This window comes from Temnothorax curvispinosus, unplaced genomic scaffold (assembly GCF_003070985.1).
Source record: "Temnothorax curvispinosus isolate PA1 unplaced genomic scaffold, ASM307098v1 QBEX01006451.1, whole genome shotgun sequence".
Lineage (NCBI taxonomy): Eukaryota > Metazoa > Arthropoda > Insecta > Hymenoptera > Formicidae > Temnothorax > Temnothorax curvispinosus.
The window spans coordinates 1-52,831 of record NW_020216231.1 but is presented as its reverse complement, the minus strand read 5'-3'; the positions used below and the strand labels follow the sequence as shown (position 1 = coordinate 52,831).

At 44.0% G+C, this 52,831-nt stretch overlaps 1 protein-coding gene across 1 annotated transcript; it reads right to left on the bottom strand.

Annotated features, from left to right (window-relative positions):
- Window positions 1-11,471: 11,471 nt before the first annotated feature.
- Window positions 11,472-36,157, bottom strand: LOC112455887 (the record flags this gene model as incomplete). The annotated part of the gene is made up of 3 exons (XM_025018091.1): window positions 35,502-36,157; window positions 27,419-27,775; window positions 11,472-15,049 (listed from the first exon to the last, which is right to left on the bottom strand). Coding segments are annotated over exons 2-3 (3,735 nt in total), but the record flags the coding sequence as incomplete, so codon positions are not given.
- Between the last annotated feature and the right edge of the window lie 16,674 nt (window positions 36,158-52,831).

Below are 52,831 nucleotides of genomic sequence, written 5' to 3'. Positions count from 1 at the left end.
CATTTTGATTAGGGTTTTAAGCGACTACTTAGGCGACTTATCGTTAAATCTGCTATGAGAGCGATTATAAAATTATAACACATGTATATAATAACAATCCGCTTACGCGTGTTCGTAGATGTGCTCGCGTTATGCACGCTCGCGCGTTAAACAAGCAACGACGCGATAAAGTACGACATATCTCATCTTCATGTGCGGGGATAAACCAGTTCGGGCCCGGTTATTTACGGTCTGAAAAGCATTTACTACTATTTGAGGCAACAGACAGTGTTAAGCATCGCTGTTTCGACTTGGAATGTTAATTTGTATCGCGTAGACAAACAGGATGTCTGCATTTGCCGTAATAAGCCGTGAGAAAAGGATTTTACAGGGTCTTTCCGTCGGCTGGAATTAATCCGGGGAGTATCTACTTTGTACGTCGACGATGTTTTTATGCCGAATGATGTACTTCGATGTTGCCTAATGCATAAATTATTAAAACTCATTGAATTTGATATTTTTTAAGAGAATTTATTAGACAGAAATGTTAACGAATCAAAAGTATGATAAAGACACCGATCAAATATAAAAATTTAACTGAGCAATATTGTTTCCTACTTCTAGTAAAAGCTTGCTTAGAATGTTTTTATTGATTACATATTTCTATGTATCGCGAAAGTAAAAGAGAAGGAGCGAAACAGCAGGAAATAATTTGATAGAGTCATACATATATTTTTGTGTTACTAAGTTTAATAACTGTTTCCATGTCGAAAAAAGAGTAGCTCTCGGATCGATCAAGAACTCGATCCTTAATCAGCTACAGGCAAAAGAGAACCTATAATATCAGGAAAGAGAAAGAGAGAGAGAAACGTGATTTTATATAATTATATAAAGTATGTTGATGCATGTACCTCTGATATTAATAACTGGTCGAAAAAAACGGTTTCCTGATTCGCTCTGGTACACAGCGTGAGTCAGTTCATTGAATGTTAATGTCCGGATTAGTCGACGGGCCTTGCAAGAAAGTGTACACGATGTGGACGTGTAAGGAAGTGGTGAGCAAAGCGTGCCGATCGAGGTATCGACGTGTAGTAATGTACCCGACCTGGTATTGTGCCACCGTTTGCCAGCAGCATCGAAACAGACCCCACACGCGCGGTAATATCACGACAAGTTGTCGTAACTAAGCTAATAATTACATAAGCAGTCCGCTCGACCTTCCTTTAACCGGAGGCGTATTGATGAGCTACGTGAAAAGAGGTGAATAACGTCGCCGGTCATTCATCTCGCATTTGCATCAGTTTTCGCTACATATGAAATATTAATAAAATATCTTTGCGAAAAAAAATCGCTTGGTTTAGAAGCATGTAATAATACAATACCTACAATTTATTTAACTTCTATATCAATCTCGGAGAAATTTATTTTTTAATATTAATCTAAATCAACATAAAAAATGTTAAGAATGAATTAATTCTTTATTGCAAAAGAAATTTACTTAAGATATATTTTATTATTTTATTGTTTTTCATACCGACGAATAGAAATTCTCGTAAATCACTTACGTTTAGGGTACAAGAAAATACAGAATTTTTGAAATAAACTCGACGTCCGAGAGATATGTTCTTTACGCAAATGTTTCGCCAAATTTAGATGGTAAAAGTCGGACTTTACGCGCGCAACGACTGCTAATGCGATCGTATATGCGTATCGGAGAGTGATTTACATCGTCGCGAGTCTTACGCGACGAGCATCGTAAAATCCAAAATGTGCGACGCGATATTACAGTGTCGTTTAACGAGTCCACGCGCGATCTTATCGCGCGAGCGAGAGAGGCTGCGGTGCGGGACACGTACCCGGCGCCGATTATTAAAATCTCACTTTATGTCGGTGATTGCGCAATTATGCAGATTATTGCTCGCATTCGTTTTAGACTTTCAGCCCCAGTGGTAGCGGCGGCGGGGCTGCAGGCGGATCATTGCATAATTATGCAGATCGCCTCCCTCGTTAATACCAAAAACATTCGGACGACACCTCCTGCGGATAATCAGCCTGTAATGCTCTCTCTCTCTTTCTCCTTCTTTCTCTCTCTCTCTCTTCAGCCGACTCGACCACCATGACCTCACCGTTCCCGATTTAGCATCTCGATGCGGCACCGCGTACACCTGCGCAATTGATGCAACAAGGGTCTTAAGGGACCTTGTCGCACCTGACGCGTCGCCGCGCCGCGCCGCGCCGCGCGCCGGTTCTAAGCGCGGCTGTTTATGTTATGCCGTATACGGAAAGTGTGTTACGTGACGCGGCTGTTTTTCGACGCTGTCGCTGAAGTTGACACAGCACTTCGCTTCTACGTGCCTGGTATTGTCGCAAAGAAAATAAGATACGTCGCCAACTACGCATTTTCTTTTCTAATTCCTCCCTACAATCGCGTTTGAAGACATTGCGCAGAAATCTTCGTAATTTGCGTTGTCGTTAATTGAATTGAAGTACTTATTTCCGTCGTCGTCTTCTAATTGTGAGATCGCGTATTCAAAAAAATGAGATTGAGCACAATATGAATAGATTCGTTACTAATAATGTATCATGGCACTAATTAATACGATACATTAATGTTTTCGTCGTATATCCATGCACTCGCATCAGGGGAGGATGCGATTATCAGATCAAAAACCTTACATCCCTCTTGATTTCACGCATATCTATGTCGAGAAATCGCTACGATGTCCTTACATGTCGCCACATATCCCATACGCATTTACATATGCATATGCGATTCTGCGTATATTGCCTAAGGTTGATCGAACGAGTATCCCGCATGCGGATGCGCGATGTCGAGCGATCGGGAAAAAAAAATCGCAGCGTCGCGAAAGTGGGTCCGATCGAGCGAGCGCTGCGGCTTGAAGGATGACTTTTCGCCGAGCGCGAGCGAGAGCCGCTCGGCTGCGAGAGAGCCTTCGAGGCATCATTAATCGCTCGTTCGCGTAATTAATTACTTCTAACCGGCGCAACGATTGGCACGAAACCGTGCTGCGTGCGCCCCGCCGAGGGAAATCTTCGTGTAACCTGCTCGCGTCGTTTTTTCGTTTCGCCGACGTGTTCGCGGATCTCTCGGTGTTTCACTGACCTCCGGTCTATCCTTCGCGACTTTTTCACTGGTGTGGGAAAGTTTTGGACCACAATATTGCAGCCAGGATTGGATAATGGAGCAGGAAGTGGGTTCGGAAAGTTAAAGAATCGAGATCGATTAAGAATCATATATTAACTATCATCAAGACTACTTCAGGCAAACTTATTAATAATTTTCAGATTTTCCTTATGTTGTTCTTCTCGAATTGTAGCTCGCGGAAAGGTCACTTTGTCGTTGTGCCACTTTCGTTTCGCGATTTTTAATTCCGAACGAAATGACCGCCGCGCTTCTTTGCCGCTTCGTCCGCCATATATGCGTCTCATAATGGCGCGAGTTAATTTAATGCCCCACGGATATCGCGAAATATGCGTGTAGCGCATTATGCGTAAGCGTCGGAAAAAACAGTCGGAGGCGTGCAGAGCTATCGGCGCGGGCCTCGTTGAATATGCAAATCGCGATTGCGATCGCCGATCTGGACGACCGCGACGGGCGAACCTGCTTAAAACGATGCGAGAAGGCGGAATACAGAAATTGGAAAGTGACGCGGATATTCGCGCGTCACTTTACTGCCTGCCGCGTTTATATAGACGCCGAACTGACGCACGAACGAACGAACGGATCGTCGCAGATCCGCGCGAATGCGATTCCGCGTGAGAGATGAGAAATATATCGCGCCTACGTTCCAACACCTACACCGAAACCTACACGACGCGTGTACAGGATATCCCAGTTTTGCCGCTAAATTTTTTAACTAATTTCTATCCGATTACTACTACAGTAATCGAAAACGTAGACCTATTTGTAAATGATTGAAGATAAAGGAAATTTTGCTTATTAAACTTTGAGAATGAAAGCAGATACAATTGAATTTCTTAATTTATATATATAAATAAATGACATCGGGTTTAAATATTGTAAGAACGGTTAAGGAGAGATTTCGTATGATTATCCATTATAATTTCTGTAAAAAGATCGTTATAATCTACAATTTTTTCAAGTGTCTTATACTTTCTCCGGAAAGTGTTTTATAAAATTGTATACAGATCGTAACATTTAATTAATAAAATAAAAAGTATTTATTTTAATTTTTAATTAATAAAACAGTGCTTGGTAATGCACTCTTCATATCACATTTTATTGTCTACGGACTAAGGCAAAAAGGAGCATCAAACGCGCTATTTAGGGACCGCCGTTGGCTCTTCGTCGCGTATCGAAGCCGTGGGCTCTTGACGAGGTTATACCGAAGCAAATCTCGCATCTCTCAGAGCTATCAACGGTACCCTGGTTCCCCAGCAGGATGTTACACGGGTAGTTTCGTATACAGGTACCGTGGAAGAGGCCAGGCTAACGTGGCGGGGCATTATGCGATCCTCGCGAAAGGTTTCCGTGATGGCACACCGGGCATAGAGCATCGTGGCTAAGAGGCAGCCTAAGCCCGAGATATCAATAAATAACCTATCTGGCAATATTATCTCAGCGGTTTTATGCCCCACGGAGCGGGGAATGCGCGCGATCCAGTTCCTACATATAGCTCCAGCTTGCTCCTTTCTTTTAACCCAGGCGCTACAACCGGCCTGGCCTCTGCCAGAGTGGAGGTGTGAATGATCCGCCTACCATAAAGCAAAGTGCATCTAGCTTCCAAAGCATGCGCGCTCTCTCTCTCTCTCTCTCTCTCTCTCTCTCTCTCTCTCTCTCTTTCTCTCCCTCTCTCTTTCGGAAAACATTTAAAGAGCTTTTTTTCCTTTCCACCCTTTGTCTACTGCGCTTCGTTTTCCTTCCTTTCTCTTTTTCTCACGGTATCGCGACACCCGACGCTTCGATGCTGAATAATCCACAAGAATTTAGCATCTTATTATGCAGCTTTGATTTACTCTTCATTATCATTTCTGTCTTTCGATCGCCTTCCAAAACGACGCGAATCGTTAAAATGTCTTGATTTGATGATTTTGTGACATATATACTGGTCATTTCTTTCGCTATTCCTACTTTGTTATTTTAATATCGCGATGTCAAGGAATTATATTGCGAAATGAATGTAAACGACAGGGGGAGAACAAAATTTTTAAATATTACAGATATGCATTCCCTCGGAATGTTCTGAATTTTTTTACGAGCGAATATTTCCTTTTCTTTTCGTTATGACTTATCTAATAATCCAGTAGAATAATATTATATTTTATTCGTTAGTGTTTGCGAATATAATTTTATCTTAGTTTGCAGTCAAATATAGGACCGAATAGCCATTGTATTCTTTTGATTTTTCTTCTGAACACCATCGTCACTTTGGTATGTACTTTACGCATTATTCCTCGCATCACATTTTTACAATTTACCGGCCCTAATAACACGAATGCGATTCACGCTCGATCGAGTTGCGGCGCGTGCAGACACGCCGGCTATCGGCGTGCAAAAAGCGTCGATATCGGCCAACTCAATCCGGTATATCGAGTCGTCGTACAGAGCCGCGAACACGCCCGTGTCGAGTGAGCTAATAAATTGTAATGGACCCCGGCCAGTCTCTCTCTCTCTCTCTCTCTCTCTCTCGGGTCGCGGGTATAGTGTACACGGTATGAGTGTAGAGCAAATGCCATTAGTGTGAACTTTCGATGGAAACGGAATACGTTTCTCTCGCGTCGCGGTCGGGTGGGTGGGTGCGCGTCCGTGTGTAGGTCAGCTCGTGCTGATGTAGCGTGCACGGTGGAGGCGGTGTGGGGCCCCCGTCGCATACCAGGGATCTGCCCTACGATAGACTTATCCTTTCCACGCGAGCGTACACGTATACGTTCACCTCCTCGCGAAATCTGCAACAAATCCGTGCCGATCGCAGCGTGCGATCGGAATCCTCGCTACAGCATATTAATTGCCCCATGCGCCTTACGCGAAGTATTCGTGATGAGCGGCGATTACTGCCTTCGCAAATTGAAAAGTTTCCCTATATGTATTTTATGGACAGATATTTGCGCGGAGAATCGTTAGATTGTGTTCGCGAGAGTGTAAGCGGTATTGAGAAAAATTGCGTGACTAGATAACGTGTGTGCCGCGACACTCCGTAATTATTATGTTGCTGTATGCAATAGACATTGTACATGTAAGCAATTGTCCTGATTGTTGGCTACCGCGAAACGGCGGTATTAATCGGTGAGTAAGGCAGATAGATAGATAGACGGATAGATACATAGACATATTTATTCTATCCTCGGATAAATCCCCTACGGACAATCAGAGATTATGCGAACGTAACTTACAACTCAATACGCCACGGACGTACGATTTAACGTTTAAGGCTGAATGCAGCGCGATAGCGCGTAAATTCCTCGAATAAGCGTGACGAAAGTGAGACATTAGAATGATTTGCGATTATCGGTATTACATAAGTAAGAGGCAAAATAATATTCACATTTAAGTAATACTAGAAACAGGTGAGACACGAAGCTAGAACCGCGGGCTGTCTAAAAAAGCTAAAGGCAGAAAGAAGGGGGTTTCATGCGGCGGCGGCGACGGCACAAAATAAAGAATACTCTTTTCGTTTTACGGCCATTTATTATTAATTAGCGCGGTATAAGGCAAGCCGCGCCACGGGGATCCGCACCTCTTCTGCCGGGTTACGGTGGAGTTAATGGGCCTTTTTTGCGCGTGTCCTCTCCGCCGTGCCCACCCCTTATTCCGTCTCCCTTGCCGCCTGGGTCCCGTCTCCCTTTCGCTACGTCGTTGGTCCCTTTTACGCCGGCGCATGGCGGTCGTTGCGAAAGCACCCTCGCCTCCGCAAAGCGGAGCCGAAGTGCAGCCGTTCGCGGCGGTTAAAGAGCGCGAGAGAGAACATGAATCTTTGCACCTGGGCGTGGATCGGTTGGTCGGTCGGTCGGTCGGTCGGTCGTCCGCGACATTATTGCCCGTTCTTTCCTTCGTCGCCGTGTGGCCGTGCGCGCGCGTAGGTGTTCCGAGATACGATAATGCTCGATCATCTCGCGCACGCAGCCTCCAGCCGTGGTCGAACGCGCTCAGCTTTACACGCTACTCGATTCGCACGCGCGCGCACGAACACCTGCGACGAACATCTCGACGTGCACGTACGCAGTTGCGCGATGGGAAATCACAATCAAGAATGATGCACCGACTGAAATTGATATTTTACGCGATATGAAGTTATGACGTAGCACACTATCTATAAATTGAATAAGCTGATCGTATTTTGAAAAATATTTTCGAGGGTAAAATAAAGTTCCTTTTTATTAATTTCTTTTATTATAGAAATTAAACTGGTGAAATAATGAGAGAAATAAAGAAAACTATTTTAATATACTGTCATAAAGATAACGATATATATTTTTTGGCAAATAGACAGATTTGCATCGCGAAGTTAACGATCGTAAATTCACCAACGATCTCGGAATTTTCACACTTGAAAAACGATACTTAGCGCCCTATAATTGCGCAGTTGCGCAATAAGAAGTCTCGGTCCCGCCGTGAGAAAACGAGGTCTCCGCCGGGAACGGGCGGACACTTTGTGCCGGTGCATGCTGCGGTCCGTTTGCTCCTAGTCGTATAACTCGTTCGGCGAGAGGAGAGGAGGATAAGAAGGACGACGGAGGAAGGAGGAGAGTACGGTTTCGATGGCCGGCGAACGAGCGAAAATGCGCCGGCTGCAGCATTCGCCGTCGAACGCGGCGGGAGAGGCAAATGGGTTTCGTCGTGTCCCAGGGCGACACGGCCGCGATTAATGACGAAGTGCGAAAGCACCCAGTCGGGCTGGGTATTAACGGAGGCGGAATGACAGAAAACGGAACGCGGCGCGAGATTGGGCGAGGGGGAATGGCGCGCGGTGAAGAACGGCGAAGAACAAGAGCGGAGGGAGAAAGACGGAGGAGCAGTGAATTAGATTCAATAAATAGATCGTCCGACGAGATAAATGTCCTAATAACTGGGCTTAGGCTTTGCATACCCGGGTACGCGGGCATATACGAGGCGATCATTAGCCTGCGATCCGGGAGTGTGTAAATTCGAGAGCGCGGCCGTCGCGGTTCAATTCACTCGCTCGTGTTCGCACGACGCATAAACACCTGTCACGAGTGCCGATCGACGCGCGCGCGCACACACGCGGAGTGTAACGCGTTGTGTAACGACACGCCGACCCACCGTGAGACCGTCGTGGACGCGTTTCACGCTCGCCTTCGCCTGCTATTGTGGCTTCTTTCTCGCGTCGGCAGCTCTCGATCCGACCGCCGCGCCGACGACACGCTGCGGTCCATTAATCTCTCATCGATAGCGACGGCACTGACACTGATCGTACCTACGAGCTATTCAACGCCTCCTCGCAGCACGTGTATCGATATTCAGCGGGTTATCGTAACGTCCGGACCAATTATCTCGAATAAATGCGCCGATTCTTTCGGAGTGCGAAGAAATTGATAAGAGTATCGAGCGTTTGAAGCGCATTCCAAGTATATCTTTGCAATTTTGTCGCGGAAATTGTACGTTACTCAAATACAAAGGGATTTCCTTAAGAAAACAAATAATCGCTATTGCGAATAACGAGATGCATGTGTACACTTAAAATATATGCCAACAGCGACATGAACGGCATTCAGTTCGTTATTTTGAATGAATAGCTAAGAATGAGTAAACCAATAGTTTCAACATTCATTAACGCAAATTTGAGAACGATTGGCGAAATCGTTATAGCGGCCAATTCTTCCGCAGCTTGCGGCAACGATAATAGGTCCGTTTCGCTCGATAATTGCGAACGAGTATTTCGAGAGCCATCAACGAGCGACTCTCACGCAGTGAAAACACTTTCGAGCGACGAGCGAATACCGGGGCGATAACTCTGTCTACCTTTCTGCGTGAGCAGCAGCGGGAACAGCGACGTGATACACTAAGCGTCGTTATTTACGGCGTGTTCGTCTAATTAGATAATGGCGCCGATATTTTATATTCGTGCATTCACCTGCGCTTGCAACACCACTGACTGGCTGGCAACCGGCGACCTTCGCCGCCACGCCGCAAATCGTTACGACCGTAACGCGCCGCTCTCGGTAAATCGACTCGGATGAGTGCGGCGGCGAGAATGCGTGTTAATAACACGTGCACGCGCGTAATCAAGTTAGAGAATCGCGAGAAATTAGAGCCGGGGTGTGTGTTCGCCGGTGTCGGAGCGACGTTAGCTGTCCAGACCGATCGCTGTACTTTAAACGTGCACGTGTGGATATATGCTACAATCGGAATATTAAATGATCGATTAATCATAATAGAGACGGAAAAAAAAACATGTCCCGTCCTTGACGCGTTGAATATCGCTTTGTGTTTTATGTGACGTCGCACGCGTCGTTAATTCCTTGCGAAATTGAATACCTGGCGGGCAGGCCGGGTCTTGACGAGTTGCGCAATCGAGGAATAACGATCGTTCGGAGATTTACTGCGAGGAAAAATCTCCCCAGGCCACGGCGAGCGGAGAATTATCTATCATTCGGGTTAAATGTTACGTCCGGTGAAGTCTCGCGGCCGCGGCTCCGACTTATTTCCCAAGAGAGGAGGCAGTGGGCTTTTATGTCGATGATCGCTCGCGGACGCCGTATCATTACTCTTCATACGGGACCCCGGCGACGTCCGACAGCGAAAGCTCCGTTACGGAGTAACGTCTATCCCGCTTAACTCGCGAGATCGACGAGCCTATATCTCGTGCCTCGTACAGATTCGAGCCTAACAATAACATTCGTAACTGTCCATTGTCGTAGCGGCGAATGAATCAAACGCAGTGAAATAGGAGTAAACGCGGTAATTCTTAAGACGACAGTGTTATGGGATATCATTATAACTTCCCGAGTAACATTTTCAATAAATAAACGTTAACAATTCACGAGGTTTTCGCAAATTAAAATATTCGGTTCTTATAAAAATATGTCACATATATATTTATAATAAATATACTTTTATTTTTAATATTTCAAAATATTTTGAACGTGTCTTGTGTATATAATAATCAATGCAGAATTTTCACAATCTTTTAATCTTCTGTCAAATAATTAATTAAGAAACGGGAACTACTGTTTTTGTGCATGTCACACGTGGAAGATTATGCATACTGAGATTAATAGTAACAAATGTCATGACGTTTAATATGAAAGTACGAGCCAGGTTGATTCAGTATATACGTGCCAGAGTATACGCCGTTTCGCAGGCTCGAATCACAGGAATCTCGCGTTGCCTTGTCGCGCGTTGCGTGTACGTTCGCATGACAGATACTCCGAAATGCGCTTCCGCCGGGCGTGGGCGACGGTGTAATCCTACCGCGTAGTCGCGCTTTTCAGCTAGACGATAAGGCCAGCTAGGCTGTACAGTTAGGCGTGACGCAATTGCAACGGCAGTCGGCAACTCGGGTTGGGGCCCAATTACCATCTTCTTCCGGTTTGTAGCGTATATACCGTCGTGTCCGTAGCGTTATTCGCGGATTACCGACGCGCGCGAAAAATCGGGAAATTATATTCGACGGTTGATGCGTGGAAGCGAGACGGGGATGGTCACTCCTCGCCTCCGCGCGCCGGCCTAATCCGCGACAATCGCATAAATACGGCGTAAGCGGAACAGGAATCTCGTAACGCCCTGGTGACTATCCGTACGCTTCGCGCACGGTGGTCATCCTGATTAATGTCTCACGAGTCTTATCTCTTTTCGGAGTAACGGGGATGATGTTTGAAATGTGATCGTTTACGGTCGCGCGATCGCCTAGATATATCATCGTTTTATTTTTCTATATTCGCGCGTATAATGTTAAGACTTGGAAAATCCCGGAAATACAGTGCTCGAGGAACGAACGGGTCGAGTTTATGAGCCATGTATTCAGATTTTTCTCCTTCTCTACATATTGACTTATCTCGTGATAAATGAATATACATACATAACTCAATTGAAAAATAGTAATATTTAACAGGAAAATAAATAGATAAATTGCTTGTTCAGATCAATTTGTGATTCCATTACTAAACAAAATTCAATTTGCAATTTTTTGGAAATAAATAATTGTATAATTTTATTATTGCTGAAACTATGTTTTTAGAAGCTTCTTTTTCAAATACCGGAAAATTGCAGAAAATATCTAGTCTTCTCTGTTTTACGCGTACATAATCCTGTTTTTTTTTCTCTCGTTAATGATTAACCGTTGCATCTTCTCGTACGAAAACTTCCGGTATACTGTTTTTTCCAATCGATAATGATGCATTGACCTCTCTTAACGCCCGATTCATTGGCCGAGAGAGTCAAGATGCCAAAATCAATCAATCACCAGCCATCATCGTCGACGTAACTCCGTGCTCGGCCGATGCTTTAAACGTGAGTTAGTTAACCCCGCGCGTGTATCGAGGCGGTTCCGGACCGCGTAGATGAGAAAAGAGAAAAAAAAGTTTCCTACCTGATTGATGTCGCTGCCCAAATCCCGCGCGCTCTTGGCGCTCCTCAGCTGATATCCGCGATACTCTCGATACCTCATGGTCACCTCATCGTCGGTCAAGGCGCCGCTGCTGCCGCTCCTCGTGCTCTTCTTGCTCTTCTCCTCCTTCGCCTTCTTCTCCTTCTTGCTGAACAGCTGCTTGACTTTGCTCATGGTGCCGCTCTTCTTCGCCGCCTTCTTTTCGTACTTCTTATCGGCGGCGCCGGAAGGCGGTTTCGCGGTGACTAACGGCGGCTTTGACGACGAGTCGCTCGCGTACTTGTCGTACTTGCGTTGCTCGGACGTCGGCGTCAGGTTCATGTTGCGATCGGTGTGCCGTCGTTCGTGCTTGATGAACTGCCGGCTGACGAAACCCTCGTCCTCGGATTCGAGCTGCTCGCGCCTGTCCGCTTCCTGGGAGTCCCTTCTGTAATCGTTCTCGATCCCGGAATCGGCCAGCCGATCCTTTCGATCCGGATCGCTCAGCCTGGTTTCGCGATGACGACGTTCGGTGTGCCCTCGCACCTCTTGTCTCGCGTGCCTCGACTTGCCCTCGTGATAGGTCCTAGGTGGTCTGGTCGGGGTCTCGGTGAACGTCTCCAGGCGACTGACCGAGGATACCTTTCCTCGCGGACTGTCGGAATCGTCGAAGTAGTCCAGCCGATTGCGTGATCGCCTCAACGGTTTCTTCGGATCGTCGTCCAGCTTGCGGTGCTCCTTCCTCAGGTTGCGGGTATCGTCGTAGCGAGTTTCGCAACGTAACGAGTCCCTGGCGGTGGTGTCCGAGTCGTATCGGCTGGAATTGTAACCGCCGCGATCGGTGCGTATCCGTGGCGGCGAGCTGTCGTAGTCGTCGTGGATCGGATGTTTGTTACCGCTCGTGTACCTCTGCGTGGTACGCGTCTCCTTGTAGTACTTGGACTCCAGCTGACTGCTGGTCATCTGCGAGATATCGGTGTCGTAGTCGTCGTTCGGGCCCTCGCGCAGACTGTCCAGATGACGCTTCGTGAACGGCGATCTCTCCCCGCGCCCGTTCGTCGTCGGACTATTCAGCAACGGGCGTCTCATGTCTCGCGCATTAACGTAACCCGCGTGACTGCTTAGATTCTCGTGCGATCTCGTCGTGTACTCGCTCCTGAGCGCTCGCACTCTGGCGTTCTCCCCGACCTCGTCCAGTCGCTGGGTCGACTTACTTATCCCGCGAATCGACTCGAAGGGCTTCTTCGTTTTCGGCAGATACGCGTCTCGGTTGATCGGCCGGCTGTCGCGATCCAGGAAATCGTCGCTCTTTGAGAACTTGCGCTCGTTCAATTTCTTGGCGATGATCGGCGACGACAGCTCGTCGTTCTCCCGTGACTCGCTGCGGAAGTGATTCACCGTCGCGGAGGTCCCCTCGGACAGATAACGTGGGGGCTTGTAGGGGCTGCCGCCGTTTCTGACGGTCTGAATTCTCTCCTCGGGGCTGCTTCGACTTCGGTCGCTGAGGAACGGCTTGAAATTGTCGGTGTAACCCTCGTGCTTTCGCGTCTCCACGATGTATTTATCGCCGTATTTGTCCGTTCTGGTTTCCACGGTATAGCCCTCCCTCGGTTTCGCGTCCAGGTAGCCGTTCGTCGGGACTTTGTTGGTGATCTTCTTCTCGTAGCCGTATACCTTGCCGTTATCCTCGTGTATTTCCTTCTCGAAAATGTACTTCTCGCCGTTGCTGTTGGTGCGCGTCTCCGTGATGTAAGTGTCCATGTATCGTTTCGGCGACGCGATCCGATTCGGCGTGACCGGCGACGGTACTATCGGCTTGTCAATTATCTCGTGCTCGCTCGACTTCTTCACCGGCACGTTTGCACTGTTCTTGGCGGCGAACATCTCGTCGGCCAGCAGCCTGGACTTGATCCTGGACTCCAGCAGATCTCGTCGAGCGCTCAACTCGGACGTTTTAGGCGAGATCCCGCTCTCGTTCTGTCTCGAGGACAGCTCGCCGCTGTCCCTTCGTCTGGCGTCCATGCCGTCGGCCCTACCCCGACCGGAAGTATCCACGAACACGGTCGAGGTATATTTTTCGGGTTTGTCGTAGAGACGCCTGTCGATCTCGTCGAACTCGTGACGCCTCGTCGTCTCGGTGGTCCTGGAGATGAAGTCCTTCGAGCCCAAGTGTTTGCCGAAGGGACTGCTGGTCTTGCGGTCCTCCTCATATCTCGACTTGAAGGTGTTGATCTCATTGTTGCGACACAGATCACTGCTGTACGAGTAATCGGTTCTGCGGTACTCCTTCTCCGCGGGACTGTTCTCGCGGGAGGAATCCTTCCTCTCGAGGCCGAGGCCTTCGTCGCTGTCGGAGTGGCTCCGCTGTGCCTTCTTCTTGTCCGGCTGCACCTGCGCGTAAATTACGTTGGTCTGCGCCGGCGGCGGCGGGCTACAGGATTCGTTTGGTCTGGTGTAGGAGAACGGCCGGTTGTTGTTGTGACCGAAACCCGGTGACGGCGATACCATCGTCCTGGTCAACTGCGGCGGCGGCGAGCGGTCGTTCGACAGTCGATGGATCATCTTGTGAATGGTGGATTCTTCGTTGCGTTTTTGAAGATCGTAACGGCTACTGTGTAGCATGCTATATGTGCCCGCTTCGTCGACCTCGTCTCCCCCGCGTTTCGATTCTTTCGGGGGCGAGGGGGTACGGCTGCTTCCCGTGGGCTTTCGATCGGTCTCCCTCTTCCCTTCGACGTCTCTACCCTCGACGAATATGTGATGCTCGATCACTCTAGCCTCTCGGCTGGGCGATCTATCGGCAGGCTCGTCGGTGCGCGCTTCGATCGTCTCTTTCGACTCGACGTCTCGCGATATCACCTCGTCGACATCGATAGCCGGGCTCGTTCGCTCCTCTTTCTTAGGCTTTTTCGGCTTCGGTCGATTATTGTTTTCGCGATCCGCGCTCCCAAAGTGGAACGGCTGTTGATCGACGTGCGGCGACGACTCGATTATCGGCGACAACTGCTTCTTCGCTCGCTGGCTGACGGTACTCAGGTGCGAGCCCTCGCTCTCGCTGCCGCTCCGTTTGCGCTGCGCACCGCTGCGCGTCGAGGAACCCGCGTCGCTCGCGCTTCGGCCGACTGGCTTCCGGCGCCTCTCCAATTTCGGCGAGAAGAATCGCGCGAGCGAGCCCTTCAGCTTCTTCGCGCTGGCATCGCTGGCGCTCCTCTCCAGTGGCTTTTTCTTGGCGCGCGGTGTGTCGAGGTCCGCGCTCGCGGTCGTAGCGCCGATCTCCTCGCTGCCACGGCGAGGTCTCACATCGATCGGCAAATCGGGGCGTTTCTTGTTGCGACGCGCCGGCAGGGTGCTGAAGCGACCGGGAAGACGTCGATTGTCCTGTGCCACGGAGTGAAGGCTGCCCGCTTGCTGCAGGACTAGGGCCGCCTCCTGTGCGAGATCTTCCTTGCTTTTCGCGGCGATGTTCTCCCTGCGGACCGGGGTGGCGATCAACCTACCTTCTCCATCGCTCACGAGAGCCGCGGTTACGCGCGGTGAACCACGTCCTGTAATTATAGGAGCGTGCTAGTTTAGTCGCGCTTGATTTCGTCATGTGTGATAATTACTTGAACAATACTGTATAAAAATAGTTGACCAATTGTAATAAAGTGCATTGTATGTACTTTATTGGGAGAACAAAAATGTTCAAGAAACAAAAACAAATTATTTTGAAACGAGTTAAATTGAAGTATTTCCAGCAAATATATATATATTAATCTCTTTATATATTCCGTAAATGAAAAAGAAAAAAAAAATCGTGCTAAGATAATTAAATTCGATAATAGTATTTCTAACAGTTTCTGGATAGAAGATAAATTAGTTTCTTTTGAATTTCTTTTGATTTTGTATATCGATAAAAAAATAGAAATAAATTATATAATCAATTAGGGAAAAACGCCATTTTACGGTTAAGACTGGATCTTGGTAAACCAATAATGTTATTCGTTTGAATTTTATGTACATTTCTTCACCTTAGCAAACGTGCCGTTACTTACGGTTTTGAAACGTATAAATCTCTAACTAAATGTAGAATAGTACATTCACATTTAAAATGATAATCAATTTAACGATATTAACACATTTTAGAATACACGATATGAAAAATACGGGATATATAGGATAGGATACAGAATTTAAAAAATATGTTGCAAAAAATAAGAAACAAGATGGCAAGATAATAAATGATATGAAAAAAACCAACCGAACCGAAGGAACCAAAAATTGGTTGCTTCGTAAATTGGTAGCAGATCCTAATAGTAAATATGTTAAACAGTGACAATTTTTATGTTTCTGCCAGCTATCGTATATATGAATAATAATTGGACGTAGGAATTGCTGAATTTTTCGTTCTGAAATGAAGACATTCTAAAGTGCCATTTAGGTCTCAAATTGACGGCTGATAAATTTGATCGACTAAAGAATTTATGTTACGACCTTGCCCGGCATAACGGTGTTTGTAAATTAGCGATTTATGTTAAGTGGACGAGCGCATGGTCGTTAGTGGTTAATCACCAAGTTTAATCAAGCCAGTGCTGCGGTGCACGCAGTACATAGTAGACATAGTAGACACGGTTGGCTCGCTAGAAGCTGAAAGCTAGAATCCGACGCGTAAGAAATTGCCGTCTTTCTGTCTCATCTGCCGAGCGTTATACTTGAGCTAAATCGGGACCGCCATTAATCCGTCGCCGTCGTCTGATTCGCGATCGATATAATGCTTGTAATTAACGCTGTCATATTTATAAATAGGTCGCTTAATCAATAGCTCGTTAACGACCGTATCGACTTCTCCGAGATTGTTACGTGCTAATTCCTTTTTTCCTTTTTAAATGACAGTCGTGGATATAATATATGAAGAGCGGAACGACTTTACATATACAATATAGTAATGACTGAACAAAATTGGATGCATATTGAATAAAAAGAAAGTATATTGAGTAGGAGTAATAATGAATATTCATAACTCAGGAAATAAAAAAAAAACGAATGGAATAAATCAAAATCGGTAGAAGAGACGTAAAGAGTTGATATATATTGTAATTAAAAATCCGATTTATCAGCTATTAACTATATACGTCACAAAAATCGATCTCGCGAAATATAAGTATATGTTCACTTGTGTGTTTTCTGTATCCTCCAATTAAACTTTCTGATTTAAAGTTTCGATAGAATAAAGCTCCTTGGTATGATGTTAATTTAACAGTAAAATGTCTTTTATCGAGTTAAATCAAGAGTGAAGAATCTTAATTGAGTTACACTCTCAAAACTGAATACGTTGGATAACACTCTCTGACGCTAATTAGGTATCTCCCACGAAATTTTCACCACCGATAAAATCAACCTACACACATGACTTGCGCGATCTGTCATTTTTATTCGCGAACGGTTTATCTTACATAAGGAGAAAGTAGCGACCGTGGACGTCTTCCCACAGGCGAACAGGCTCGGATCTCGTCGCGCCTCGCACGATAGGTGCTAATCGATGCTGGGCGGACGAAAATTGATTCATTATCGACCCTGTCGCGCGCGTTGTCGAATGCACGGAGTGCATTAATTTCTCAGTTGCGAATATATCTAACAAATCATTCCGCCGCCTACGTTCATTATGCTCGCGTCCGTTCATTCGTACCGGTGAAATAATCAACTCCGATGTGCATCGTGAGAAGTTAATAAAGTGAACGAAAAGGGTTCTTTGACATGTAAAGTTATAATATGCCTAAACGTAATTGCAGATAAGTGTGATATTAATTAGTTATAATAACTGTAAATACAGCCAAATATTTTAGTCCATTTCTTCAATGATTAAAAAAGGAATGAATTCGAGATGAATTAAAACATTCAGCAACTTTTTTCTTATACATTTATTATAACTAATATTACGCATCTATTGCGTATACGCAGCTTCTAATTTATATTTTTCTTATCATTATAGAGAAAGTTAACTATCTCGATTCTGCAAATAAATCTAAGAATGTATGCGAATTAATTACAATTAGGAAAACATTCGCGTTTTGCAAGGAACAGATGCTACTCGGACGATATGCTCGCGGCGTTGGAATCGTTGACGGATTTATGGCAGCATTGTCGCGATTTTAGTACCCGGACAGACACCTGGATAGCGGGTGAAACCTCGCGAGGCATCTCGTCGAGGTCATCGACGAGAACCTCGAGAATGAGGTCGCCGCTCGGCGGCGTTTAGCGTCGCTCGCCTACCGAAGTCGAGTCTCTCCGTGCCGCTTCTTCTGGAACTCCGCGAAGAATACCGCGCTATTTCCAGAAAGTCGCGTTTCTCTCGCCTTTCCTTGGTGGGAACTCGTCATCGACCGTCGTCGTTGCCGTCGTGTCAAACGCCGCCTCGAAAGCACTTTTACAACCTCGTTCGCTCGGTTTCCATAAACGTGCAATTAGCAGCTTCTCGCGAACCTTTGTCTTTTAAACGTTCGCCTCTCGTCTAACGGATCCCTTAAAACGTTTAGCTGAGTTATGCCGCGCTCTTTCGGGGAAACGACATTTCCTCATTTCGACGGAGGGAGAGACTTGGAACGCGATTTCCTCGCGGCTATATTTCCGGTCGATCGTGCGTCCCTTCCGCGTCGTCGCGCGCCTCCGAACGCCGTAAATCGTAAACTAAGACGACAAACTTCGCATCGTTTACGCGATTCAATGGCACAAACTACGCACGGCTGTCATACGCGGGAATGTAATCTCCTGAGATATCGTTGGATTTAATTGCGCGCAGGCACGAGTGGAGCGACGTCGTGCGGGATTACACGCGAGAGACTCGGGCGAAGGACGCATTTCCAGCTCGCTAGGTTTCCGTCGTGTAGAATCGTGCACGCGGCATAAGCGGACGTCTCTTCCGTAGATCGTGAGATTAATAAGGCAAGCGCGGCTCACGCTAATACCGGCGTGGAATGCGCGCCGCGAATCGGGAATACGGGTTAAAAACGATCGGAAGCGTGACGGTTCGGTGATTCTCCGATCTCGACGGAGGACCCGATTCGATCTTGCTTTCCTGAATACTAATTATTGCCGGGGTACGCGCGAGGGAGAAATACGTCGTGAATGCTTGCAATACAAATGCACGTGCGTTTCTAACGCGGGGCGGAAGAGAAACGGAGAAGAAGGAGAAGAGAGAAGAAAACGCATTAACATGTGACGCACGTATCCCAAGCGAGAATTGATGCGTTTAGAGAGCCGATCGTGAATGCGTACGATTGATTAAACGAATGACGGGCTGCGAAGCAGATAACTGTTCAGCAAGTAGCTTTTAAACTTTTTTCTTTCTTTGTACAATTTATTGACTTAACAGTCTTTAATCCAACACGATTTTAATGCAACGTACCATGTCTGTTCCCATCTGGGATAACTTGAAGAATTGCACCACCACGAACCATTAGAATTTACTCTTCTGTAGTCGAGAGATATTAGTATCAAATTAATTAGAAAGATGAAGATGAATTAATGTTGAGTTCTAAAATTTTTAGAAAGAGGTATCTTCAACGATTTTAAATATATGCTCTTTTATTTTTGTTACGAATAAGAAACAAATAATTTGCTCGTTATAGATTTGCAATATTTCTTTAAATGAGAAACATATTTCACAGAGAAAAAATTAAAGACATTGGATAAAATATATCTGTAAAAATCATAAAAGAGTTTGATGTCCTTCAATCATGACAATGATCCTTCGTTCTCTGTTGCAATGAATTCAAGTACCAACATGGACATCTCTATAGTATTCAAATTGATTCAATTATATATCCGCAATTTGTCGTAATATCAACTTATTATCCACGATTATTTATGTTTCCTTCCATGGTCGTCTAGGATACGCTTGTGTCCAGGAAAGTAAGTCTAGATTGGCGAGCAAAACACTCAAAGTGGTTAATGTCACCTGTGCAGCACCATGAGTGACTGTTAACGAGATGTAATCATTGTGCTCGGCAAACTGATTGATATTCAGGCGCGTCGTAAAGTCGATTTAATTATCACGACATTAGCGTCGGGACCTCGCGCTACGGACACGTTACACGTACGTTCGATGAATCCCTGATGAATAACGTAGCGAACATGTATGCGCATCACCTTGCACGAGACGTATTATTACGTCGGGATCGCGATGCCAGTTATCACATTCGTATTTATGAGCGCGAGTATTCTGACCATCGGATTACCAAATCGGGGGATCTTGGCTTTTCGAATTTTCAAATTTTCAAGATGTGACCGAATCCATGGATTATCTGATTCTTAATGTTCTTATTTTTTAAATATGACCAGAGTTTCTTCTTCCTCTTTTCAGTAAACTATATATATATTTTTTCATGCAGATATGAGCCAAAACACTAATCAATAAACCATATGTTAATTATGCCATTCCTTCACGAGGAAAGAAAAACCGCACTTGAGAAAGTCTCCTGGCATTTTTCCTATCTGATTTAATAAGTAATTCAAAATGAATTATTCATGCCGCCAATTCGCGAACTTTTTCTGCCGGAAGGAATTTATTCGATGCATGGGACACCGAAACATGCTTAGTTCCGTGGCTTAGTTCCCTAGACTGTGCTCCAAGTGCTTGACATTCTCACGAATTGTTATCTTTCGAGAGTGTCAGGAGCACGTACTGTCGCCATTCTCTCGAGTGACAATATTCTGGGAAAGTTGCATTTTGGGTCTGAGATAATCATATTTTCACAAATTAAGTAGACAAGTAAATGGAGTCGAATATTATATGTTATAAAAGACAAAAAAGAGAGCACAAATGTATTACATTTAATATCGTATAAATTTTCTAACGTGACCGTGAAGATAATAAAAGTTAATGATATATTTCTATTATCTTATTTAGTATTATTAAAGGAAGTAGTATGTTATCTATGGGAGAGCAACGCGTTAAGCTTGTTTACTCTTAATACTGTTATACCGTTGTAACGAAAATTTAATATCGCGTTTGCGAACTTCAGGTTAAACGAAGCTAATAGGCGTAAGATTATCGGGCCGGCTATCTCTCGCGGTGTGTACTGCCTGTTTCTTGCTGCACTTTCAATTGCGCCGTGCGCATGTAGCTCAGTTGGGATTCCGGAAATGGCGGAGCCTAATCTACACGCTGGCTTAACCCGACGCGTCGATCGATCGCGAGCGTGAGTTAATTATTAATCGGCGCGCCAACATGCTCGTGTAAATGACGATTACGTCGGAATTCCTGAGTCAATTCCGCATTCCGCGTGATTCGCGAATACCGTAAAGTTACCAGACGGTATACGACTTTAGACTTGCGACGAGGAGAATTTAAAATTGCTTAACAAATTCGTGTATCTAAGAAGATAATGAAAAGCCTGGAATATCTTGTTTCAATCAACTGTAAAAAAAAAATAAAATTATCTCTATTGTGAACTATAAAAAATGAGGCACATGATTGTTGAGGTATGCGACACTGTTATTCAGCTAAATGAAATGCAAGATGGGATTGTTGCTTCGCGAATTATCGAACGCGACGCACGGTGGGAATAAATCAGGTTGGTGAAAGAATTGCCGGAAGTGCAAATAGCGCATCTCGCTTGTGCGGGGTCAAAGTTCGCGCGGATCGCGCTGACCTAGTGCTTCGCGAGTGCCGCAAACGCCATAAACACTTCGTGCAGCCGTATCGTTTGGTTCGTCGCGTGAATCTCTCGATACCGGAGACGACGTCGACTTCAAGTTCCAACGGCACGGCCGCTTGAAAGTGCAACGGCTTAGTTTCTCGTTCGTTTACACCGTTCTCGAAAGATCGTTGTTTGACTCTTGACACGCGAGTTTCCTTCGTTAGCAGGCTCTTTCACAGAATCGTCGCGGATTTTTACCACGTAATATCCTCATTACGTTTGTATTATTTTCCGGCTAATTTTACACCTTTACATCGCACTTTTTCGCGTTATCTCATCCTTTGAATTTTATCGGAGTAGGAATTTTCGCACAAGCGAAGGCTAATTTCCGAAGATTGATTATACCGGCGACGAACGCGAACACCTGAGCGAATAAACACCTGGGAAAACCCCGTAGCGTTGACGCTGATGAATGATTTTAGCGCATGATGTCATAATTGCGAGAGGAATGTTTTCTCAGCCTTACTCTCCGACGACTAGCCGCGATTAGCGTATCTTCCGCGTATCGCGGATCTGGCGATTGCCGACGAGCGAACCGCTTGAGAAAATCTCGTTACGCGGTGAAACTCGTCGAACGCTCGACTTCCGAGTTTGTTCCAAACGCCTTTGAACTTCTAAACGTTCACCAATGCGTTTGCTAGCGTTAAATGAAAGCTCAGAATGTCTTTCTGGTGAAAACTTCGCCTTATCGGCATACCCATCTCAACAGAATTTTGTTAAACCGCCAGATAGATTACGTTAAACGCACTCGGCATATGTTCACGGTCGGATCGCGCTAATTTGTATTCCCATAATCTGTACCGTGTTTCACCTCTGTAACCTCTCATCCCTGTTACATACATTGCCTCCTCCCCCTCGGCTCCCTCTAAACACGTGTCTCACAAAAGTGATGCTAGTATGCGACCTCCACGTTCTCAACTCGGGATACCGGTCCATCCGATACCCCGGCACTTCCTCGTTTCTGTGAGGTCGTTTGTGATCTTAAGACTACTCGACACGCAACCGACGAAGACAAAGATTCGAGTGCAAACACCGATGTAACTATGGAAATGCAACGATTAAAATGCGGAAAAAATGTAGAATCGTGAAATCTTTGACGAACTTAATGAAATGGACAATTTGGAAGATTTGAAGAAACTTTGCAATAATGTTAAATTGTTTACAATGAAAATTTTACAGCGTTTTGATGGGTATGTTGTCACAATTACGATTTACTATTTCATGAGCTAAGGATTAATGTGCAAATCTTATGTCGATGTTTTCATGCCTAAAGCTCGTATCAGATTACGGATTGATGGGATTGAGATTGGATTGAAATTTGACCAATCGGAGCAAAGCTCACTAAACTTTAGTTTTTTAAAATTCTGATTGATCCGCAGTGTGAAACGGGCTTTAGACCGCTAATTTGAGATTGATCACGTTGACATTTCTCCGGCAAGAAAATTAACGCGGTTGCAACAGCATTGACAGCGTTTTACTCGTGAGATATCCGATAAGCGATCTCTATGTTGTGAACTCGGAATACCGGTCTATTCGGTGCTTCAAGTACTCAAGTACTTCCTTATATCTACTGCGCGCGTCACGTGTAAGAGCTGATCGTTACATAGTATCGTTGCATTATCATCAAACTCGCCACGCGTCGTTGTTTCCACTTCACGTGCAAGGAAAAGTAATACCGGCTTTGTAGAAAATCTAATGATTCGAAAATAAACGACACAAATATTACGAACAAGAGTTATAGCATTGATTGTTTATTGTAGACAGAAAAGGACTTGACTATAACTTTCTAAACGATATAATCATTATTTCTTCCACAATCTATAGTAATTTTAAAATTTGCGCAGCATAACACGAACTCAAAAAATAGGTTTTATATCTACGATGGATAATTTGCAACTTATCTTATAAAAATATAAAACAAGAAAACTGAATAATTTATTGTAATTTTTTAATTTTTGCAATAAAATATTTCTAAGCCTAGAAATAAAATTGTACTGTGCTAAAACCCAGTTTGAAGTTATAAGACATTTTATATTTTTAGAAGCTTTCTGCACTTGAAGCTCAATTCATATGGAATGATTATACAATCAATTTCTCATAAATTGATCAACTCTGTTGCCATTTAATAAAAAAAATTTTATCTCTATACAAATAATCTAGTCATCTTTAATCACAAAAGCATTTAATATATTTGCCACTTCGACAACGTTTTAGCAATTAATCATTAATCAACTAGGAGAATGGGAGAAGAGAGGAAAAGAGACCATCTCTGATTTGTTTCGCGAACGACCATCAGCTTCTCGGAGCGCGGATCTCGAGGCGATTTCCGTGCGGCGTTCATTAGCGATCTAACGAAGATCATAGCGCGATCGGGAAGTGTATTACACCTCGTTACACACGCACACACTCGTGTGCATCGGGTTAAGGCCGCGGTCCCTGCGATCGCGGAGCACGCGACGATCCAGGAAACGCCGGCAGGCGGGATAATGCGGACGGCACAAGGGGCCTTTAACAAGCTTGGACGAGAGGCACATACGCGAGCGCAATGCTGCACCCAACTAGGCTGACTTTCCGAGACCGCCCGCATTGACGACGGGAAGGGAAAGGAAGAGAGAAAGATAAAGAGAAAGGGAGGTAGGGAGGGATAATAAGAAACATACACCTAACACCGGTATAATGAGAAATATGGCGCGACCGCTAATACACCGGCCCGAGCTGATACTTTTTGTCGCGGTTGCAAAGTCTCCCTTCGTTTTAGAGCATCGCTTTTCAACCATTTCTGAGCGACAGAACGCTCCTGATTGCTAAAAAATGCTGGCACGTAAACATACTTATGCGCATTTTGTTTGTTAAAAGTACGAAACATTGGCAATGAACTAATTGTAAGAACGAAACATTTAAGATATTTTTTTATAGATAACTATATTCTTATATATACAGATATTCCTTAAAAATGATTTATGTTAAAAATAAACTGAGCAGGTATATATAATATTTTTATGGATGGAAATAACTGTTTGTCGTAATTATTATTAATGACCAATAACAGCATCAAGGATTAAATCGGTGTATGATATGAATATCCGAATTTAATTGCTTTCACGGTTTGAATCGATCATCGTGATTTCGCGGTAAATCGTACTGAGCGAAGCACGCGCTTTTATTGTTCACGTTATCGCAAAAAGTGAATGGGTAAGAGTTCATCGACCGCATCTGTGTGATTGCGGCGTTGTCACTTGACCTTGTCGATCGAGATATGGCCCTCGGAAGAGAGAATTAAAAAAAAAAAGATACGAGAAAACGTTTGCTCTCAGTATTTTCAGAAATGTTAATCGATACCACATTTGAAGATTTAACTGCTGATATTTTTATAAATGACCCAAAAAGTGAGATTGAAACACAAATTGAGTTTGAGATATATAAATCAATTTAATATGTATTAAAAAATTGTTATATTTCACGGTACATATAGCGCGTAAAAAAGAGTTCGGCAACGAATATCGATTATAAAATAATGCAAGCTTCCAAGTTCTAAAATAGTTGGCCTCTGCTTGGAAATCGTTAATTTTGTGCCGTTATTCGTAAGACGCACATTAGTGCACTAGTATCGATATAACAGACAATTATATATGTTAATTATTATCGGACTCTCGAGCGTTTTGGACGATTTTAAAAACGATAGAGCTGTCAAGAACAGGCAAGAGATATCGAAGATGCGAATTAATTTTGATCGCCGCGTTGGCGATATACACGGAAAGCGGAAACGCTCGTAACTTGCGACGGTTCGCTGCGTTTAGCTTTATCTGCCGTGTTTATCCCGTACTTCGCCGTGGCTCGTGTGTGGCATATTAAGTTGCTTTCCTGAAACTGCGCATAAACAAGATAGAAGCGCGATCTCTGTATACCGCTTTTAGTGTATCTACGTGACCTAGCGTAATATAATGACCGCGCGATTCAGCAACGGAGGCTTAACAGATCAGTTTCCGCTGGTAATCATTTCTGATTCTCTTAAATTTCACAATAACTAGTTTTACAGAATCGTGGAAACAACAGAGATAAGTAAAGAAAAATGTGTTTCGGTTAATTCCTAGTGAATTTCGTTTTTATCAGGATCTCAAATACCGATTCTGAGGATTCCAAACAATAATCTCTTTAGCAAACTTGTTACTTGCTAAAACATATACGATCTAGCTTCGTATAAATTAAAATACGCTCTGTATACATACCCTCCGCAGCGAAAGGCTTCGACACGTGTTAAAAATGCAGCGAAGGTGTTGGGAAGTCAGCAGGATGCAACGCTTACTTTGCGTAGCGTAAGAAAAGGATCATTAATACAATATTATTAATAATTAGCTAGTAATAGAGGAATGGTTGAGTCCGGCGCATACACACACATACCAATACCGTTACAATCCCACATATCGCATTAAGAGAATTGCGAGAGACAGCGAAGGGCGCGCATCTCCTTCAATGAGAATCGTCTCCCCACGGGTCCAAGATGACGACGGCTCACCGACCTCGACGATGTCAAGGTCACTGAGACCGCCACCATCTTCTCCGAGGAGAGAGAGAATCGTCTTTAAAATTATTGTTACGCGATCGTCGGCCGATTAGTGATTAATACCGATACTGATATTAGATAACGCGCGAGGAAAAAAAACGAATCAATCGCATAGCGTAACGATTATTTCGAGCCGTTAGTCTGCGGCAAGATTTGCTAATTAAGTATGTTACACATTGATATTCGAGGCGATTGCAGAAGTTAGACACACAAGTTAGGCGTATTGCATAGCTCGTAGCGCTATGGCGCTGCTTGACGTCTCGGCTTTCGTCGATCGCGCGATTCACTCCTACTCGAGAGAAATCCGAGAAATCTTATTTCTTTATATTTATAAAAAAATGTTGACGTAAGGAATATAAATTAAACGTAACAAGCAGGATGGTACATTTCTGATCTTGACAAGGAGTTACTCGGGAAGTTGATTTTTTTTTCTAGCTATAATATTATCAGTTTCATTGCCGTGCGACAAATTTTACATATTCATCAGAGATTCAAGGATATATGGCGCGTTAAATGTCGTAATGGCGAGTCGAAATCCATAAAATTTAAGCGCGACGCATTGATTTCGTCGAAACATCATAAAAAGAGATCTACACGAGTGATAAATCGACCGGGAAGAATCCAAACGTGCGCGCGCGATCTTAATTAAATTCGTTGACAAGCTCCGAAATTTCTCGCGTCTCCGTGTCCCTGCGAGATTAAGCATGCGATGCCTGCCGTGTCAGCGTATCAGTCGGAATTTCGCACGACCGCGCGCATAATTTCCCGGGCAGGACGCTTCTCGGAAGCGGCCGTCGAGAGAAGAGATCGCTAGCGAGAGCCAGCAAGAGAACGAGAGAGGAGTCGCAGCGAATAATTTCCACAATCTGGGATCACTCTCTAGGGCCGTAATTTTTTCTCTGAGATACAAGACATCGCGGCATCGCGAAGTAAAATCGCTTTTGCGCGATCTCTCTCTCGGGGCCCTCCTCTCTCCGTTCTTTTTTTCTCTCTCTCTCTCTCTCTCTCTCTCTCTCTCTCTCCTTTCCTCGACCGGCTTTTCGTGCACTTTTATAGTGGCAACGCGCATTAAATTCTGGCCGTGTATGCGCGCTCGTATCGTGAATCGTACCGGAAGATCGTCCTTGCGGACACGTCCCGTCGCGTAACCTCCGCATTTTATCAGATTTTAATTTGGCGAACGGTACTTGGTCCTCGCGCGCGCGCAGTGTACTGTTAGGCGAGGCTCGAAGGGCCAGTTTTATCGAAGGTCGCCGGTCAATCAAGTCTGATTCTATGTTCTCAGTCAAAATCTGAATTTTAAATCTATTGTATTTACGTCCTTGCTTTTACGTCCTAGAATTTAATAAAAGATAATTTGTGTAAAACTGTACGTAATTTTGCGTCAATATTGCATGTAATTTAAAGCTCTTCTATCGACAAAAAGTTACAAGCTTATCTATTGGATCGATTAAAATGTCTATAAAGTTAAATTAATATATATATTTTAAAGAATGCTGCGCGGGAAAATATTATTATATTGTATGCTATTATATATAGTCGTTTTTTCTAAAACGTAGCCGACACACTTTGGGTCCAAAAGATCAAGCAGCGCCATTTCTTTCGATCTCTCTCGCTCCGCTACATATGCAGGATATGTCGCAGTTTGTGTGGTGTGTGATATTGCCTGGACTCACCGATCCTCTTCACGTGGACGTCTCGATTGAAGGAGACGCTCCTCTCGGCGGGCTCGGCGACGGAAGCCCTGGGTGCAACGGGGGGTAGTAAATGCGTGCCGGGAGGGTTGCAGCCTTCTCCCCCTCTTAGTAATTCCGAGCGCTGTATCGTGAGCATCTTGCCTCTCAAACTTTTCTCCCGATCATGCCACACGACACCGGCTAGGAGCACCGTTTCCCGTTTTGTTCGCTCAAACCCCGTCTCGTGCTTATATTTTTACTACCCCACCCCCCTAGAGCTTTCTCACCCCCGATCTTATCTTCCCTCTTTTTCCCTTTCCTGCTCTCACGAGCACACCCGTAGACCCGATCACCGACCTGTAAGCCAAGCAAAGCTGCGCTTTTAATATCTAAAAGTAATCTCGTCGACGGAGATTTAACGAGTTTAATCCCATTTTCGCCCGTTGCTCCAGTCTGAAATCGTCTGTTTGTTCGATCGAAATTACGAGTGTTTGTTTGGAAGTTGACGGCTTCTCTTAATACGCGAGTAATAGAATTTTCTAAGAGTATCAGAATAATATAATTAGACGTACGATATAATTGCGCGAGCTGATAGGGTGTATCAATTGTAACAAGCTTTTCCAGAGCTCACTCCGTTTTCCAAACAAACAATCGGCTGAATTGTTCCCTCAGTTGTCATGAGAGTGCAGTTTATGCTCGAGAATGCGTGCTTTCTGTACATGATATTTCTACGCACGCGTACGTGTTTGCGTGTGTGTGTGTGTATGCGTGAAAAACGTGAGAGAAAGAGAAGTGATAGCATCGTGCGTTCTCGGCGACGTGTCTATACTAGCGCATGCCAACTGTAGGTAGATGATGATAAACGCGCAACGAGTGATAATGGTTCTCTTTGTCGTCATGCAGGCAGATGGGATACTCGAGATACGTGCAACGATATAATGACAGTGACAGGGATGACGGTGACGGCGCATAATATCGGCAATGGATTCGCTGATGAGAACTTTGCTAATAGGAGCGATTGTGCGATAAGGCCGCCGTCGTGGCTTTTTCCTTACATCCGTCCGCATTAAGCGTTATCGTAATTATGCCCAGGATTCTGGATGTAACTCCGTAGCACGCTATCGATGCTACGATCTAAGCGCAACGACACCTAATTTAAATTTCATAGAGGCTGAAGCTTCAAAGCCGCATGTCGCCGGCTCGGGGCAACGAGAGATACGAAGTCGACTTGATTTTAATTAATTCCTGATACGGCGCGAATAAATTGTTCGTTCTCGCTTTTGTCATATTTTTGTCGTCTGTCACAAGTAAGTCTTTATTCTTTATACGAAAATATTGCTTCCTGTTCATAGATTGAAACCTCCACTTCCCATTCACGAATTAATAGCTCAACGTAGCGTGACGTCAGTTTTCAAGTTATACAATCCAGCGAGACTCCTATTTTCGTCGCGTGAAATCTATTCTCTGAGGAATAATGTATTTGTATATTGCTTCATAATGCTGTGACGAAAGATAGAACATAGTGGATACAATGCAATAGAACCTATCAAATACACGCGACAGAAGTCTTTTTCTTGAAAGATAAAAAGCAGAGACACGTACAATCCCAGATGTGTCGAAACGAGATTCGAAACCAAGAGATCCTAATCGACGAGACCCGTAAGTGACCAAAGTAACAGTTACACTCCAATGATCAGTCGCCCTGAGACGTTCTTCGTTTTCACGAATTTACGTAAATCGATCGTAAGGCAATCAATCGTCAGATCTTACGACGTATAGAAGCGAAATGGTTAGAGGTGGTCATCTCGATAAAAACAGTTCTAAAAATATCGCTGACGACGGTCACTCAAACGACACTCAGGCGGAAGCGGCGGGCTTGCTCATTATGATTATAAGCGTTTTATTTCACTAGATGTTTTTCGCGCTATCGTGTAAAAACAACGTTCTCCTTTTTTTCAAGAAGTCGGCCTTCGCCTTCGTCGCGATCCTGGTTTTACTGCGCGAAGTCGACGTTGCGTTGTGCAATCGATGCACATTATGCTCCAAAACTTATCGTTAATAATCAACGTGTAATTTATTATCGGTTTGAAAATTTGAACTTACTGCACTTTTTAAGAATCCTGTATGCGAAGCTTTCTATCCGAAATATGTAATTAAAAGAATTTCCTTGTTACATTTAAAAAAACCTCAAAGATTACAATTGAAAGAATACACTTTATGAGTTGATTTTGATGAAGATTATAAAGAACCGTTCTTTGCAGGATAGTTTCAATTATTAAAGACATTAAACGTTCCATCGACCGCGACAGAAGCGACTTTTCGAGAGAACCGCTGTAAAAGAAATTAACATTCGTCGCGCGTTTTTGTCCACTCGCGGTCGGGCTACCTTGAAACAAATAAAGGTGACCCTGCACGTGCGCGTGCGCGTCCATCTCTCAAGGCCATCTGACTAGAGTGACACGTTGTCCCGGCGAGTTCTCGCGACACGTGACACGTGGGGGTGAGCCGTCACTCAGAGACTTTATTAGCCCTGAGAAAGCGCAAGGGAAGAGACGCAAGGTTCCAAATGAGACAATTCGCATGAACCCGATTCAGGGATTAAGATACCCTCGGTAGGCTCGGTAGCCATATTTGGCGAAGAGGACCGCAGCAGAGACCCCCGGGTTGTCCCCCACGGGGGCCTCCGCTATAAAAACCGACGTTAATATATAATTTTTTTTTCGAGATTCGAGAGTTTACGACGGGACCCTCTCGCGCATCGACTCCCACGCGCCTTCTAGTCGCCCTAATCGCGCGAAGAGACGTTCAATTCGATTCGGCGGAGGGGAAGGAGACGAAAAAAAAAAAATTAACGATGAACGCAGATTTCGACCGAACCGCGTCTAATGTACGAGAAGGCCCTCTAATGCGTCCTTCGTTATTCGCCACGGCGCTGGATAACAGCAAAACGAAGGATAAGAATGCTGCTAAGTGCGGCGACACGACACGGCTATATTCTTGCGATTTTAATTCCGACCTATTGCATTCCACGGCGTATATTTTTTTTCTTTCTTACGAGGGGAATTAAGATAGTTGACGAAGAAAATTACGTCGAGTTATGCGAAAACAACATCGTGTCGCATTTTTCGTTAAAATACTTTTGAAATACGCTCAAGAGAGTATCTTATTTTTTGTCGCGCGAATACGATAATATTACGTCGCATTTTACTTTATAAATTTTGTAGGACAATTGCAACGACAGTAAAAAATATTTTCCATTTTTCAAATACGTCAAATCAAGATAAATCCAACAATTTAATTTTTGTTTAAATATTTCAAATATTGGTAACGAGAATGTTATGACTTCATCGGACGTACTGACACACACGCGACATGTAGGATCCCTTAATACGTGTTATTTGCTGCTTCCTAATGTTGCATAACAGCGCAAACAGGAATAATAAAAACGTAACCTCGGTCGGAGCGTGCGACAACGCTCAGGTTCCGAATTTTGTGGTGATTTCATGTCGCGATGTCCTCGTCGTTAGTCATTAGCGACGCGACGGTGAGATCCGGACAAAAAAGCGCGATTAAATTCATTCTCTCGCGCGTGCTAGAATCAGAATATCCTCACGAAGTGACGAAACAAAAGTAAAAAAATCGCGTGCGGAGGAATATTAAAAGCCGCACGAAGGCAGGGTGAGGTCGTGTTCTTCTCGCATCGTTCCAAATGTTTCTTCTAACGGTGCCGCGCCTGCCTTTGAAATATTTCACATTCGTTACGGGATAACGGCGCGAAAATCAGAATCACACCGGCAATAAAACCACATCAAGCCCAGTTATACGACACTATTTTCTAGCCCTATAACGCGCGCGGTTCGAATAGCGCGACGATAATAACACTCCCGTTTCGCGCGCAAAACGCTTAGCACCTTCTTCATAGACTTTTATTGACGTGTAGAAACCCGATAATAAAATCGGAGGAAATGTCCGTCCCCTCCCCCCGCAACCAGATGCGGAGGAGCCGCTCGATCCTCCGAAGGTGCGAAGCCTCGTGTCCGCAATCGCAATCCGCTATTAGAAAGCTGCTGTTGAATTATAAAGCACGAAAGAATCCAAATGGAGCGACAATTATAGACGATTTATATATACATGACTATAGAAAAACCTCACACAATTCCCACATAACAGTTTAATTTGAAACTTACATTTCTGTATTACATTTCACACACGAGATTTTTGCCTGCGCAAGTCTTAGGAGAAAATCTCTAAACTAATATACATAAATATTCCATTTTACTACTTTTAATAATTCAATAATTAAATATTTCGAATAATTAAAGGCGTTTCTACTTCTTACGATATCTCGTAAAAGTATTAATTTTCTAAAAAATCTGTTACTCTATATTTGCAGCTTTTATCCGCCTGAATCAAAGCCATAAGATTCTGATTAATTAATAATGTTTAATAACTCTTGTCTCTTGATAAAGTTTTCAAATCAATATAAATTGTATAATCTTGAATAATCAGAAAAGATTATTTTTCACGTGAACTTGAACACTTAAAAAATTAAGATAATTGTCTCTTTTTGGGGCCTTTCGTTCGGCTCCACTCGTGAATACACTCGTTCACGAAAACAACTTGATGAGACTCGTTTTTATCTCGTTATTTTTTCGCGAAGCGGTGCGTTTTACAGTTAATATCGCCAGACTGTCTAATAAATTTGCGCGGACATCGTACAGTATGACCGAAAAAAGATGCGGCGCGGTCTCGACTGGGCGCTCATTACGAGCGCCGCGGCATTTCCGCGTGCGAGCACTGCGAGAGCCCGGCGCTTATTTTTCTCAATCTGCTCTCGCAAACTCGAAACTCGCCTTTCGTTTCTAGCCGTCGCCCGTTAACGCCGCGCAGTCGGAGAATCGACGAGGCCGGGGAAAGATTTTAATTTAGATCGTCGCGCGCGCACGAGGAGAGGAATCGCGCCGCGCTCCGTGTAAAAGCCGGGAGGGAAACCTCGCGCGCGTGTTCCCAGGGCACCGGCACTTATAAAATTCCCGCTTCGACGGCTGCCCTTCCCGACGCTCCATAGGCACGTAGATCCCTATGAACTTTATCTCTAACGGCTCACAAGCACTCTCGTTCGGGACGAATCCCTGCGTTTACGCCCGACACAATTTGCCAATAGATCGTATCTCGGATGTGCTTTTAGCTGTTCAGGATTTTCCAGTTTGTTCGTCCCGACGTCGTTTCCTTCGCGATCTTTTGAAAATTCTGTCGCAATGTTTAAATTTCTTTACATTTTCACGTTTTCATTCGGATTGGAACGTGTGCGATGTTTCGTATATTAAAACACTATTTCATTTTCGATATAAAATATCGGAGACGATTTTCAGAACTCGGTCCATATAAAATATTCTATTTTACAATACAACGTTACCGCAATTATCACAGTAACAAACTTTCGTCATTTGTAATACTTTATTACGATACTAAAAAAATTCACGAATTTATGAATTCACAATCACACTTTATGTTCTGCTTATTTGGAAAGATATATAGATGGAGTTATCGTATAAATTAGTGTCATAACATGTCTGCAGGAAGATTAAGATTTCGACATATAAAGCCAAACATATATAAACTTGTTTTGTCTGCGATAAAATAATATAATTACATTGTAGAAACAATTTTAGAACAGTTAGTAATTTTTTTTTTTAAAGCATTAACACTTCCTATATTTATATTAAATAATTCCGCAGTCTGACGTAAGAGTCTTTTTAAGTTTTAAGTTACGTTTTTCGTGATAATCGATATAAGTAATCTTTTATGTTTGATTTCTAAAGGACGGTAACATGACAAATATTACCTGAAAGAACGAACCGTTATTATATCGCTCTAACCAACTATACGGAAATATGACTCAAAACTAATAGAACACGCCGAGATACGCGCAACGAGCGCGGCGGTGACGCAGATGCCAGAAATGGAAATGGAAATCACACAAGAGAGTCGCAATCGTGACTCGCGAGGAGAAAAAAACAACCGGCGCGCGATCGCTTTATTTGCGTAACTACTATTACGTTCTTCGCGCACCTTCTTCGTCGCTCGATTATGCGAGGCGGCCCATCGCTTATCCGCGGCCTGGCAGAGAAATCTGGACGCCACGCGAAGGATCACGTTACGTGCGGGTGCATTATGGTGAATGGATCCAAGCAACGGCGATTCCCATCGAAGGCGTCCGTCCCGTCTCTCTTTCTCGCTCGCTCTCGCGCGCGAGTAACACTGACATACTTCGTATACGTCAAGGCCGAAAGTTCTCCCCCGGTGCACGGTGCTTATCGTTGCACCGTCTCGCGTATTCGTCTTCTTTATATCCGCAGTACGTCTCAATCGCGACTACACGCGACGCACGCCCGCCCGCCGTACGCTGAAACGCCGTGCGATAAAACGATATCGGGAGACTCGGCGAGAGGATTTTGCACCTCGGGCTGATGGGCGTGATCTTCATCTCGCGAGTGCGGACAGGCGAAAGGGCGAAAGGAAAACAGCGAAAAAGGAGCAATCGAGTTCTGCGCGCCGAGCTCACTTACAATTGGAGTGAACGGTTCTTATGATGGAAGACGTTCTAATATATATCGTTTTTAAAAAATAAAATTAAAATAAGCTTTTGAATAAAATTTTTAATTAAGCATGTACTAGGAAAAAGAGAGGAAAGTGTTCCGAAACATGTGTCTGATCATTGAGCTATTTAAACTACTTGTCTGAGCTTCTGAAATGCGAAAGATAATCTATTTTGATTATGTATTTTTTTAAATATATAATAATATTTTAATATAATTATTTACACTATATGAGATTTTCATTTATAAAATTAAGACGACTAATAATAATTTTTTGTCATAAGTTCTGATAAATTTCTTAAAAAATTAATATTATTTCTTTAATACTATAAACTTTTATCTAATATAATATAAGGAAAAAAGAAATACATTTTTTTCATGATTGGAGTACTTCGATGAAAAATTTGGTTTTGTTAGATTTAAAGAAGATACTATAAAATTTTGACCAATCCGAATTTAATTAATAAACAAATATATTTATATTTATAAAATTAAATTGACAATCCTATAACTTCTCCATACTTACAATTAGACTCATCAAACTACTGTTAAGCTGCTTGTCATCAACAAATAACACGGGAGAACTTTCCTATATCGTACTTATTAAAAAATTTATTCGACACGCATGACAAATCCGGCGATTCAAAGGCGCGTTAATTTGATTGGTCGTGTAATTCGCGGTCGTAAGTCTCGCGGCGTTTTAATTCAGGAGACTCGCCTAATCTCGACAGAGATCCCCGAGGACAGGTTTGACTGTCACACACGTGCTGGACATTTCCATAAATGTTTATTCCCGCTGTAATCGGCACGCTCGAACGTCGGCGCGTTGTTAATACGGCCGCATCAATGAATAATACGCGATATGCGTATACCTCCTCCGTATCCTGCTCGTCCCGCGAGGGCCCCCCTCGCGTCATATCGCGATCGCTCCCCATAGCGAGCGGGCGAGGAGCTCGGCCGCATGATCGGCCGACTCGATCTCGGTACGGGCAGATTAAACGCCTAGATTCGCGAGCGCGCGAGCCGCGCGAGTGAGGCTTAAAGCTGCCTAGCCGCACACGCGGTGATTAAAGTGTCCGTTAACGCGAGTTAATTGATCTTTCAGTTAATGGGATATTACCCTTCCGCTGGATTTCTAGTTTGCCCAGCGCCCGGCCGGCCGACCGACCGACCGGCAGATCCAATCTGCGCGCGAAATAACTCGCGCTCTCGCGCGCGCGCGCGGAACTCTCTATAATCTATTCGGCCCCGCGAACGCACGGCGCAGCGCAAACCCTACCTATCTACCCGACCTACCGAAGACGCTCGTATCGTTTCCCTTTCGATCAACGTCCGTGGCGACCCGCGGTATAATCGAGCCGAGTGTATCTGCCGGTTCGATCCGCAGAATCGAACTTGCGGCACTAACATCCTCGTCATCGTCATAATCGTCATCGTCAATACGTATATCGATATCACTTCGCCCCTATCGACATTAGATTTACCTTTACTAGTACAGTAGCATTCCGATCGCTTAGATATCCGGATATATTCTCTAAGGATACGCCCCTTCAGCTACGATCGGTTCCCCGAACGGAACCAGAAGAGCGAGAAGAACAAGGACCCTGTTTCTCTCCCTTGGAGAAACTTCGTACTTATATATTCGAACTGAGCACTCTCACGTTCGGCAACTGTCACTATCACCGCGAAATCCGTGAAGTCGACCTGACTTAAAACACCACCGATTACAATTGATTAGCGAAGCGAATTTTGTCCTGTCCTTTCCTTTCCTGGCGCCAATTCTCGACACTCGTCGTTATCCGACACGCAAGAGGTAACACCCAAGGCCGAGCACTCGACACCCGGCTAAACCGACAACCCGATCTTCTAAACTGTCTCGCACTGATGGATATGTATATATCCGAGATATCACTTGATATTACGCGATCCTTCGATAACCCGAACTCGCTCGTATCGACACCCTGTCTGTCGCCGATAGCACTGATGACATTCGTACCTCGCGCGATTCAGCTGCAGGGACGACCCGGATGACCAGAGGGGGGGTCTGGACCAGGGGGTACAGACGCGCAGACCGCCACCACACCACGCACACGCCGCTCGTTCTCCGTTCGTTCTCCGCCGAGCGCCGAAGAACTAATAAAAGCTGGGACCCAGGTTGAAACTGCGTAGGCCGCTTACTACTCCTTCCACCGCGGCACTCCGTCCTATCCCACCGGTGTACCGGGCCCGAGCACCGACAGAGACAGGCAGGAGAGTAGGCACGGATGGACGGATGAACGAACGGACGGACGTACAGAGCGACTTCAAGGTATACACATGCCGAGAAGCGCGACGAGTCTCTAGGTAAATAGTGTTGGTTATCGAATAAATCCTTAGAGTCAATGCATCAATAAATGACTAGGTAGCGTTATCGATTCGGATCATTCAATTTTTGCCGATATTATCTTGTTTTATACTAACATATGTTAGTCTAGATTTTAACGATCGAGTGATCTTGACATTAAAGAGTCGAGATGTTGGCGCTCTAGCTAGAACTGTATTACGAAAAGCATTACAATATTTTTGTATGTTGAGTTATTCAATTTTTTTTTTAATTGAAAGTCTTAAAATTCTTTTAAATTGTATTCCATCGAGACTTGTTGTTAGAATAGATAAAAACTAAATGACAAGCGCATTTTTAAATGTTAAATTTTTTATGTGAGATATATACCATTCAAGTAGTAATAAATAAAATATATTATGAAATCATTAATGATCATCAATCAAATGATTACCGGTAAATAATTCTATAAGTGCATTCATTAAAAGCTAGCATGTCGTTATCTTCAATAAAAATTAAAAATAAAAATACAAGAAAATATATACAAGTATTGATGCCTATTATGTATGAACTTTTCAAGAAACCAGATATAAATGCTGTTTCGAAAGATATCGTTAGAATTTTTAATATTGTACATGTCTCGTTAATAATTTTGTCAATATCGGATTGATATTTCAGCATATTCAAATAATTTGTGTGCTATTCGTACTGGCACACGTGTCTAAATAGATATTTATTTGAAAAAGAGAAATTTTTAATTTCGAAATAAATTCGTATATTGATATTCACATAATTAAATTCTGCCAGATACCGTTGTACGCTGAAAAAAGTTTGACATTTTCACATTGCTGGTGCCCGATTAATATCTTTGGCCCAAAAATTGATATCAATTGGTATTGACTGATGATGAAAAATACATGGTGTCAGGTGTCCGACACATCGCACAAGTGTATCAGTGCCATCACTATATCAGGTTCCAGTTGGCGCTGGTCACTCGAGCTGCCCGATGTTGTTGCTTCAGCAAGAGTTCTCTCTTTTTCTCTGCTTATCTATTGTAATCTCCATTGTAACACCCCGATGCCGCACTCTAAACAGTTCGATGACTCGATTATTTCATCGGTCCCGCCTGATTAATACCTCGGCCAAAATTGATGTCGATTGATATTGATGATGATAGATACACGATGTCTCAAGTATTCGATACCTCGCGCAAGCATATCGGTGCCCATCACCAGCGGCCGGATCCAATCCGGCGCTGGCCACTCATTGTTGCTTCTGCAAGTTCTCCGTCTCCTTCTGTCTCGCACTTTCTCTCTTTTTCTTCTCGACCACTCTTCCCATCCACCTATCTCTCCCTACCTGAGCGATCGCGCGCTGCCGCCGCTGGTGAACGTCACTCGGTCAAGGCTTCCCACCAAAAACCTGCAGCAGCGGCGCGGTACCACGCTCGCCACTTCGCTCACGGTCTTGTCACGGCCGACTTGGTCCACGGACAATGCTATACTTGGTGTGAACCGACGGTCGCCAGGCGAGGGTGAGGCTCTCCGTGTCGTCCTCGATAGCGTTTTAGCGATGCTAAGTGAATAGAGTGATGAATATGGGCCTCGGCCTTCGGTATGCACTCGTCGCACATATTTCGCGCTAAATGCAGTTTTTTAGTTATTGACTCTGTCTGTGCAATCTTCTCACACTCGTCTACTGTTTGGCAAACAGCGAAGATACATGATTGTAGTAAAATATTATCTCAAAGCTATCCGGCGGATATATTTTTACAGAGTCAAGAGTTTATTTAAGATTTTAGATTTCTTTGTATAATCAGTTAAGATAAACGCGTGAGGCGATTAATTATCTATTCATAAGATTATTTAGTAATAATCATAATAAAATATCTTTACAATTTTTTAGAGTGTTTTAAACATCTTCTGCGTTAGAATCACAAATTAGTTCTTAGAAAGAGATTAGTTTGTAGCCAGAGATGTACAGAATAATCAAAATCGCTTTTTTAATTATATATAATATAATACGCAAGCTGAAAAAATATCTTGTCGATATTATTTGTTCGGTGAAGTCTCTACAGGTTATTACAAATAGTTAGGGGGCAAATGTTAATGGTCTCGGCGAAGCGTTGATTTGCGATCACTCGTCGACGGTCGGCGTCACGGACAGTAGCGTATCCCGATAATAACAGGATATTTTACGATCGATTTGGCGGATAAGCGTGTTTGCGTTAGAGATCTGGTCTCCGGACTTTATGCAGGGCCCCGTGCGGCGTATCGACGCGCGGCGTTGAGATGATACGCGGGGCATTTCAGCAGAATATGACTATAAATAAAGAAAATAATGAGGATAGGCTACTGGGCCGGCCGGGCTGGCCGGGAGTAACAGGCACGCAGGAGGCGAGTTACCGGGAGAAAATTGTGCGCCACTAAATATAAGTATCGAGGAGAGGAGGTATATGTATAGCCGCGTAGAGAGAGTAGAACGGACAGAGTACAATTACACGTGATTGAGGATCGGTCTTGTTTCTATTTTGTCTTGATTTCTGTGGGTAGTTAGCCCTGATCCCGGCGTGGTCGGCCCAATCACAATGTCGACTCTTTCTCTCTTCACCGGAGCGGAGCGGAGTGGAGCGGAGGCCCTATTATGATTGGCGTAATCATCGCATGGGGCGAATCAGCGGCACTCACTCGGCTACATAAATAATTGAGCCTTAAAGTCGGCCTACGTGCCGTGGATCTAGCTGATGAGGGGTGGACGGACCGGGGCGGACGGATGAGAGAAGAGACGGCTGCTCCACATCGGACATGCCGCCGTGCGCGCCATGCCGCCACTAAGAGGAGAGTTATTGCGTAGCATGATGATGGGGCAGCAAGGCGGATCGTTAAGATACGCACCCTCGATGGAGTCGCTGCCTGTCCCGCGGAAAAATACGTTTATGCAAAACGCCGATCTAATAAATGTCCCCGGGTTACTACTCAATCAACGCTGCCGGGCTTATCGTGTTACATGAATTACAATATATTGATTGATTCCGCGACACTCATCCCTACTTGATTTTGCATATTGCAAAAAGCATAATGCGCCGCAACACGTAATGTATCAATATAACGAGGCTTATAAAATTCGAACATTTCATAATTTCGCTATCATTCACGTACATAAGCTACTTAATTCTAAATATAAATCTTAATTGCAATATTCTATTAACGAATTTTGAATTATTAAATGCAGCATTCAACTTAACTTTAAACTAATAATTTTTTGGAGTTTCTTATTATTACACGCTTACTAAAGACACTCACAATTTTATTTTGAAGAATTAATGCGATGTTTCGGAAACTTAGATCGCGCTCCGGCATATCGTGCGTTCGCAAATCGCAATGTGGTGAACGAAATTCGGCGACATAGGTGCCGCGAGATCAAAAGGTTTCTAAACCGCGCGATATGGCATGATTGCGTCTGATCGGTGATACCTGGCGCGCATTGAAGTGCGAAGGAACGTCCGTGTGCGTGATTTACGACAGCGCGAAGGGTCGGTGATTCTGGCTCGGAGAGAACTCGCGGGTCAGGAGATTTCCCTTCCGTGATGGACCGCGAGCTTCGTTCTCACACGTGATTGGCGTGAGTAAATGGGTGACGACTAGACTGGGTGGAAGCTCCGAGATTTTCGAGATGATGATGATGATGATGATGATGATAATGATGATGATGACGACAACGGCGATAATAATGACGGTAACTTGGAATGAGAGAGCACCTAAGGTTTCAACATATGCCAGCTTCCTTCGTTTCTCTCTCTCTTTCTCTCTCTCTCTCTCTCTCTCTCTTTGTCTTGAGCTCGGTTTGGAACATTGGAACTCGTATCGGCCTTGAACTTGCCGCCACGCTAATGAAGAGCGCCAATGAAGGTCTTTGGCTCACGGTGGACAGTCGCGGCGTCTAACTAGCCGCGCTGCTATCTGATGCTGGCGAACCACGGCGAAAGGGGCGACGGGCACCGATGAAGAAATTATTTTCACTTTCTCCGTCACTATACGCCGCCGAGAGCGTAAGTCGGTGCACGTGTACGCTCTCGAAGCTCGACCTCCTCGCCGGAGTTAATTACGACGTTAAATCGCTTCGCCGTGAAGCGCTGAATCCGTGACGTAACGAATGGCGCAACGGAAGAAATCGAATACCGAAGACGTCGACGGCTTTTGCTTTCACGGACTCGACAATGTCGGTTGCTCTAAATAAATCTTCTCAGACATACCTCTTTTGGTTAACGCATCGTTAATTTTTGCTACCAAAAATTCATATATCTAATATTCGTATTAAATAATTGAAATATGATGGGTATAAATTGATAATGAGACAATGACAGTTTGCAGCCTATTTTGCCTTCATATTAACCAGGAAGAGCGCGAAAATTATCGTATCGCAATTTCTCCCGCGATTTCATGATTTATTTAACAGACTCTGTAATTACGCGAGCCGTCACGCTTGACATTCCGCGAGTGGAAGAAGAAGAGGAAAAACAAATGGTCGAACTTCGGTGGAAGTAAGTGGCAAGCGGACGTATGTTACATGCGCGAGCGGCGACGAGTGTCATTACCTGCACACTTTCTCCGATGGAGTCACGTGCGGATAGCGGATAGCGAGAACCACATCGTAACATTTACCATATGAGAAAGAGAGAGAAGGTAGACAGAACAGGAAATGATTACATGGTCTAGGACCGAACGTAAATGAAATAAACGTAAACAAATGTTAAAGAAAAAAAATCAAGACAATAACTGCACCGGTATAGATCATCTCTAAATATAATCAATTTTTAAATAATAAGTTACACTTCTAGATAATAAATTTAATGCAAAGATGAAAAATATAAAACTTAGAATATAAAAAGTAACAGAAGGTAAAGAAAGGCGGAGGGGGCGCCAGAGAATTCCTCACATCGGGTGAAGGTGCAAGGACGAGTGTTATATCGTCGACACAATGACCGTTGTAGATCAGACGAAGGACGCGCGTAAAGACGGAATCTTCTGTAGTAAAGCCACGACGCACTCTCAATAACGACAATTTACGCGGAACATTATCGTTCGTTCGATGGCGGACATGTTTCCCCGCGGTCGGGCGAAGCGCCGCGCGAAGTCTCGTCATGTCAGGAGTTAAACGCACTCGAGAACGTCGGGAAATTTGTATGACTCGCGCTAAACGCAAATCATCTTGCAAATGTCGATTTCCCGCGGCGATTTTCTCACATTCTAGCGTCTCTCAAATACCGCGCCGCGCCGTGGATTGCGTGGTAATTGTATTTGCATCGAATCTCTCGCATTTCGTGAAGCATTGTCCCACACAAAGCTGCCATTTATCGATGGGATCTTAGAACGCGCGGTATCACCGCTCGGATCTTAATTTTTGTATCCGAACGACATGGAGATAAATTATGATATCAAGAACAAGGTGTATTATTTAGTTTTTAGTGTAATGGCATTATTTCGCGATTTTTAAGGAAGACTTTTCAATGCGGTCCGATTCGAATGTGCTCTATGCGTGATTCGAGGACGTTTGTATTTTTATAGCCAAGAACAATGTAACAAGAACAAAACCAGACCTTGTACTCGAATCTTTGATCTTTACATCATGGGTGGCACGTAAAATAAATCGCAGTGTCAAGAACAGAGTGCATTGTTCACACGGGATTGCGTCATCTCCCGATTTTTAAATACGACCTTTTCGTGTCGTCATCGTTTCGCGGGGCCTTTACGTGACTCGAGAGCGTTTACGTGACAAAGAAAAATTAAGATGATCGGCGAAACATGACTTTGCGCATCAGCGGAATCTTTTCAAGTCGCGCGCGCCACATAAATATATAGCGATCCCGAGCGGGGTGCTGCGGAAATTTACGAGTGGAGGATACGAATTTACGAGATTCTACGCCGAGAGCCAAATTTGAACAGATCCGTGTCCCCCGATCCTTTTGGACGATCCGGCTCTATCGCGTGCCAGGCCACAAGAGAGGGTTTCGCGCAGTATTTCAGAGACGGCAGGAAGCGCGTCGCCCACGCCGCGAGAAATTATCGGCTGTACCTAAAATCGGGCGATAGCTATTTGTTCCGCGAAGAGGAGCGATCCCGCGGCTTTGGGAGCCGCTCAATAAATTACTTCTCTCCTTCTCTCTCCCCCCCGTCCCTTCTCGACCTTTCCCCGCACGTTCGGAACTCGTCTGAAAAATCCATTAAGCCTATGGCCGAGGCGAAACGGCCGTGTATCGTATCTGCTTACGTTTCCGTCATCAATCACGCATTCTCGTCGCAACCGGTGTCCGTGAATTACGTTTTGCCATTTATCGCGGATAACTCTCGACCCGGTTCCCCGGTTTTAGCCCCGTTTTATATATCAATCCGTGATACTTGCAGACCCAGCGGAGCCCAGTCGTCGCTGTTTTATCTTATTTTTCTCCCCTCGTTCTTTATGGATTGTTTTAAAACACTTCTGAAATAGAGCGTTCTTTATTAAAAAGTCATTAATAAATACACAACAAAAATTATACGATCTTACCTGACATCATACCTGTAGTAAATGACTATTTGTAATACATGTCGAGATACGACTTTAGTTCAAATAATTATTTGTATTAATGACCTATATATTTATATTATTTAAGTCATTTATATAGATATATATGTGTATCTCAAAATAATTTGCTGTGGATTTATGAAAGAATTAAAGTGTGCTTAGTCGTAATTCCGATGGCCAATTAATAATGTCAATAGGGGAGTTGTCGAAGGAATAAACTGACTGGTCTAAAAGGCTTGTCGGCGAAAGAAGAGAAGGGTCAAATAGGGTCTCATAATTGAAAGACAGTCCTTCTCGATCGGCCGATTAATATTTTGATCGACAGGCCGAATTGGCGACGCCGAATATTCTCCTCCGCGGTTAAACCGATTCCTCTTTCTCTCATTTTCTCTCTGCCGCTCGTCGGATTGTCAGGCAAATTAATTCTAGCGCCGCGGCGGAATCGATCGGATAACGATTTCGTAGTCGGCGCGCAATTTACGTTTAATCGCCGTGGAAAAGATTCATCGATCACGCGGTCGCGGGACTACGTAAATCAAACACTGGATACACCATTGACTCGCCGGTGAAATATGGAAATCGTGAGTTCGTGCAATCACCGTTATACCCCGATACCGCGCGAGAGCGCTCTCTCTCTCTCTCTCTCTCTCTCTCTCTCTCTCTCTCTCTCTCTCTCTCTCTCTCGACGCTTATAGATTCGAATGTGCCCCGCGGCAAGGTAAGAGGAACATCGGTACCGGCGGTACCGATCGGACTTGGAAGATACGTGTCTTTTTTCCCCGCCGATCTCACCCCCGTTGTGCCCGCGCCGCCGCGCCGCGCCGTATCCGCGAAACGGTCCTCTTCGCCGACATTACCGTTCGATTCTCTGACGCGGCTCGCCGCCGTAGCAAGTCGGAGCCGAGACAAAAATCCGGACCTCCAACCACGATTCATCGTTCCACGTCCCGTTCGCTCTGCGAACTCGTTCCGCGATCGCCAAATGTCGATTTACACCGTTATTGCACTCGCGCGGGAACGGAAATCGGAGTTCTGTGAAATACCAATCCTGATCATAACTCTGTCATAATGTTATAGAAGTAAACGATTCAATATCTGTAGAATTTAACCTTTAATGTTAAACGAAGGAACAATGTTATTAATCAATCCTATAAAAAACTAATACATGTGATGCATCGTAAAAAAATAAGTTATCTTTTTTGCCTTCTATATTTTTGCAACATATTAATTTGCAAATCTCTTCAGATGTCTACCGTAATTGCTCTTCTCTTTATCTCGTTCATATACGTAAATGATAACACGTAATAATACAGGAACTATTGCGTGTGTTTTCCGCAGTATTTAAAAATCAATATTTCTCGACTGAATATTCAGAGCGCAAATTATAAATCGAAGGTATTAAGTCTCTCGGGTATCAGCGCAAAAAATGCGCTCGGAATTATGTGCCAAATGATTGTAGCTCGCGGTGTGTTTTGCTGACTTCACTATACTAGACTATGTATATCAGAAGGTCAAGGATTTCGCCTCAGCGTTACATGCGGCTTTTGGACGCATGCATATCCAAGTGGAAGGATCGAGTCCTATTTCGAGAGTTTCAAGAGTTGATGACGTTGTCTAAATATTATTATCAGGTCAATTTTGCAATTCATCATTACAGTTCAAGATAGAGTTTCTTGAAAGAAATGAAAAGTAGGAAAGATAATATTTTGTGTACATCATAACGCATCACAGTCAAAGAAAATTGATAAACATCGATTAATTGGCGCCGAAGAGATCGGGGCTTTCAAAAACTTTCTAGCCTTCATTGCAACCGCAATGTGTATATATGAAAAATTTACAGAAGCCCACGGGGTATACTCCAGTACCCCTAATCCTGCACAAGGAATATTAACCGCGAGCAACCGGTGGACCGGTATTTCTTTATCGGTTCACTTTCTACCGAGGATTTAATAACGGAGTCACAGCCGGACGCCGTCGAGCGTGACGCTCATTATGCGCCGCGAAATTATTCTTATGGAAATTAAACTCACCGACATGAATTTACATCGCCGGAGGAAGGGCGACATTGTGGTCATGTGTGTGTGTATCCGTCCGTGTGTGCTTGGTGCATTGAGATCGCGCGACGCTTTTTTCTACGTCCTCGAGGAGTTTACGAGCAGATGCCGAGTAATGCGGCCGATCGAAATCTCTTCTCCCGTCGATAAACATACGGGGTGTCCCTGACCAATCGCCGACTTCCTTTTAACGACGGATGCTGCGTCAGTGATTGAGAAAAACGCCTTTGATGCCTCGCGGTCCATTGGTCTTTAAATAAAAGACGATTGAAGTAGGTCATTGACGACATCGATCTAATTGCGTGATTACTGTATGTCATTTTTTAATTATAATAAATTGTGTAAGGTCTCTATAAATGCTACTGTTTCATCCTTTAACGTGACGGAAATGATTAATTAAGATCTATTAATTTTTATTAATCGAGGATTCCGTAGTTTCAAAATTTATCATTCACGTTTAATTAAATGTAAGAATTGTTTATAACAATATTTTACCTGCAATTTTTCTATGTTTAATTTAAAAGCTATAAACAAAAATTAATGACGTTTTATTTTTCTACAAGCTGTGCATTGTATCCTTTAAAAAATTAGCGAAAAATGAATAGGACTTATTGGAATCATGATATGTACCTCGGAGATCAGCGATATATATATATGTAAAAAATAGCATATTTAATGCGTGATCAGTTTTAACATTTTATCATGTTGTGTTCGTTTTCCAACAATTATTTTCCTTCTTAAAAATTCTTATGGTATTCTAATGGTATTTAAGAAAACGCATTCAGGGTGAATGTGTACATCGAGTATCCGCGACGCTGGCATTTAGATTAACGTCGGAGCGAGATCTACCTTGTTTCAAGAATGCGTGTAACCGCGAGAAACGGCCTAGAAGATGTTTGTCGCAAAGACTCTCAGTTGCACGGGTTTCTGTAACGACGCCTCTGCCTGCGGCATTCCGAAACATCTTTAATTGCTACGCCAACGCGGCGAAAACGCGCAGGTGTGCCGTATTAACCAACCCTGTGTCGACGAGACGCGCTGATGAGAAACGCGAGTCACTTCGTTCTATTTTCAATCTAATGTGAAAGTATACGTAAAGGTACAAGGTGGAAGCTGGCCTGCGTCCCTTTCGTTTCTCGTCGCAAATCGCGTCCAGGTGTGTGACTACGGTAACGGCATGTCGCGGAGAATACGGAATGCGGGGGAGAGGGTTAAAGTCGAGGAAGGCAGGCATGCGAAGTGGTACAGACATGTAACCGCCGTGGGGGCTCCCCCTTTTTTGCACAGGCAAACGGAGTTACTCTTCTCTCGCTCTCTGCCACAAGAAAATAACATCATTACATCCGTAAGCCGCCGCGCATCGGCCGGAATACGTGGTTTCAGCGAGTATTTGTGGGCGCATCGTGCGAGAAACGCTCGCTGGTTTTCTTCATAAGTTGGTTAAACGATCCGACATCATTGCCGCGTGGATGCACTGCTAACATACTGAACGAGTAATGTCTATGACAGATCCGGCATAAATTTATCGGCGAAACAACGACAATCTGCGAATCTTGTGTTAGTTTTTCGTTAACGTTTTTTTAACCCTGAATGCGGGTCACATTTTTTAAAGTAAAGTAAGATATATTTGTGATGTCTGAATGCAATTACGATTAAGGGTAAAAATTAAAGGATATGATTACATTCCTTGAAAAAATATACACCGTTTCATTATCGGTATAGTGTATCCCGTTTAATACATAACTGCGATAAGTTTAACTAAAATTATGACTTGGGTTGAAGTGAGAAAACTATTTTTTGTATGTGTCATATGTAAGATCCTCTTATTCATGTCAAGATTAATTACGAAAGAACATGTTATTCGTGGTAATGATGATTTCACGGTTTCAAGATTTCCATCCGAAGTTTCAATCAATGATACCTTCGAGCCTCCACTTCCGGGCGTTTCTACAACTAGTTTCAGCGGCTATCGGCGCTTCGTATCGCGTGCGTCTCTTCGCGTCTCTTCAGTCGCATGTCATCCTGCCATCCTGGTATCAATTTCAGGACGCTCGGGGCGAGCGTGACGAAGGGAACAAAGTGAACGTTCGCGTAATGGCCGAGGTGCTTTTATCAACGACGCGAAACGCTAAACCGGAAGAGAGAAACGTCCGCGCCCATCGGAGAACTCGCTCTGTTCGCTGCTCGAGAAGGGCACCCAAGACAGAGCCCGTTCGCAAAGCGACAAGGAGAGCGCGCCGCGCGCCGGCGCGACCGTAGATCAGAGGCTAATTAAATTTTGGCGTGACCGAAGGAGTTGCGCTCTGCCAGCGGCCGATTCTCGAATCGTTTTCACGCCGGCTTTGACATGGTGCCCTATCATGCCCTTTTTCCATTGCACCCGCGATTGCACGATGAAGCGAACCGCGCTTTATTGCTTTCCGAGCAATTTCTTCTGTGAATAGATAGTGATCCCAGATACGTGATTTTGACAGCATATTGATATATTATAAAATAAAAGTGGTTGGGAATCTCTAATTTCAATCTAAACCGTTAATATTTTTGTTTAAAGATTTTGTATGGTTTCTATTAATTTTAATATTGTTTATTCATCATCTAACTTCATTGTCACTTTATTCTACTTGTATTATAATAAATTCGTAATTCTTATATGTCGATATAATCTCATGTGATAATATCTTATAATCCATTAAATATATTTATAACAAGTCTTGTGATTTTCTTTAAAATTAAGTTTGAGTTGTTCAAATAAAAGATAGAATGCGTCAGTGGAAGGAAGAGAAAAATGAAATATTTAAATTCTCGGAAGCACAAGTTACTTTGTAAATCATCGACTCGCGCTCTTATACCATTTATCTTACTTACGACGCGATGAGTACGCCGGTTTAGATTGCCTGGAACTATTCAATTACATCTATTTTATTGCGCGCGATCGCGCCGTTAGAGCGATTTTCTCAATTGTCGACAAATTAGAATGTCCATATGATCTGAGAATGTCCGTGTTATCATCGTACGATCGACGTAAGTTCTACCATACGCTTCCGGTATTTAAATCGCCTCTCTTAAGTCCCGGAATATCAATTTCATCGCACGGAAGGCGAGCCCCGATAAAAGAAACAACGTGGATAAGCACTCGTGACGCCGCCGCGGGCGTTATTCGAGGAGGGACCTCGACTTCAACATACGAAGAAAGGAGGACGCGGAAACCCAAAGGGGGAAAAGGAGAAGGAAATGTTATTGCCGCCGTTGGAACTTGGAACCGAGACGCGCGCATCCCGGTGTTCTCTATGCAGGATGCGCACCTGAGTCGCGGTAGGTAATAAAATCACGCGAGGAGTTCGCGGTAGTTACATATCTAAAGGTAATTAAACGTCGACAATACATATGGACTACATGGACTTCCCGATTATTTTTAAATCACGTTTATCTTTCTTCCCTGGGCTCGGCGAAGAATTAATAACGCGAGAGCTGAGCGCACGGATGTAGCGTTAGACGCAGATATCACTACTTTTACGATTCGGACATGCTTTAACTTGTCTTTTCAGAAACATAACATCTATTCTTAAAGCATTTTTGCAAGTATTTTATATTATTGACATAGATTTAGTCCTTTCAGAGAATAATCTGCAATTATGAGACAAGTTGTAAAAATGAGTTTATGCATTTTCGTTTATCTATATCAGTGTGTTCTGCATTTTTACTTATAAGCTTCTGTGAAAAGAAATATACGGGAATAGATATTTTCTACCACATAATTTTTATATTTCTTAAAATATTTTGAACCCGTTTGTTTCTTCCTTCTTTTCTCAACGATAGTTAAGATATTCTATACTTTAATCGTGTGAAGTAGCTTGTATTAAGAGCCACGTTTATAGCTATTTACCGCATTCGATCATAAATACAGGTTTACCTTTGAAAATAAGAGAGAGATATATACACACATATCATATACTCGTGTATCATTTCTGCTATAACATTTTCCAGATACGTTTCTATTAAATCATCTATCCTTTCTCTAATATAGTTTATTTTGCTCATATTATATATCTAATACAGTCGCTGTGTAAATCAAAGTCTCCGAGTGCTATAATAGATATTATATTCCCACGAAGGCGCGAAGAGACAGGCTCGTCGCTGCCGCGCGGTAAGTGGACATGGAATTTCGCAATTTCAATTACATCGCGTTAAACGACGATAAAACTGCACACAGTGGAGACGCGAAATTGAATGCGTGCGGGAGAGAAGACTCGGAGGGAGAACAACCGAAGGCTATCGGGACGATTAGCGCTCGCTATACGAGCGGCAGTAAAGAACGAAGGGGAAGCCGACCAGACGTTCGGCACAAATCAGAAGCCAATTAAATTCCGGCGTGACCTGCGCGCGTAGAGTGGAGCTCTCTCGTACACGGAATAGCGATTCGTTTTCACGCCAATTTCGACACGCTTCCTTCGCGCCGATCTGCACCCGATCTCGTAAGCCCTTTCCACCCCGGCCTCCCTCTCGCCATCCAGCCACCCTCCCGTTCGGCTTCTTCTCGGATGCCACGATGGGCGCGGTTAGTGCGAAACAGTAATAGTAAGGCTGCCGCGTCCGAGAGCGCGGACCTCTCTCCACTGGACCCTGGGCCTTACCTACGTCACGTACGAGACAACGGGAGAGAGCCTTGCCACTGTGGCACAATGAAGCACTGGAAGGCGTTATAAAGGGCTCTGTGTAGTTATTAGAGGTTATGACGGCGGTAATATCTCACTCAGCGGGCTCCACTGTAATGTTACGGCCAGGGGCCCATCCCCTATTTCCTCACGTCGAACCCTCTTCCTTTCTCTCTCCCCTCGTCCCGCTATACATTCAGCGCTCTTCTTTCCCTCCTCTTCTTCATTCCTCTCTTTCCGCTTTCCTTACCTTCGGCTTACCTTTTCTCTCCTCTCCCTCCCCATCCCGGGTGCGAGCCGGTACAACCGTATTTAGCGTTAAATTCTGCATTCGAGGGGGCCTTGCAGAAAAAAAAACGCAAGGCCAACGCGAATCAACCTATTGCTCCTTTTGCCACTCACTCACTAGCAATTTTACGTGCTCTCGATACCTAGTGTTAATCAACGAGCTCGAATCCACATTGATAAGTATGCCCCTCGAAACGCTCGAGAGTCACACCTGTCCGACGATCGATTCGCTGTTTCCCGCAATGATCGTCGGCGGATCGTTATCATTATCGCCGCTGCTGCGCGCGCGATTCTACGCACGGTGTTGTAATTGCCAACTTTCCGCACAATTTCCCGTTTCCATCGGGCGATTCTCGATCTCGATCTCCTGGAATGCATAAAATTTGATGGGGACGAACATCGATGATTGCACGTATCTTTACGCGCAATCTTCTGTGTGATATTTTAAACTTTCCACAGTTTCAAGTCTCCGCTTGATCCCCCGATTTCGATCTTGTAACGCGCATCTCGCATATTTTATTTTCAAAAAAATAAAAAACTGAGCAATAAAGCACTTAAATTAAATTAATAGAGCAGCAATCTTCTGCTATATCTATATTTAAAACTCCCCGAGATACAGTTCTCTGAAAAAAGAGAGAATAAAAAAGAAAAGAAGGGAAGGGAGACAGTGTATGTATATATTATATGTGTGTTTAATTGATTTGAGAACTACACTGTGAAAAAAAAATATTTCCATGGATCCAACGGTTTCGCATATCCAATGACAGATCTTCGATCTTTGAGATACCCTAGTCGACGATCTCGACACAGCGTTTTTTGCGACGTCACGACGGCGAACCGTCGGTCGCGGTTAACCGACCTCGCCGCGATATGTTTAATTGGGTGTCAGCGGCCGCTGGAATTTTGTAAGCCGTCATGACCGGAGCGCGGTCGTTTGCTTGATCCCCGACAATGAAGACGTTACGAAAATGCATCTCGCGCGCCCGGCGTACCGTTTTAAAATTCGCGAAGGTCATCCGAGGATTAATGATCGCCGACGAGAGAGGCAAACGAACCTTCCTCGGCCGGAGACGCTCGCCGCGCGTTTCCTGTACACCGTTGCCTCATTAGCGTATAACGTATTAAAGATCATTCCAAGAAGCTCTCTTACTCTTCTCTCCTCTCCTTTTCCCTCTCTCTCTCTCTCTCTCTCTCTTTCCCTTCTTCTATCTCTGTTTCTCATTGTGCCGAGAGATCATCGTCGTTTACCTCCGTTATCCGTTCTCCGATCTCCGCTGGCTTTTAAATTGTTTAGACGAGGTCGCGGAGAACGTGCCAAAACGACCGAGAGGTATTCCGGAACGTGCAGCATCTCCTGGCTCCCTTTCCTGACCGGTGCCCGACAGTATGCTTCTTTGCTTAGAAGACTGGTTATTCCCGGCTCGGGGGATAAAGAGGGAAAGGGTATAGAGCGGGAAAGGAGAATACGTACATTATTCAAATCCCATGTAGATCCGTATCTGGGAATGTAATTCTAGTGCGGACGCGTGTTTCAGCCCCGTTGTCGGGGCAACACTTAATTTGTCTGGTCACTCTCTTGCTATTCTATACCGCGCGACGTGCATCCGTCAACGTAAATCCGTTGTCATCGGCACCGGCTGAGCGGCGAGAGAGTGCGTCATTATATCTATTAGCGATTGGAAGTGCACCTTTGTGTGCAGATTGATGATACATCGAGTTTGTCGATCAGTCGCTTTGTAATTCGTAGTTTGTATTGTACGCTATTTGGGCAAGCGTATGTGTGTTAAATTATTTATTTATTTATTTGAATGCATGAATATTTTTGTTAAAAATTTCAGATCTTATGTGTTTCATTTAAATTTCTCTAGAAAGACAAATTTATTTCCAATTTTTTTTAGAAATTTTTTAAATTTTTATATAATTATTATTTAATAGTTATTTTTTAATTCTAACGCAATACAATTACTTGCCTAATCATTTCTTGCACAGTTTTTAAATATTCTGTTTTAAACGTGTCAAAATCTCATCATAATTAAAGATTATTTTTTAATTCACTATTGTTAGCAGTGTCGGACGAAAATGCTCATAACGCTCAGTTTCTTGTTACGATACAAAATTTTGGAGAAGTTGTTCTCGTTCTCATTTCGCGTCTCGCATCGTACCATCGTTCGAGTAAACGCGTAATGCCGTGGCGGGCAAATGATAGAGGATCTAAGTACACTCTCTTTTTCTTGCCTGCCATTTTGCCGGTAATATTAGTGCACGCTTGAGAGGAAAGTGTCGGCACTGTATGAGCCGGCGTGACCAGAACGGAAAAGAAGAAATGAGAAAAAAGGAGCGAGTGAAGAGCAACACAAGTAAGAGAGAGAACGAAAGAGAAGGGAGAAGGAAGAGAGGAGGGCGAAACAGAAAAAGGAAGAGAGGGGAAGAATGGCTCTAATTATTACAAATTACCATGATCTTTGGCAGGGGATCTCTCAGATTACAATTCTAAGCCGACACACGTAACAAGCAGGAAGATGAGGCACTTTCCGAGGATAATGATGACCGGACGGCTAATTGAAAGCGCGCCTAGGCTCTGTCGTGAAATTTCGCTAAGTCCTGCGGCCCAACGTTCACGTTGGACCTGTTCCGGCATTCCTTATGTGTGTTCCCTAATGGTGGAAGAATCACCGCCAATGACGTGTGGTTCTATTGATATTTTATTGAAACTTTATCTTTATTTGTGACTCACAGTATCATCAAAAATTAATATTATAATAAATAAAAATTTAAATTTTAAATAAGTATTAGAAATTATTTAACAATTATTATTTTGAAGCGATAGTTTGTTATCAAAATATTATCTTAGGCATATTATATAAACAGAAATATTGTAATTTTATTCAACAAATCTTTTTTCACTTTCGTCAATATTTTATTTTCAAATTGAGGAAAGA